General features: G+C 36.8%; 2 protein-coding genes across 5 annotated transcripts; both read right to left on the bottom strand.

The window, feature by feature from the left end:
* Positions 1-19,248: 19,248 nt before the first annotated feature.
* On the bottom strand, positions 19,249-21,618 carry LOC148877839 (uncharacterized). 4 transcript variants are annotated; one of them, XM_088945037.1, is made up of 4 exons: positions 21,387-21,618; positions 21,107-21,235; positions 20,020-20,222; positions 19,249-19,820 (listed from the first exon to the last, which is right to left on the bottom strand). In XM_088945037.1, the coding sequence occupies exons 2-4, from the start codon at positions 21,194-21,196 to the stop codon at positions 19,559-19,561; spliced, it is 555 nt and encodes a 184-aa protein (XP_088801163.1). In that variant the 5' UTR covers positions 21,197-21,235; positions 21,387-21,618; the 3' UTR covers positions 19,249-19,558. The 4 variants fall into 4 exon arrangements, with proteins under 4 accessions (XP_088801163.1, XP_088801180.1, XP_088801172.1 ...); XM_088945054.1 differs by having other exon boundaries at positions 21,392-21,609; XM_088945046.1 differs by having other exon boundaries at positions 21,107-21,231; positions 21,387-21,609.
* Positions 21,619-47,301: 25,683 nt separating this feature from the next.
* On the bottom strand, positions 47,302-52,149 carry LOC148877840 (uncharacterized). Its single transcript, XM_088953330.1, has 7 exons — positions 51,603-52,149; positions 51,389-51,462; positions 51,144-51,276; positions 49,880-49,983; positions 49,627-49,798; positions 49,380-49,514; positions 47,302-49,269 (listed from the first exon to the last, which is right to left on the bottom strand). The coding sequence occupies exons 2-7, from the start codon at positions 51,427-51,429 to the stop codon at positions 47,587-47,589; spliced, it is 2,268 nt and encodes a 755-aa protein (XP_088809456.1). The 5' UTR covers positions 51,430-51,462; positions 51,603-52,149; the 3' UTR covers positions 47,302-47,586.
* Between the last annotated feature and the right edge of the window lie 19,940 nt (positions 52,150-72,089).

A 72,089-nucleotide genomic window follows, 5' to 3' on the forward strand; every position in this document is an offset into this window, starting at 1 on the left:
TTTGGGAGAAATAGTTTGTGGATAAACTTAGTTTCTTTCCAACATCCAGAGCACACAGGTCGATCGGTAGAAGCGTAGAATAGAAAACCAAACAAGTACAAACGTTGCAAAACTATCACAGTTCAACCATTGTGATCAAGCGGACAGCGACATTGATAGAAGCATCCACGTTTAACTTGTCATGTGATGAGAGCCACATAAAAGAGTGTAGATTGCTTTCATGGAAGATGTACTGCTTTTAACAGGGGCGAGCAAGAAAAAACTAAAAACTGATGTAGAGTGGTCACCATTAATAACGGTTAAAGGCATTACCCACTAAGCCCTAACACCATTAATAAGCACAAAAGTAGAGTGGTCAAGAACTCATTATATGATATATTGGTTCTAATTTTGTTGCTTTGTCCCGATTAATGATTGGATTGATTCTGATTTCTGTTATTTTGTCTCGATTAATAACTGGGTTGTTTTTTTGCTTTTTGTTTTCTTTTTGTAGTTTTTATTATATTTTATGTCTAAAAGGGTAAATTTGATAGATAAAATATAAAGTTTTGATTAAAATATTTTATTTATTAATATATAAATAATTTACTATTTTAATGTCATTTTTATTATGGTTATTGATATTGTGCGATCTGGCTGCTCTCTCGTCTCAGGTGACTCGGACTCTGATTTGGAAGGTTCCTTGTCAGGGCCAAGCTAGAAGTGGCCGAGCTGATGAGTGTTTGCAAGAGAGAACGTTAGAGTGCTCAGGCTTTCTTTACCCGAGGAGGGCATTCCGACGCACAAGTCATAAGATGTTTTTGAGAGTTCTTGAGAGAATGAGAGACCTTGAGAGTGTATTATCGCACATATCTTCTTAGGTAGAAATGAGTACTTTATATAGGTTTTAATGGTTAGAGCCATTTGCAATGGGTCTCGCCTTCTCGCGAAGCCATTCCTGCTTAGTTGGGTGCATTAATATGTCGGTTATGAGATTTGTGTGTAGGTTACACTATGCCTGAGTAACTTTGAGGTGTGCGATGTGGTAGGCCGGTTTAACGGTCAAGGTATTAATGTCCCAAAGATCTTGGGCTAGTAACGTATTGTTGGTCCAAGTCAGTGGGTTTTCCTCACAGGTCGTCGTTGACTCCTACAGCTTGACTGGTCTTTAAGATAGCTCGCTGTGGGTGGGAAGCCTATTAGTTCATCCTAGCCGAGGTGGAGGTTGGCCTGGGCGAGGTGTTTCGGTGCTAACTTGCCAAGCTAGTTTGCTTACTCAGTGTCGAAGTGTCACTGGAAGGCCACATGTCGTGAGATGATTAGGAGGACCAAATTACCCCTCATCAATTGCCCCCACTCTCGAGCCTACGTCAACTCGGTGAAGGAAGTAGCTCTCAACTAGGTAATTGGTTTGATTGGTTCGTATGTCGCTTGGCTTGCTTTCTCGATCCGGTCTGTGAGCGGGCGGGACTGTGGCGGTCTTTCAAATTCAAAATTCAAAATTTGAAATTTTGAAAAGAGGCATGCTCAGAGGATTCATTGTTTTCAAATTCGAAAAGAGGTGCGCTCGTCAGGCACCTAAAAATTTGAATTCAAAGTTATCCACACGCATCGCCAACTATCGATTTGTTATTGAAGCATCTCAATTGTTCGCTCTTTTGTATGGTGGGCTATAAGTATGGGGTCCCCACTTGCAATGCTTTTGGAGCTTTCTGGGGTCGTGTGTGAACAGAGGAGGTCAGCCTAGGCGAGGTGTTTCGATGCTAACTTGTTGAGTTAGTTTGCATACTCATTGTCGAGGTGTCACTCGAATGCTACGTGTCGCGAGATGATTAGGAGGACCAAATTACTCCTCATCAGTTATATTATAAAAAATCATGTTTAAAGTTATTAATTGCATAAAAAGTTAGATATGCTATAATAGGGTTTATCAGGTTAAACCAAATTAAAACGGTTTTGGGTCTATAGTTTGTCCCAATTTGGGGCTCGTACATGTTAGCCCGAACCAAACCTGATTCATTGACAACCCTATGATGAAGCAAAGTCATCCATTTCATGTTGTTTGAAGCTCAAATTGATCTATTCTCGTCTTGTATAATAGAAGTGACTTCCATCTAGGGGAGAGTGAGTGATTCTAATTGGAACCAACCTTAAACTGTCCTTGAAACTACCCTACACAATTTGTTACCAAGTATAGGGTCTATTTCTAAATTCTTGGAACTGATCCGAAGCATTTGCCTTGGTTGATTTTGGTGGAATCAACCTTGGAATTGAATTTTTCTTGAAATAAGCCCTGAAATACTTTGAGGGTGTGAAGATTTAAACCCAAGCACACTCATACTTACAAAAACCATGGTCTCACTTGACCATTGAGAGTGATTTGATCATTCTCTTCAAATTAATATATGAATTTGCATCTATACTATATAAAACAAATACTTGTCTTGGTTTTGATGTAGGTCATAAAAAATTAAATTTGATTATATAATGTTAACTTGTACCTTTATCATTTACAAGTCCTAGCTAGTAAGTGAGTTGAGGCAGGGTCAAAAATGTAGTAGAGTGGGTCCTTTGCCCCCCTCCCTAGGAGTGGATTCGAGCCGAGTCGAGCTGAATAACTAGCTATTCGAGCTCAGCTCACCAAGGCAGTACAAGGCTCGAGCTCAATTCAAGCTAGAACCTTGAGCTCGAGCTCAACTCAAGTCAAAAGCTCATGAACTCGAGCTCGGCTCGGCTCAAGCTTGACTTGAGAAAAATGTTCTATAAAAAAAATTATATATAAAAAATATTTTTTATTTGATATTTAAAAATTAAGAATTATAACAATTAGTTATTATATATAAAATTTTTATTATATACATTATTTTCTATAATTTTGCATTATTATTATTATTATTGTATGTATGTATGTATGTATGTATATATGCAACTATTCGAGCTCGGCTTGCGAGCTTCACGAGCCGAGCTTTATATTTGACTCGACCAAGGTTCAAAATTTCAATATGATACACCCCATTTTGGGCATATCGGATCGTATATTTGGGGGTCTGATATGCTTGTTTGCAAGTTCTTCGGGACCCCACTCTTTTTTAATAAAAAAATATGCTTAATATCTTCCCAAAAACCAAATTTTGAAAAAAAAACTAAAAAAGAAAATATTTTTTAAATAAAAAAATATTTAACATAACTAGATTTTAAATAGTCAAAATAACAAAATTAAGTAATAAATTTAGAAAAATTCTTATTATAAAAAACAATTATAACATAATATTTGAATTAATAATAATTTAATATTTTACAAAATTAATAATGAAAATTATGTAATAATAGTATAAATTATAATTTTATGGATTATTAAATTCAATAAATAATTAATATTGTAAAATTTAGATAAATATATTATTTAAATAACTAATAATATTGTAAATAACTAGTTTCACTTATATAAATTAATAATTCTAAAAAATAACTTTCAAAAAGTAATAAATTTAAAATCTTAATCCATATTTATTATATATTTATCTATACTAAAATTAATAATTATTGCAGTTTTAGTAATCAATTATTGTTTTTTATGATACATATATTTTTAATAATTATGTATAAGTTTATTTTTATTTTTTTTATTTAATAGAGAATTTTCAATAATTATTGGAGATTAAACTACTATTGTTTGACTTTTTAAAATTAATTTATTGTAATTTTTTACAATTTATTGACTAATATTTATTATAGATTAAACTATTATTTGATAATAAACTATTTATTGACTAATTAAATATATCTTTTGTATTTCTTGTATTTCGTAATTATTGTAAGTTTATTAGTTATTTATTGTATTTCCGTTATCATTATATTTTCAATAATTATGTATTTTTGCTATAAATTTTCAATAATTATTGGAAATTAAACTATGTTATTTGTTAGAGATTAAACAATTAATTTTTCTAAAATTAGGAGTGGTTACGGGTTGGCTTGGCTCGGTTGTAGGTTGTTTGGCCAACCAAATATACCTGGTTAGGTTAGGGAGTTGGCCACGCGAAACCTACTAACCATTAGTGAAAACTGACCAATTCAAGTTGTATCAGTTTGGGTCGACTTTCGGTTTGGTCTATTGGTTCAAAAGATTTAAACTTAAAAGAAAATTAATTTAAATTTAAAAAAATAGTGGCATTATTTATAAATAAATTTAAAAATTGAATTTATGATATAAAATATTTTAGACTAAGAAATATGGGAATTTCCCCACTTTTCTGTATTAAAAAATGAAATAATAATATGTATCTATGGTGAGGTCATTCGATTTTGGTCGATTTACAAATGGTCAAAGCAAAACTGATCCAACCTAGTTGAGTTGGGAAATTATTGAACTAAAGCCCACCAGAAATATTAGAAAACTAACTAACTTGGGTTGAGTTGGCTAGGTTGGTCGGTTTCATCAATTTGATGAACAACCTAAGATGAAATTAATTATTGTTATTTTTGTATTCTAAAAAAACTTATTAGAAGTAGTATATAAAATATAAATAATTATTATTTAAAAAGTTAAAAAATATAAAACAATTGTATACTCTTATATATTTCTATTGTTTAGCTTTTTCTTAATAAATCTCGTACATCACACAATTCCTCGCTAGTACAAATATGTACAATGCAAAACCATATATTTTGTATTTATAATATTGTGCGTATTCATCCCATGTTGAACCATCGATCTCCTTTGAAAACTAATGACAGAAAGATAAAAATAGGGGTTTTGATATTAATGTTCGACATTAATAATAATCATAAGCAATCCATGTAAAAAAACCATTCTTAAATTGTAATTTTCTATTTGAATGTTCAAGTTTTCTGTTTTTGTTTTTGTTTTTGTTTTATTATAGGTTTGATTTGGTTGGACTGATTAATAATAGTACGGTAAAAGCAAAATGAAGCAACATTTGTGAAGGTGTGCTTCTATTTTTTTGAATGGAAGCTCGTTTGGCTTATTATTAATGGTTTAATACATGGCCAAAATGAAAGATATTTGAGGCCGACCATATATATATATATATATATATATATATATATATATATATTAAATTAGTTTAGACTGATAAGAATGAAAAGTATCATATTTTTATCCCTTAATATTTAGTCTTTTATACTTATTTAGTGCCTAAATGGACTCATTATTCTTATATTTTGATTTAGGACACGAAAGGAGGCGTTAAGTGAAAAACAAGGTTAATCGGGTAATTCTAGATAGTTTCAGCACTGCATCGTAATTTGGTCATATCTCTCTTATCCGGACTTCAATTGAGATGATTCAAGATGCGTTAGAAAGGTAAGGAAACGTTTTACAACTTTCATGTTTTGAGTTTTGATAGATACGGAATGCATTGAGGTCAAAATCGGGATATAATTATCTGCAACCGCACTGCTAACGTGCTGGAGCCATTCCTTAGCCTACAAGTTTTCATTCGGGAATTCACCACTCTCCCACTTGCACGAGAACTTTGCTTGAACTATTTCTTGATGAGTTAGATTTGAAGACTATTATCTAGAGAAATTTTAGGAGATTTTGTAGGCTTCTCTTGGAGGCTAAAGAGAAGAATATAAAAAGAAAAGAAAAAGAAGAGATTAGGGTTCGAACCCCTGGAATAAAATTGGAGAAGAAGGAATGCTAGAGGGAAGAGAAGGCTGCTGAATGCGAACTGGAGAAGAATCACAGCAAGGAGATCAAAGTTTGATGCCAAGATTCATAAGTTGTCTTCTTCTTTGGTTCTGCATTGGTAACCTAGATTCGATTAGGGTTTCTTGAGGTTTCTCTATTAAATCTTTCTTCTTTCTTTCTTTTATGCGAATCATGATGAGTTTTAATTCTGATTTGTAATTAATTTTCAGCAGATCCAATTGAGTGTGATTTAGTCTTGAGATTCTTGATTAGGGTTTTGATTTATAGAACAATCTTGGTCGAATTGTTCTTGCATATGTGATTACTTGAACTGCTTGAGAAAAGTTGGATAATTAGATCATCTAATCAAGAAACGGACTGAATGCACCTTAGAGATAAGTTGCATGGTTTAGTTGGCAATCATTCATACCTGAATTGATGACCTGTGAATTTTGTGTTCTTAATGCATCTATGGTGATTCAATTTTTGATAGAGATATAGGAATTGTCATCGTAGATAGGGTGGGCTGCGCTCGAGAGAGGTTGTTCATAAATTAGGGTTTCGCCAACCCAAAACCGAATTCACTTTGCTTTGATTGTTGAACCAGTTCTGTCAATTCTTGTATGCAGTGACTCTTCTTATCATTAAGATTGGTTTGATCCGAAAGTAATTAGTGTAGTTTGCTTGTTCTTGATTATATCATGAGGGACTAGGTTTTTACTGTTAGGGACTAATGCTTGATCATGCATTGAATTTCATTCATTAATAAAACCGATGCAGTTCTTGTTATATTGTGTTATTTGAGCTGATTACATGTCATTGGTTGATCACCAATGAATCGTTCATTGATCAAGATTATTCATTGAAAAATGATAATTGAGGTGGAACTAATAACACTTATTCAGCCAATAATTAGGTAGAGATATCAATTGTTGGTAGGATTTTCGTATAGGTGTACTGATAGCTTGTGTTTATGCAAAGAGGATTTCGATTAAAAGAATGAAAATTCATTGATCATGATTCCATTTAATTGAACATAGGTTTAGCTAATCAACTCTTGAGAAAGAACGACTAGTGCTTTTAGGAAACACCTTGGAATATGATAGCCATCGTGAGATTTTATTGATGTTGAATCTTGATGATTATGATAGAATTATTCCCTAGCAACTTTGTTATTGACTTTGTTCAAGGTACTTTTTTTGTCATTTAATTTCCTTAATCAGTAGCGCTAGTTTGAATTCCTAAGTCGCAAACCAAATTAATTATTGCTTTAAATAAGTTGAGAAGAAATTAATAGATGGCTAAATAATTCATTCCTCGTGGGAACGATTCTGAACTCTCTACTATATTACTTGCATGACTCCGTACTCTTGCGGATAGTTGACATAGACAACGTTAGATGGCTTCTCCTTTCTCCTTTCTCCTTTCTCCATTACCCCAATGAAGAACTCCTAGACCTCTTTGTTTTAGCCTTCCTTGATCTCTTATGAAGCCACTTCATCAATCCCTACTCTCTCTCGTTAATCCATTCACTACTCTTTGATCTTTTTTAAAACCAATTTTTTTTAGTCATTTTCTCCACAACTTTTTTGAACGACCTTCAAACTAAACTAGTGTACCAACTAGCCACCACTTGGTTTGTATTTGTATCCTTTCCAAACTAAACTAAGCCCAAAGGGTAATAGACTTATAGAATTATTCAGAAAATGTCTAGGCTCATTGCAACAGCTTCTCCCATATATATTTAAGGGTAAATTATAAAGACCCCCCTGTACTATGAGGTCTCTGACAAAGATCCCCCTGTACTTTGTTTTGCAACGAAACTCCCCCTGTACTATGACCATGAGACAAAAACCCCCCTTGACTGTTCAATCAGATGACAAAATGCATTAAATTACCAAAATATCCCACTCAACTTTTTCTATTTTCTTTTTTTTTCCCTTTTTCTCTTAAAATTTATTTAACCTATTGTATTCCCTTCCTTCTCTTCTTTTCCTCTCCCTCACTGTCCTCTCTCATTTTTTCTCTCTCCCAACTCTCCAAATGAGAGGACGGAGGAAACCCATTTAAATTCTCTGCCCTACATAGTCACTTGTTAGACCCAAAAAGTCACCTATTAGACCCAACTCTCCCAAATCTCATTTTTCTCTTCTTCTCTTCTGATTTTATTGTTGTAAGAGATCTGATTTTGGTCCTAACTTTGAAACTATGTAGGTTTTAAATTCTCTGCCCTGCCACATAATTACCAAGCAAAAGAAAATGTGGGAAGAAGGAAAAAGGTGGAGGAGAGTGGCAAGAGCATAAGAGTACATGACGAAGATGAAATTACTCATCCCTCTCAACATGGACGCTTTGCTTAGTGTGATTAAGCCTACGCTTGAGCACTCCAGGGGGGTCTTTGTATTTGACCAAAAAAAAAAAGGTAAAACCAAGCTGGGCGTTCCAAGGGGCATTATATAGGCTTACAAACAGAAATTACTGAGCATACTAGAACAATGGAAGTTCGATTGAAGATTGTTTGCTTTAGAAGCACTCACTGCTTTTAATCAATACATCTCCAAAACTAATTAAAATTTGCAGAAAAGAAAATATCGACAACAATAACTTGAAAACGAAACCACAACAACAACCAAAATTAAGTCCACAAAGCAAAATCAATAATATGAAACAAAAAGAGAAGGATTTTGTACCTTGTAGGGAGATTGTCAACATATCTGATAAGCATCTTGAGCTCCCTCCCTCCCTTAGAAGCAAGGCCAGCATGCATCTCAACGATCATGGCATCGGCCACCTGTCTGAGCTTCCCAATCGGCGTCGCACACTTCTCTTCAAATTCCTTTAGTATGGCCATCGCCCGGGCCCAATGGCTTGAGCATCACATCCGATGATGCACGATAAGCGTTGCCACTGTGCATACAGTTGCAACACAAATCACCGTGGCTCCAACTGCCACCTTCCCCTTCCCCATTAGATAAAAAGAAAATCTCAATATTATCATTTTCAATTCCACTAAGAGAAAGAAAAACACATCTCCATCAACGACAGATTTGAGATCACTGTCTCTGGGGTTCCTTTTTCTTAGTGTGTGAAAACTTCTAAGAGCCAGTGTCATTTCCTCCACTCCAACCATGGCTGTTGGTGGCTAGCTCCGTTTGAGAAGGCTTCGGCCTTAGCCATTGGCTAAAAGAAGAGCTGAGGATTGATTCGATCATGGCATGAGCTTCTTTAACCGATCTATCGCTCTTCAGATGGCTGGCTATTCACTCACTCACTCACTCACTCATCTCTCTCTCTCTCTCTCTCTCTCTCTCTCTCTCTCTCTCTCTCTCTCTCTCTTCATATAAAAATCAAAGAAAACCTTGTCAAGCGCCTCTATTCCTTCACAGTTCACATTCTTTGGCTGGCCATAAGATCCCTTCCAATGGCTGCGACCTTTCGATTTTGTGCTTCTCTTCTCGTCTCCCTCATCCTCATTACCACCCCATCTTAGTGCCCCTCGTTTGCATCGCCTTCGAACCACAAATTTGAATCAAAGGCTGACAGCAGTGGCTCTGACGCTACCAAGTACTAGTGCACAGTGAAGAACAACACCGAAGATTCAACTTTGCAGACTACACTGGGTTGGGCTTGTAGAGCGGGAGGCGCCGATTGCAGGGCTCTACAGCAAGGCGGTCCCTATTACAATCCGCATGATATCCAGTCTATGGCCTCCTACGCCTTCAATGATTACGCCCTCAAGAACGGCTTGTCCAACACTACCTGCAATTTCGGCAATAGCGCCGCCAGTGTCACTCTCGCAGAGCAGTATCTCTGCAGACGATGGATCTTTCATGTTCCAACAGAAAACCATCCTCGGCATTTATTGCAGGCAAAGCAGAGAGAGCTTCTAGAGACGATAATTATGAATCTGCCTAGGAAAGGAGCTCGATGTCCCAATAAGGACGAAGAACATATTAAATGCGACGATTGTCGAGCTGCTTTGGAGAGGAAGATAGCATTGCAGATGTAGCAGGCAACACTGTGCAATTGTCATTATTATAAGGGTAGTACGGGAATTAAAAAATATTGCAACAGCGGATTTGAATGAAAATTTAACGGAAGGAGGTCTTTGTTTCACGGTGATAGTACGAGAGTCTTTGTCGCAAAACAAAATACAGGGGTCTTTGTCACAGACCCCATAATACGGGGGGGTCTTTGTAATTTACCCTATATTTAAAGCATCAGTTCCTGTTATAGAAAATCAATTTTATAATAAAGGAGTTGTGACTCCTAATTGTGCAGGCTTGGAATTAGAGACTTCAGCCACGAAAATAGATGAGCAGAACCAATAAATTTGCATAACAGGGAGAGTAATAATGTAAGCAAAAACCTACAAGATTTTGAGACCAAACAAAGGTTTCAACCGTCATCTAGCTAGAGTCTACTGTCTAGTGTATTCGTCAAGGTATTAGGTTATATCTCTCTCCCAGTGATTATTAATAAAAGTTTTTTCTTTTTCCCCTTTCAAAGGAAAAAAAAAAAAAAGTTTCACTTATGTGAGAGGGCAGTTTCAGTAATAATTGTTCTTCTCACAGTTTGTTTTCTATTAGCTTTGAATGATCAAATGTGAAAAATTATATAATGCCAATATGAAATACCTTGAGATTGTAAATTAGAACCCAAAAAGGATTCCAGATCTGTTACAAATAAAGGCATATACAACAAATTCAGATCTTGTAAAAGTAAAATTGTGCAGTACAAATACTTTTAAGAATTAAGGGTATGGCATCCCACTGTATATTAGGAGAATATCCCTTATACATGCATATTAAATTCATGGAAATTAAGATGTTTTTGATGTGTAATTAAGGTTTTAAAAATTGATTTAAAATTGAAACCATTTTGATCACCGATTTTTGAATTGACGGTTCTTCGATCAATTAATTTGAATGAATGGTTCCAATTGAAAAAATAATTAAAATAAAAAAGCCAAAAATTATTGAACAGATCGACAGTTCAACCACCGGGACTAATAAATCACTAACCAAATTAATAGTTTTTTTCGAAGGATCGGATCGAGGGTGAAACCAACCGATTGACTGAACAGTTTCTGTCGAAGTGTTTACTCTTGATTGTATGTGTCCTGTTGTAGACGCCTTTATTTGTTACATATCCCAGCTCCTCTTAAAAAGTCATTTGGTCATCGTTTCACTGGTTTGAAGACCAGACCCTACCTTGAGACTTGATTCTGACTAAAATGCCCAACTTCAAATTCTGAAACATACAAGATAGTTTGGACTTTGAAGTTTTTGGAAACTGACACACTATTTTTGTGCCCATGGGCCATGACCCAGTGGTTGACCATTAAAAGAACTGACCCTCCATTTGTGCTAGGGCAATTTACAGCAGGGCTTAAACCTGCAGGTTAGCGCATTAGTGGTGGGGGTGCAAATCAAGCCACTGACTTGGGTCAGGTTGAGGTCAACCAAAGGCACAAGGGTTCCTTTAACGGTTTAACCTGACCAAACCCGTCCCTTAGCCCAATGACCCCAATCCAATATAGAATAATATGTCAATATGTAACACCAGTACAACCTAAGTCACCCATTTTTTTTTTATGATTAGGTTAGATTTTTAATTATTAGTATTTTTTGGGAAGTATTATGCATGATTGGGTTAAGTTAATCCGACAAATACATTACAAAATTTTCAATATTCTTGTGAAATTACTTTTTAAAAGAGGGGAGGGGTGTTTTCCTGAGGAAGTTGTTTTTGTTTTGAAAAATAAGATTGTATACAATGACAAACACCTTCCACAGCCAAAATTAGGTATAATAATTTACACAAACATGAGAGATCGGGTTACTTGAGATTGGTTTGGGTTTAAGGTCAACCCAGGCACAAATCTTGTGCTCGCTCAACTCGAGGTCACGCCTAAATTTATTAACTCAAGCCCAATGGTTGATAAAATTTGAAAGATCTTATATATAATCATCTTTTATTGAGCTTTATGTTCCAATTTTAATTTTATATAATCACACATCATGGCTCAGTTGCTCTGGGTTCAGTCTACGGTCTACCCAAGACTTCAACCTAAGCCCAGCCTTTTTTTTCCCAGGCTCAAATTATGCAAAAAGTCGAATCGACCTCAGGGTGGCCTGCCCAAATTGTAACCCGTCTAGCCTAATTTGTAAAACCACACCCTTGGGCCCAGGGCCCAAAATGGGATTGGGTCGGCTGAAGTTTCAAATTGACCCATGTCAAATTACAAGTTTATAACCCTAATTAGTGGGATTATGTTGATAGGGATACACGTAGCCTCACACACTCACACGCAAACAACATGCTGATAGATTACATTCGTTTTAACCCACTCCTCGCCCAGCTGAATGGAAGTGTAGGAGATCTGGACCCCTCCGGCAAAAGCACATTTGTTATGAGCTCCCTTGCAATTGCAATTAGGTACAATTCAGATTGGCCCGTTTAGCATTTCACAGTGTCTTGGGATCGATCCTTCTTGTTGGATCTATTTAAATTTTGACAAAAGCCCAATCTAAACCTGCCCAAATTGCACCCCTGTTCGTAAACTCGGCACAACATTATCAATCCTCTAAAATAGTATCTGCTGCAAATACTGATGTATTCATTAGTTATGTAGCCAGGTTTATTCACAGTACGTAGATATCTATGTGACAACCCTTCAACCTCAAAAGCTTCAGTAATAACAATCTTTTTATAAAAGATGGTGTTTGGCACATCTTTTAGTCTGTGGGAAGTTTAAAGAGAGCGAGGACTTTCAGATTTGAAGATATGTGGAACACTCGTGAGGACTGCTCAAAGTTAATTGAGCAAAGCTGGAAAGCCACTGAGGAAGGAGGAAGACAGGAGAGGATTGTAAAGAATTGTAAAACTTTACATAAAGAGATATTGAGATGGAATAAGTCGGTTTTTGGAAAGATCCAAGATAGGATAAAATCAATCCAAGAGGAGTTGCATAAGGAAAACTTTCAAACAGGCACTTCCTATAGTAAAAGCAGAGTTTTGGATTTAGAAGCCCAAGTGAACGAAGAGCTAAGGAGGGAAGAGATTATGTGGAATCAAAAATCAAGGCAAAACTGGCTGCAAGCAGGAGATAGGAACACAAGGTTCTTTCCCCAGGCCACGTTGAGAAGAAGATCGAGGAACAGGATAGTGACCATTAAGGATGAAGAGGAAAACTAGGTTTCAGGCCTGGAGCAAGTCTCCAAATCTTTAGTGAATTATTTTGAGAACCACTTTAGAACCTCAAATCCATCTAGAGAGAATGAACTCCTGGGTTTTGTGCATCCATTAATCACAGAAGAGGAAAATAATTCTCTGTAGAAAGAGGTATGTGATGACGAGATAAAAGAGGCTTTATTTCAAATGAACCCCCACAAGTCTCCTGGTCCAGATGGTTACCTAAACTCTTTCTTCCAGAAATATTGGCTGAAGGTAATATGTTTAGTAAATTAAGCTGTGAAGGAGTTCTTCCGGGAAGGATCTTTAAACCCAGAAATAAACAAGACATATATAGCCTTCAAACCTAAATGTAAGCAGCCAGAGAGTGTCTCCCAATTCAGACCTATCAGCTTGTGCAATACCCTTTATAAAATAATTGCGAAAGTACTTGTTAACAGATTAAAACCTATTCTCCCAAAAATAATAAGTCTAGACCAGAATGCTTTTGTTCTGGGAAGAACGATTGTAGACAATGTCTTGATTGCCCTTGAATTATTTCATTTCATGAAAACCACAAATCAAAGGCAAAAATTTATGGCAATTAAGGTTGATATGAACAAAGCATATGATAGGGTAGAATGGAGTTTTATTCAATCAGTGATGAAAAAACTTGGGTTTGGAGACTCTTTTATTAATCGGGTATTGCAATGTATCTCTTCTACTTCCTTTCAAGTCTTGGTTAATGGGAATCCTAGTAAAAGGTTCTTCCCTTCTAAGGGTCTAAGGCAGGGTGACCCCTTGTCTCCTTACTTGTTCCTTCTCTATTCAGAAGTTTTGTGTCTTGCCTTCCAGAGGTTACAATCTTCAGGTGAGCTCTCGGGTATCAGAATAAACAGACATTGCCCTGCCATCGCTCATCTGTTCTTTGTAGATGATTCTTTATTTTACTCAAAAGCTAGTATTGCAGAGGGAGGCTTGATAGTGTAAACTTTGAAGAAGTATGAGGAAGCCTCTAGACAAAAAGTAAATCTTCAGAAATCGGAAATTATCTTTAGTCCAAATCTGCATTCAAAGTGTCAAAAAATCATTGGAAGGGTAATGGGCATTAAGAAGACCAATAAGCCTTCAAACTATTTAGGGCTTCCACCGGATATGGGGAGGCCTAAATGAAAGGATGAATTTAAAAGCAAACAGCTGGAAAGCTTCTTTTCTTTCTCATGCAGGAAATGGAGTGTTGATAAAATCTGTGTTAAGCTCCATGATGGCATACTCAATTTCCTGTTTCCTTATTCCTAAAGGAGTCTGTCAAAAGCTGGCTAAGATTCAAAGAAGATTCTTCTGGGGAGAACATAATTCTCAAAAGAAAATTAATTGGGTGAGTTGGGGGAAGGCTTGCAGAAGTAAGTTTCATGGGGGTCTTGGGTTTAGAGATCCCCAAGCTTTTAATTGGCTCTTCTTGCAAAGCTGGCCTGGAGATTCTATTCTCTTGATGAGAGCCTGTGGAAACAGCTAATTGAAGGAAGATACCTGATGAATAAAAACTTCGGGTAGTAAAGCCTCCGTCAAATTGTTCATGGGGCTTTCAGAGCCTTATGGCTAGGAGGGATGTGTTAAGAGAGGGAGTTTGTTGGAGTGTGGGTGATTGGGTTAATATAAATATATGGGATGATCCTTGGATCCTGAGCCTTCTGGGTTTTAGGCCAATGGGGCCCTGTCCAAATCGAATCCAAGTTAATTGGGTGTGTGACTCAATAGATCCTCAGACTAACAGTTGGGATGTAGATAGAGTAGCTGTCTTTTGACTCAAGGATATCTTCTCTTATTTGTTCCTTAGACCTGCCCAGATCAGGTTGTGTAAACAAATTAATTTGGGTGGCTGATCCTAAGTATCGTTTCTTAGTTAAATATGCATACCATGTAGCGATGAATCTATTGTGCCCCATAGAGGAAGAATCTGTTCAAGAGTCTTTGTCACCAAACTTATGGAAAATAACTTGGAGGTTAAAGATCCCCCCAAAATTGAAACTCTTTTTGTGGAGATGCTGTCTGAATAGTTTAGTTGTTAAGGAGGCCCTTCTAAGAAGAAGCTTAGGGGAAAATGATTTATGCCCAGTGTGTGGATCTAAACCCGAATCCATTATTCATGATTAATTATTCTGTGATCATGCCAGAGCTTCCTAGCTTGCTAGTAACTTTAATCTCTCATCCTTGGGTGAGAGGGTTTGGAGCTCTTTTGCAGATTGGTGGTCTTGGTGGCTAGCCCAGAATCTTCCCTTAGGGGAGAGAGGATTGCAAATTATAGAGTCTTCAATTTTCTTAATTTGGTTCATTTGGAAAGCCAGAACTAATTTGGTGTTTAATGGCGAAAATCCTAACCCAGCTCTTTCTTTACTTTTTTCATTTAGATTGATAGTGGCAGTGAGGAAAGCTTTCCTTCAAGAATCAACAAACTATTCCATATCTGATTCTTCTTCAAGCAAGGTATGCTCCTAGGAGAGGCCAATTTTCGATGATTTTTGTGTGGCAACAACTGATGGCAGCTTTTCAGAGAACTCAAGTGGTTTTGGTTTTGTGTTAAGGTCCAGTTCTGGGTCAGTTTTGTTAGCCTCCTGTGGAAGGTGCAAGGCTGTTTCAGCTGAATTTGCAGAACTTTTTGCAATTAGGGAATGTTGTTTAGCAGTGAAAACCCTGGGTTTGGTGTTTGTTAAAGTCAAATGTGATGCTATGAACATAGTAATCTCTCTGTTAAGTCTTTTTGTTTTGCTTCGAAGGCTTGGCCTTTGTTGCAGGATATTTACAGCCTTGCGGGACCAAATGTGATGTTCAATCATGTGGATCGCAGTAGAGTTCATGCAGCTCATGTGTTGGCTACTAAAGGTAAGGCAGGTTTGGAAGCTGAATGGACTTCTCCTAGGTGGCTTCTTCAAGAATTAGATTTTGTCCTTGATGTGGTGTCCTCTGTTCCTGTTTCTTAGTTGCTGTTGGTTTGTTTGTTTTCTTTCTGTGTTGCTGTTGTGTCTTGGGACTTGCCAAAAAAAAACTATTTTTAACAGAGACCATGACACGAAACAAACAGTTTTGACCTTTAAAGACAATACCCCAAAAGCTCAATGTGTTTTCTTGTCTATTCGACTGTTGAAAGATCTACCTAGAAGGCAAGTTGGTGCGGAAGGGCACACATCGTTCCCTATTTCACTTTGGTGTTTGGATATTTTATTCTTGGAAAATGTTTGGGTGTCGGAAAAAATATTTTTCCCTTGTTGTAATGGGAAAAAAAAAAAAAAAAAAAACTATGAGCCACACATGGTCTGACATGCTCAAATGTTTGGCCTCCATGGAAGATTGATGTTAAAGTATGATTTGAAGAGAAAAAACTTTGACTGTTGGGAACATTTTTGGGCATGACCCCTTAGCATGGGTGTGCAGTCCCAAGAATAATTGCCCTCAATGTTCCTTTAACCAAAATGGCAAACGGGAAACTGAATGGGTTTATGTGTTATTTTCTTATTTGAAAGGGGAGAAAAGTTTGTCTGTTTGGACAAAACAGTTTCATGTGCCATGCATGACACAATAGCATGAGTGTCGGGTAATAAGTTAATTACAATCAATATTCTTTTAATTAAGAAGAAAAATAAAGAAGTAGAATAACATGTCATGTACAGAAAGCTTCAAAACAGAACAACCAAGAGGTTGGGTGATTCCAACTCAAACAGATCGGACTTATATGCTTATATTGAAAATTTGGCTGGGGATGATAGATAGGGTTTAAAAAAAAAAAACTTAAACTTAGCAGCTCATCATGTCATGTGGCCAGCTGGGTTGTTCTTCAAATGTTTCATTTACCAGGGATCTCCCAACCTGTTTCCAGAAGATCTTTTCTAGATGAAGAAAAAGAAGAAGTACCAGAATTCTCATGTGGTTTAATTAATGCTGTATGATTTTCAGATGATCGTGGCGCTGTATATATTTATAATTTCTTTTAAAATTTGGTTTGATCGACCAGGCTGGAGCAACGTTGGATGTTGGAACTTGAAGCTCAAAATAATAATATTAATTACTTTTTTTTAAATAGAAATGAGTATATTTTATAAAGTTATGAAACCGAAGCTTATAAAGGGGAAAGGGAACTCGGCATTTTCTGTTTTGGGGTGAGGTTCCTCAATGGGTCTTTGGCTACTAGTACTAGCTAAACTGGGCTAGGTGGTGAGGTGTCATCAGGTCATTTGGTAGATTAAACAGGGATTAGATATTCTCGAAATTAATTAATTGGGGTGAGGGGCTCACTGTTGTTGACGAATGACATGGCCTAGATTGGAAAAGTCAAATTTAAAGCTCAAGCTGCACAATGGGTTGCGTGCATGGCCTGGAACATTTTGGAAATTGGGTTACTTAATTCAATATCTTATCTTCTTAATGGAGTTCTCTCCTCTGAGTGCTAGAGTTGGTCTCCATAACCTCTTTTCAAAAACAAATTATAGAGAATGAGGCAAGCTCAAGTCAATGGAATCATGAAATGGAAAGCTTTTGGTTTTCATTGCGATAAGAATGCTGGATTGTCAGCAGCATCACATTTCATGGTTCATCGTCCACATACACACATTTAGTCTGTAGTCTGGATTTCGCAGAAAATAGTTCAGTTTTAAATAGATGTGGGTTTGGAACCTGCTTCATCCTTAGGTTCCTTCAGGGAAGTCATGAATTCTACACCCTAAGAAGGGCTAGTGCTCAGTCTCCTGCAGTTGAGTTATAAGACTATTGGCTTGAAATTATGATCCTAAACCACATGGATGAAACCTATGGTCAATCTAGGTAAGATGAAGAACTCTGAATTGACTATGTGTTCACTCCTGCAATCCACCATATCCTTTAATTGGAGTCTTCCCCAAATGATATTAGCTGTTCAAAGAAGGGCTCCGATGGATTGTGGGGAATGAGGGTTCATCTGAGCACTAACCCATAGTCCCATCCATCTCGGCATTGGATGAGAAAATTTCAATGCTATACTTGGTTTTAAGTCAATGTAAATGCTTTGTTTTTTAAAAGTAATTTTATGGGTTTTCCTACTTGAACTGATGCAAGTCCTGTTCAAGATATAGACACCCATGCCAAAGTCGTCAAGGCCTGGATTAACCTAGAAGTTGTATCGAAAGCCCAGTCCAGCAAGAGGTGAAATCAAAACCTGAAGTCACAGCCTTTGGATGTATTTTGTGGCCCCACCTTAACATCATTTCATCAAGGGTAAATTATAGATAGGTACCCTGTACTTTGGGTAGTGACAGATAGGTATCTTGAACTTTCAATTGCAATACTTAATACCCTGAACTCTGAAAAATAGACACTTAGGTCCATCAGTTGTATTCTGTCAGTTAAATATTACATAATGTCAAAAATACCCTTTTCATGTATTTCTGAGATCATTCAGGTAACCGAACGTCTCCCCACGATGATGTTCTCACATGGACAGCAAACAGCATATTCAAATTTTCTGACAATGACATTCTCTTGATGATTTTACAGTAGAATGATATCAAAAACACACAAGAAGGGTATTTTTGACATTATGTAATGTTTAACTGACAAAATACTAATGGATGGACACAAGTGTCTGTTTTTGAAAATTCAGGTACTAAAGTATTGCAATTGAAAGTTTAGGGTACCTATCTGTAATTTACCCTCTCATCAATCCAAAATGGAGCCACAACAATACATCAAGGGCTGTGTGATTCATGGCTTTTAGCAGAAAAAGGATTTCGTACTCACACCATCCCCACAGCCCTTACAGCCGTGCATTAGGAATATCTCCCTCTCAATAAAAACTTACAAGTACAGAGATGTTCCCAATGCACAGCTGAAAGGGCTGTGCGGACGGATTTTGTGCTACGCTCAATGGAAACCATTGAGCTAGCCCAGTTCAGTAACGCAGCCAGCGGACAGGATTTCTGTGGCATAAGGTAGTCTTCACCAGAAAACCTCATCTCTTATTTACTTTATTGTCTTTGCTTCTTTTTTCTTCTCCACTAAAACCCAATTGCTTGTCATCAGTCGTAGTCTAATTGACTGTAGCCAGCATTACCACCCTCAAAAGGCATTTGCAAAACATTACAGTGAGAATGTTGTTATTCGCTGGCAAATTGAGGAGAAGATTGAGATAGGCTGCTGAATACCATCCACATTTCTGTTGCCAAGGTACTAAGGATTGCAGAGATCAGCAGAGAGAAATAGAGATGCTGTTAATGATGAAAACAATAGCATAATTGATTTTCAATGGAGAACCCCTTTTGACACAAGTAGAAAACTTCAAATTGGTTTTCAAATCAATGATTTAAGCAAGCTAATGAGTTCATAGATAGAGTCATAAGCTGCAGTAATCAGAAGACATCTTTTAATTTAAGAGGTAAAAAAATGTGAGAAAAGGAGGAGACTTCAACTCCAGGTTAGCCAACAGAAACAATTACATTGAACATGAATACAACACCCAAATCACCTAATTTACAGTCAACATGATTGTATGATCAATCAAGATAAACATAAACAAAGAATAAAAAATAAAATGTCAAATTGCACTACAAAAAACAATATGTGACTAATTTCTTGTTTTTTTTTTCTATATCACATGCTCTCTTCAACTAACAGATTAACTATAAAGGAACTAGTGAATCACAGCAAACCAATCAATCAAAAGATCCCAATAGCCTCATATTTCACAAGGTGCTGGTGGCTGATTAGGAATCACCTCAAGCAAGCTCAACGGTAGGTTCCCATCCCCACACCGGTTTCTCTTGCATAAGGGGCTTGGAAGCTATCCCTAGCCTTGGCATAGAGAACATAGTAAAGCTCAGATAATATGCCAGTGAAAAAAATGAATGCTGCTCCTGCCCCAAAAACTCCCTTTCTAAGGGTCTGGCAAGAAGGCGGCTGACTCGAAATCATTGTCCTGTATTTTGTGTGGTAGGCATTCCTTGCTGAACCAGCCAGCAAGCAAATCTCGGCAATAAAGAATGTCACCCTGAGATAGAAGTGCAACAGGATTTGTTAGTTATAGAACGAAAGCAGGGAGGAGGAAACAGAGCAATGGACCATGATCCATGAGCAACAGTGTGCATTTTCACAAACTTAAACAGATTCTATCAAGCACATCTTGTGTTAAATTCGTAAAACAGGGGATGAAGAGGAAGCTGTAAAGACGCATTGGCCAAGGCACATACCAACAGGTGATGAAGAGGACTATTGCGCAAGCCCTTGAACCTCCAGGGTTCAGAGCTTTCCCACAGCAGAAGCACCTGCTTGCCACCATTATAAGAACTTGGCTAGCCATGAGGAACAGAAATGAGCCCACACCCAAACCAGTTGCAATGTCTGAGTCATAGCGACAATAGTATTGCTTCGAAGAATCACTGACGACAGTGGCCTGCAGGATGCTAGTTGATTAGTAATGACCAACAACTGAGACAAAGGACTCCTCACAAGTTGCCATAATTTTTCTTAATTGCCCATGACCGTACCACCCCAGCTAGAATGCCAACATCTTATCAGCCATAGCGAAATTAATTTTAGTATTAGTTAGTATTCCACTCTCCAGTGACAGAAATCACTAGTGCCTACTTAAAAATAAAATAGACAAGAACAGAAATTCTGTTATTATCCCCAGATCTTGCAGAGAAATTCTCGTGGGTTCTCTAGAAATTCAACATATAGGATCAGAAATTTTTCATATAACAAAACACTGGCCACAGTTAATCACATAGGAAAACTCTCTGCTGACTAGAGATATGTGTATATTAATGGAGGTTGAAGAAAATTAAAAGAAAACGAAAAAACTCTTTGGTTTCTCAAAATCTAATAGATAGTATTTATCTACAAACCACCAAAATTCGCAACTCCCTTCTAAATCACAATTAATTCTTGTCTATCTTATAAGTACTAGAACTTCGGTTGAAAGCTGGGAAAGAAGAAACAGAGGAATCAAGTGGGGCATCTAAGCCAGATCTTGAAAAGAGATCTCCTTTACAAACGGTTAAGAGAGGTAGAATTTCAGCTTGCGAACCACCCTTTTAAAGAGTTGAAAGCAATTCTACCCAGGGGGCACAAATCCCTCCTAAAATCCAGCAAAAATGTTGCAAATCACCAACTCACAGAAACAATAGAACACATGAGTAGAATTTCTAGTTGTAGAAAGCGTATATATCTACACGTCAAACCCAGACGAATAGTAACATCAGTAGATGAATAAGTAGATAGGTTAGGAGGAGAGAGAGAGAGAGAGAGAAAGAGAGAGAGAGATTAAAAACTCACAGAACTCCGACGCTGCTCAGCAGCAATGGCAAGGGAAAAGGCGATGAGATCGAAGATGAAGACGATGATCAAGAGCAGCTTGGAAGCCATTTTGATGACCAAAAGATCTCTCTATTTTTCTCTATCTACCTATGCGTGAATGATGAAGCAGAGGAACTTAAAGAGCTAAGCAAATGGAGAACTAAGGAAGACCCAGTTGCAGTATTGAGGATCAAGCAAGTGGGCGAAAAGCAATATATAGTATTGTAATTGATATTTGTTAAATGCAGATAATTTTTACCGGACCAGAGCTGGAGACTGGAGAAGATTCCGATTTAGTTGATTGTTGGTGAAGTAATTATGTGAGGTAGCAGTGTCGCACCGCTTCCAACTATATACTAATAGCTAAAACCTCTCTCTCTCTCTCTCTCCGGCGACGACAACCGAACGATGACGAGGGACTCTTATCAAGTGTCAACCACCCAGAATGTAACCGCCAATCCGACGATCCGACGATGAATGACATTGATAAGGTATTTTGCATTCCGTTAAATTCATCAGTATTCAACACAAATTAACGCCACGTGTAACGCACTCAAAGCAAAGCCTAGGAATCACGTAACCATTCACCGTTGGTGTTGTGACCTATGAAACGTGATTGCAATGGTGGGTCCCGCTCTAGGGTAGATGATGGATATCACCTGTCGTAGAGGTGGATAACTTGTGAACGGGGAATCAGTTTCCGTCTCTCACTTGCCTATGTGGATGTGGTAATTCGTTGAATGTACAAACTGCCAGTTGGAATTCGATGTGTCAGATCTAATCCAATGACCATAAAGTGACAACAGCTAGTATTCTAATCCGACGAAAGATTAAACAGGATAAATAATACATACTTCGCCGTTGTCCCTAGATCAGAATAATGGACAAGATGGGACCCACCAATCATTTTTGTAGTCTTGACTCTGACACGAACCCGCTCAGGCCTCCCACAGTTTCAGATTTTATTTTATTTTTTGTTTAATTACCAATTAAGTAAATCTTAATCGCTTGTTAACAGCGAAAAAACAATGAACACAAAAGAACGAGCGCGCGAGCCAAACCTCAAAAGGACACGAGCGTGACAACGAATTCCAACCTCGTATGGGCGTATGGTCGGCAGATTCGAATTGGGATTTGCTCCTCATGAAGAACACCTCACAATCGTGTATTGGAAATATCTTTTCATCAACAACAACATTAAGTAGGGGAGATGTTCTAGATGTACGGTTGGGAAGCGTTGTGAGGTTGGTATCAGGAGAGTTAGGAGCAGATCCAGACACTTCACCAATTGCTGCATTTTTTTTTTTGTTGTGGCATCATAGATCTACGCAAGATAGAAAAAAGTATAAAAAATAATTTCAAATAATTTTTAGAATCAAGAAAATCCAATTGTAGGTCCCACCCATCTACATGAAAACTTGTTCCAAATTGTATACCTTGGCTACGGTTTTACAATGAACTTTGAATGCCCATGTTTGAGCATTGCTTCTAACCTAATTTTATGAGCTTTAAAATTACTATTTTTAACTATTAATAGAATTAATATTAATATTAAGTTTTCTAAAATATACAAACATATTTTAAATTTTCTTCTATTTTCAACTTTTCCAAAATGTACCACACTCCCCAACTAAACTACTAAAATATATTTATTATGTATTTACAAGGATTATTAAAATTTATTTCTAAGTGCAATGGTATATGCATCATAGAGTTTGATGATGTCCAATTTGAGGTGTCCCAAACTAGGATTGCAAACAAATTGATCCTGCCAACAGGCGGAGCCAAGGTGGAAGGATGAAGCCATGCAACAAGATCTAGAACCAAGGACAAGGTCAGAGGCCCGAAGAGTTGTTCTTTGGGTAGGTACTCCGATGCTCAAGTTAGTAAAAAACGGTAGATGATTGGGCCGAGTAGTTGAGAGAAAAGTGTTGGTTCGAGTAAGGGCAGAATAACAGTATGGGTGCTAAGACTCGAAAAGTCCTTTACCTTGAGTGAGAATTACCTTTTTATAGCTAAATATCTGCGTCCTATTCGATCAGATCAGGCTTCTGGGGTTTTCGGGATGAGGTTGTCTGCCGAGGTCTTCGAGATAAGACCTAACCCTAGCGGAGCTGTCCTCCTTATCCGTACGAAGTTCTCTTGTCTTGGTCGTGCTTATCCATCTTATGTGGTGCCGACATGGCCGAAGTGATAAGGCGGTCAGGGAGGTGACACGTGGCACCCGAGGCTAGCTCAACCATAATCCAAACACCACTCCCCAAGTTTCGAAGACGAGGAGTGTAGTGCTTGGCCGTGGTTTGGCGTGGAAGAGCTCTTTGATTCTCGACTGAGGAACTTGAACTTGAAGTTTGGTTGAGCACACTATTTGGGCTGAATGGCTCGAGGTTGAACCGGTTTTTGGGTGAACTGGCTGGTTTGACATCTATACCATTTCCGAGATGAGTTGGTGGGAGCATCGTTTCATTTCCCCAAGGCTACACGCATGCGAAGGTGCGACGGCATTGTTTCATCTTCCCAAGCTATCAGAGGGTGGCGTTTGATCTACACCATTGATTTGCCTTGATTTGGATTGCTGGGAGCCTTATAAAAGGGGGTGGAGAGCATTTCCACTTTGCCATTTGTGAAGGAAGTCCTTGTAAAGCTTGGCGAGAGGTAGTCTTCGGCTTGGTGCTACTTCAGTTCCGTGGTCTAGACTTCCATAAAGTCCGGTAAGATGTCTTCTTCTTCATCCTTTGATTCCTCCTATTCATCTTCTTCCTCATTCTCCTCATCTAGTAGTGAGTCTGAGCTGGGGTCTCTTGTCAAGGCCGTGACGCTTGCTATTCGGGAGGCCGATGGCTAGGGGCCGAGGTCGATGAACTTGGGACTAAGGCCGCAGAACTGGGTGAGGCCCAGGCCGAGGTTGAGGTAGTGTTTGAGGAGGGGGATAAACTCCCTCCATGGTTTGGCAACCGGTTTGCAACCACTCTGTGTTGCCTAAATCTTGGGGACATGACCCGAATCAGTGCCTTGTATTACATCCCTAAAGAGTTCAAGCTTAGGTGTTCAAGTGTTGGTGAGAGAGCCACCTTGGCTCGGCTAGGCAAGCTTTGTGTGTACAAGCAATTCTTGTAGGCTGGATTGAGGTTTTCTTTGAGCAAGGAGATTGCCAAGGTGTTCAGGTGGAATTGGGTTCTCCCTGTTCAGTTGATGCCAAACTCCTTTAGGTTCATAGTTAGTCTTCTATGCTACTGTTCAGTCCACGGCTTGGAGATCACCCTGTCGATGTTTGTCTATTTTCTGCAACTGAAGCATCACCAGAAGGGGTATTATTACTTTTCGGCCTGACAGCGTAAGAAGGTACTGGTTGGGGCCTCGTCTTTAGTGATGCACTAGAAGGAGAAATTGTTCTTCATGCGTTGCGCTGGAGGCTGGCCTCTATAGACTGAGCTTCAAAAGCCAAGGACTAAAGTGAAGGCTCCAAGCGCGACTAAGCTCACCGAGGAGGAGAAGACGTCAATTAGGCTGGTTAAGAGGATCAGCGTGAGGGAATGCACGTCCTTCTCGATGCTAATTCATGTCGGGCTGATGAGTGATGTGGCCCATCTGTGTGCCGTTCTAGTCTTTCCGGCCTCTTCTTTTTCTGAGTTCTTTTACTTGGTGATTGATTTGTTGTTTGCCTTTGCGTAGGTGTTGAAATGGCTAGCCATGACGAGATGATTCATCGCATAAGGGCTGCGGTGGAGAGGTTGTGGTCTGGAGGGGCCCAGGGGCCCCAACCCCAAGTCGTTGAGATGCAGCCAAGGTATGTAGAGCACACGCCTTGGTAGCAAAAGAGGCCGAGATAGGTCAAAGAAGAAGTGGTGGTTGACCCAAAGGAGGGTGCTCAGGCCGACCACTCCCCTTTTCTACAGGAGAACACGTCGGAGGACAGCAATCCTACTGTGCACATGGCGCAATGGGATGTTCGGCCTAAGGATGGGCTTGAGATAGAGGGCATTCTCAAGCAATTTGTTTGGGGTTTGTTGATGCCGGCCATTAAGCACTAGCTCATCGGGTCACCAAGCAGTTCTCTAGAGAGCGTGAAGTCGCATCTATAAGTCTTCTCGCTTCTTTGGTCACTTTGCTTTGGTTAATTACTTTTGTTGTGTTGATAGTTGGTTTCTTTTTGTAGGCTACTTGCTTGGAAATTTCCCTAGTCAACCGCCTTTGGATGGTGCGACTAAGGTCGAGCGCTTGAGGACTTGATTGGCCGAGCTCAAGGCTGAGAACGCTGAGCTGAAGCGTGGCATCAACGAATGGAATGACACTGTTCGCAAGGTGAAGAATCACGTCTCCGAGCTGAAGGGAGTGCGGGAGACACTAAGGAAGGGAGGGTACCTGTGCAAATTTCCCTACCCATTCCCAAACCCGCCTATGTATCTCTAATTCCAAACACATCCCAAACTCGTCTAACTTTTCCTCTCAATTTCCCAAACCCGTCTCGACTTGTCCCACCCGTTAAACCCCTTGACCAAACATCATATATTGAAAAAAGTTTCTTAATGCTTATAATGTTACTTGAAACCAAACCAATTAATGATAGCACCAAATCTCTTAGCACTACTTTAAGCGATTAAGTCATTTTGCCTTTTGTGTTTTGTGTTATTTAATGAAATAAAATAGATTTTATTAACTTTTTTGTTCATCAAAACAATCAATACATATATATTGATGGAGGGTGATTTGACCTGACCCCCTGAGACGGTGACATGTGGATATGACTCAGCACAAGAAACAACTCAGCACCACAGCTTGACTGCGACTAAGTAACAAGCCCGCAGGACAGCTTGCTACGTCACAACTCGTAGAAGGGTGAGCTCGCTATAGCGAGCTTGAGGACCCCCGATGTACTGAAAGGGAATACTCCAAGATAAGTTTATCCCAGCTCGTGAGCTAAGATAACCAGCTCGCTCCAACACTTAGGCAGAAAAACTGCCCTAAGGGCATCCTCAAGAGGAATCACCTCGAAGTACCCCTGGGAACTCGCTACAAGGTAGCTCGCAACAGAATAGCTCGCAACAGAATAGCTCGCTACTAAGCGACACGACATTTTCAAGAAGCTTCTATCTAACAAGACCGTACTCGTTAGACTGCACCACGTCTCCTGACTAGCGGCGCAGTACCTACCAACCGACAGACTACACCCATGTCTCTCGATAGATGGTGGCGTGTCTATCCTTCCGGGACGTGTCACTCATCCGATTGGGTAGTACTCTGCAACGGTCACCTACGCAGCCTTGGCAGATAATGGCTGCGACAGAGATCCAGTGGCGGTTAGTGGCTCTTGCACACACCATGGCTGAATGCACATCATTGTCATGGTGTCCCTTACAGTCATTGGATGACCCCTTATTGTCATGGTGGGCCCCACAACCCTGAAAAGGGACGCATGTGGAAACCTTAGCTGATTTGGGCCACCATAAATCTAACTTTATGAAAGTTAGTGGGAGCCACTCTAGTTTGGCCTAAATTAACTAGGGTGTAATATTTGTTCCCTCCAGCAAATATGAGTGCACGTGATTGGGAGATCCATATGATGGCCTCTCTAAAGGCCTTCTGTCATTAGCACGACGATGGGTCATTCAGTAATGAGGAAACGCACCATAAAATTGGGTTATCCATTTGTTGTTGGATTTGTCAGAGTGTTTCATAAGATGATAGGGGCGTCATAGATCGATGTGGGAGGGGCTTCACCAGAAAATGGGAACTCTCTCACGGTACCTTGGCGTAACCTGAATATGATGGGTGAGCACTCACTGGACAGAAAGGTTTACCTGAAAATGGTTCTGAACCTTGTCTGACAGAGGCCAAAGGGAAACTCATATGATGAGTGGATATGATCCGTCATAGAAAGGTGGTGGGGTTGTGCACTGAAACAGTTGGCTCCACGCACCCTATGTGATTCCCACATTTCCAGAGACATTTCGCTGTATCCATCACTGAGATAGGAGGGAAATCTCAGAGATGAACAAATGGAAATGGAACATAGATTAAAATCCATATCTATATAGGTAACATAAATCAAACTAAGGTTGTTGACTAACGATTTGCTGTTTTATCGAAAAATGCCAAACGAACAATTTGCTAAGTTGCTTGATGACAACAAGCTTAAGGGCCCAAACTATGTTGATTGGTACAGAAACCTTATACTAGTCTTGACTTTAGAGAAACTAGATAAAGTGGCAAAGAATCCTGCACCGGATCGTTTGGGAGACAGGGCTTCAGAAGCCCGCAAGAGGGAATACCAAGAATGGGAGAAAAAAAACTCGTTGGCCCACTGCTATATCATAGACTCTTTAGATAATCCGATACAGAGGCAATTCGATCAGATCGAACTCGCCAAGGACATATTAGATAGTCTGAAAACTATGAATGAAGAGCAGAATCGTTCTACTCGACAAAAGGTCCTGAAGTAGTTCATGACCGCACAGATGACCAAGGAGCAACAAGTTCATGACCATTGTCTCCGGATGATGGGTTACATTAACAAGATGAAGGCCCTTGGGTCTGGGCTAGATCTGGTCACACAGATAGATTCCATTTTAACTTCTTGCCTCCGTCCTTCAATCCATTCATAATGAATTACGATATGAACAAGTTGAATGTTAACATTCAAGAGCTCACCAACATGTTGCAACGGGCCGATGAACTAATTAGAAAGGATGAGCTGATAGCCATGCTTGTTGAAACTGGCAAATCTAGCAAGAAGATGAGGGCAAAGAGGAAACCCCAGAAAAAGGCCACTAAGTCTAAGAAATAAAAGAAAGACAAGGCATCTGATGCTTGTCACTTTTGCAAGCAGGCCGACCACTGGAAAAGGAACTGTCCTGCCTACCTGGAATCTAAGAAAGGTACTTTCGAAACTTGTGTCATTGAGACTAATTTGTTAGTCACTTCTGTGTCCTGGTGTGTTGACTCTAGGGCTTTAACTCGTGTGTAATTCACTGTAGGGGTTCAAAGTAAGCAGAAGGCTGAGTGAAGGGGAAGTGATGCTTTTCTTGGGAACGACTGCAAGTGTTGCAGCTGTGGCAATTGGAACCATAGAACTAGTTTTTAGAGAATGATTTATTGTACTTAAAGATTGTCTTTATGTACAGAACTTAAGAATAAATTTGATTTCTGTTTCTAAACTATGTGCTGATGGATATATTGTTTATTTTAGTAATATGATTACTATTAAATGGAATAATAAATTCATCACATGCGGGGAACTGGAAAATGGTCTCTATGTTCTACATCCTTCTCTAGAAGCTACCTTAACCGAAACTATATCGGTCAAAATTCTCAAGAAAAGGACTCGTGATATAGTTAGTCCCACGTGCCTGAGGCATTATTGACTTGGCCATATCGGTATTGACCGAATCACAAGACTGGTAAAGGATGGTCCTTTGGATTTTCTAACCATAGAAGATCTTTCCACTTGTAAGCTTTGCCTCCGAGGCAAGGTGACAAAACAACCATTTAACGGTAAGCCTGAAAGATGTATAGACACACTTGACCTTATACATACTGATGTATGTGGTCCCCTGTGTATTAGGACTCGTAACCAACACGTGTATTTTATCACCTTCACCGATGATTGCTCACGATATGGTTACATGTACCTAATGAGACAGAAGTCTGAATCCTTTGAAAAGTTCAAGGAGTTCAGATAAAAGTCGAGAAACAGTTAAGGAGAGAAATTAAGGCCCTTCGATCGGATCGAGGTGGCGAGTATCTCTCTGATGAATTCAGGGACTACTTGAAGGCCAACGGGATAATATCACAGTTAGCTCCTCCTGCTACACAACAATTCAACGGTGTTTTAGAGAGGAGGAATAGGACATTGTTAGACATGGTCCGATCACTTCTCACACGCTCAGAATTGCCCACATCCTTTTAGGGATATGCATTAGAGATTGCTATCTGCGTGCTGAATCTGGTTCCAACCAAGTGTTAGACACTTGAAGATTTGGGGTTGTCCTGCACATGTTAAAAGAACGAGTGCAGACAAGTTGGAATCCAAGACCAGTCGTTGCCTATTCGTAAGCTACCCAAAGGATTCGGTGGGTTATTTTTTCTTTGACCCAAGTGAGCAAAAAGTGTTTTGTAGTCGAAATGCCAAGTTCTTAGAGACTTATTATATTCTGGAGACCCATCGCCAGGAAATAGTTCTTGATGAGGAGAGCTCAGGAGCATTGGGAGATGTCCCACAAGTTCCAAGTAGTAACCAACCTAGAAGATCCACCCGGGTATCCAGGCCACCAGTCAGTTATAGTTATGACCAGGATAGTTACCTGGTGGAAGCCTTGACTAGTGAGGAGGATCTTGTGACTTATGTGGAAGCTATGTTGGACATAGATTTCCAGAAGTGGGTGGAGGCCATGAGAGCTGAGATGGACTCGATGGAGGCCAATGGAGTCTGGACTCTAGTAGATCCGCCCTCCGGGGTAAAAGTAATTGGTTGCAAATGGATCTATAAGAGGAAGAAGGGCCCCGATGGCAAGATTGAGACCTACAAAGCTCGTTTGGTGGCAAAAAGGTACAGTTAGAAAGAAGGCATCGACTATGGGGAAACCTTTTCGCCCGTGGCCATGCTTAAATCCATTAGGATCCTACTAACTGTAACAGCATACCATAACTACGAGATTTGGCAAATGGATGTCAAAATTGCATTCCTGAATAGAGATCTTAGTGAAGATATCTACATGCAACAACCACAAGACTTCATTGCTGCTGGTCAAGAACACATGGTGTGTAAACTTAATAGATCCATATATGGACTTAAGCAAGTTTCTCGGAGTTGGAACATCTGTTTTGACTCTGCCATCAAATTGTTTGACTTTGGGCAGAATCCGGATGAGCCCTGTGTTTATGGAAAGTCTATTGGGGATAAGGTCACCTTCTTGGTGTTGTATGTGGACGATATCCTACTCATTGGGAATGATGTGGGAATGTTGATTTCGGTCAAAGTGTGACTTTCGCAGTAATTCTCCATGAAAGATTTTGGAGAAGCTTCCTATATACTGGGTCTTCAACTCTATAGAGATAGATTGAAGTGGACAATTGGATTATCCCAGGCTGCTTACATTGACAAAATTGTCTAAAGGTACAGCATGGAGAACTCCAAGAAAGGAAACGTTCCTTTTAGGCACGGAGTCACTCTCTCCAAGAAGATGTCTCCCAAGACTTCTGAGGAGATTGAGGGCATGAAAGACGTTCCCTATGCCTCAGCCGTAGGGAGCATCATGTATGCCATGCTGTGCACTCGCCCTGACATCTCAGGCGATGAGTGTCGTAAGCAGGTTCCAGGCCAACCCAGGGCAGGAGCATTGGACTGCTGTGAAGAACATAGTCAAATACCTTCGAAGGACAAAAGAGTTTTGTCTGGTATTCGATGTTAATTCACTATAAATTCTGGAGTATACTGATGTCGATTTTCAGTCGAATCCAGATGATAGAAAGTCTACATCTGGGTATGTTTTCATGATAGGATCGTGTGTTGTTTGCTGGAAAAGCAGCAAACAGGGGTCCACGGTAAACTCCACAACCGAAGCCGAGTACATTGCCGCAAGTGAAGCTGCCAAGGAAGCCATGTGGATGAAGAAGTTCATTCATGAATTAGGAGTGATTCCGTCCAACACATCACCCATCCCATTATTGTGTGACAACAATGGTGCGATCGCCGGCTAAGGAGCCTCGGGCCCAATCGAAGTCAAAGCACATCGAGAGGAAGTACCATGTACTACGGGAGATCATTGGTAGAGGGGACGTTCTGATTCAGAATGTAGCATCAACGGATAATGTGAAAGACCCATTAACTAAGCCACTCACACAAAAGGTGTTTGAGAAACACATGGAAAGTATGGGACTCCGGCTTGTACCAGATTGGACCTAAGTGCAAGTGGGAGCTGTTAGACAATTTTGTATGCCCTTAGTTTCAATCAGTTTTGATGTACTTTTGATATTTAGTGTAAATAAATAAAATACATGCTTGATTCATGTTGTGTGGTATATTTCTGTGTAAGACCCTTAAACTGGACACTTAATGAGACTCGTATTAGTTTAGAACATTCATAGCCGTTGGATAAGTCTGGGGAGATTTATCATGTCAAGGCTGACACTGGTGTGTTGCCACGTGTTGGGGTGGTTTGTCTTAGCCGCCAGGGTGAGACCCAAGGCACATGCAGTGTAGGATTACTTGAATCTTTGAACCGGATCAGATTTTCAGTATTACCTTGGACCTTGGAGATTGATGGGTAAAACTGGAATGTTACACCTGACCCTAGACCCGATTATGGTATTGCACTGGATGTCGGATTGGGCTATCTTTGATATGCCAATCAATGAGATCCTTAGCGGGGGTCAAAACCTGGGTATGTTGGAACAATTTGAGAATTCATCTAAGTGGGTGATCATAGTGACAGGATCAGTCCCTTTGTTAGACAAAGGTAATGATCGGGGATGCACTCTTTTTGATGGAAACCAAACTGCCGACAATTGATTTCAATTGTTGGATTTTTGTTTTGCAAAATTTATATATATGATATATACTTATGTTTTCAAAACATTTGCAAATGGTTTTAATTCCCGGGATCCATGTGAGTAGAGAGTGCAGCACTGTTCCTTGTAGCCGAGGGAGAGGTCTTCTCTTGTCGGGCAGTGGTTGATCATTATGGGCTGAGAGGTTAAGTGTAAGGCCATTTAGGATAATACCTGATGGGCTAATCTTGTATCTGCCCACAGTCCCTAGGTTTTATAAGATGACTTGCCCCAGGGACCACTTAGTGTAAGTGTTGGGCCCATAGGGTCCATGTGATGGGCTCAGGGGGTTCATTGGGCTTTCTAGTGAATACGGCTAAGCCTTATAACAGAGGCTGGGTTGAACCTATGTGGCTAATGTGTAGATCAATGCTTGGGTCCCACACCATACAAAGAAGCCCAATTGGGCAGTAGTTTGCAAGACTATTGAGCATTTATTACATATTGGGCCTAAAAGCCCATTTTCGATCTGGGCTGATTTGATCAGTCACTTAAAAGGGCGAATCTGAGATTAGGTTAAGCCCAAAAGTTGATCTAATCTACAGATAAGATTAAGAGGAGTCCTAATCCAAATACAGATTTGGATAAGGGCAACTCCTAATATGATTAGGAGGTTTCTTAATCACCAAGAAAGAGGAAGAAAACCCTAATTTGAATTACTTGAATTCGAATCCCAAGTGTTTTTAGCAGAACACTCTGCATTCTTGAGATAAGATCTCAGATAACCCTAGAGAAGAAAATAGCAGTTCGCCACCTTCTTCTCTAGCATTCTCCTCTAGCAGCCGCTGCCACCTTTTCTGTCAGTTCAAGTTCTCAGTTAGAAAAGATCAAGAAAGGTTCTTGATTGTTCATGTGGTGCTCACAGTCTACCATCGTGTTCTTCAGAAGAACCTGGTTTGTGGGATGAACACTGCTGGTTCGACTCCATCTTCACTGTGTCATCTTTAGTGGTAGCTGATCTTGGGATCTTCTTTGGGCGTGAACACCAACGTTGGGAGATATTGCTTCTCTGGATCAGGTAAAATCTCTTCCATCTCTTTTGGTTCAAATCTGGTTTGGTTTGGTTTAAGTAGGGTCATTGAATTTTGATTCTAAAATCAGGGAATACGATTCCCAGTTGGAAGAAATGTAGGAAATTTTTGAAATTCACCCACCCATTCTGCAACCATTTTGGCGTCCATATGATGGATCCTACCATTCTTTCAAGAAAGAGATTTAAAACCGGGTTCTAATACCTGAGAACCACAAGAATCCATTCAGAGAAGAAAAACAGAAGAGCAACCGGCCTCAGGGGTCCACTGCCTCCAACTCATCACATCCTCCGGAGAGTTAGGCTCTTCTTCCTCCGCAAGGTCCGCTGTCTCAAGATCCAGACCCTTCATTGTTATGCCATCGAGGTTGAGCCTGAAGAACTTCTTTCGGACCAGCCAACGGTAGAGTTTAAATACAGAGTGGTAGGAGCTCGAGCCGTACTCTACCTAGAGGTCGTGGTACTCCTAGGAATCCTTGAAGTCCCACACCGCCTTAACCCACTCAACCTCCACCATGGAGTCGAAGTTCCGAGTTCGATCCTGAAGCATGGACTCCAAGTCTTGAACCTGCTGGCCAAGAAGCTCCCTCTCTGCTGCCACCCTTGATGACTCCTCCTGGTAGCAAGCACTCTCCTTAGATAGTCAGGCGATCTGTGCTTCCTAGTCCCGGGTGAGCAGCTCCTGGTCATCACTCCCCTTTCGAGCCTGAAGGACTTCACCTCGGGCCCGGTCGAGCTCACCATGGAGCTTCTGCACGGTTGACCTCTAAGCACGAGCATCGTCGGAGTGAATGTTGGTCTGGAGGGCCATGGCATGGATGGAGGAGTTCACTTGCCAACAAAAGACTAAGGTCAGAAAAAAGAAAATGAGAGAAAAGAAAGAGAAGGAAGGAAAAGCCCACTTACCACCATGCATTGAGTGGAGGCAAGCCTGGCGTGCTCCTTGGGGTCCATCTCTCCCCAGCTGGTGACCTCCTCGTGGCAAATCACCCTTTGGCTCTTTCGTGCAGCCACGATGTAGTCATTAACACCTTCCCAGTTCCCGGTAGGGAACTGCAGGAAGGGGAAGGGGCGGGATGGCCCAGATAGAGGGAACAGTCCTTGCCCCGGGAGCTCGCCCTCCTCAAGGCCACCTTCTACGACAACTCCCTCGGATGGGATCGGTGGGACCTCCGACGGTGGAGAAGCAAAGACTGGGTCAGTAGACTCGAACTCAGCACCCCCAGAAGTGGAAGCTCGATCAGGACGCAACCTCTTCGCCTTGCGCTTCTGGTTGCTGGATAGAAGGCGGCGTGCGTCAATACCAGACATGATGGCTGCCAAAAATCACAAGGTATTAGTCTAGTAAAAAAAATTTACAAGGCACTACGTGACCTAAAAAGCAACCTACCCGGGCTCAGGCCGGCCCGCGCGAGCTTGTCCTTGGTCAAGTAGTCCGATCACTGGAAGCCAACCGCTGCCTAGGATTGCAGTGTTTCCCAAACTTTGGGGTCCAAGTCAACCCCTGAATCCTGGATGGCAGCCCTCCAATGAGTTGGGAAGGGCCACCCTTCGGGGTTGCGAACTACAAAATAGTCCCGCTTCCAGGCCAGGATCCTGTTCGGAAGCTCGTATAGGAGCTTGAAGCCACGACGGGGAGAAAAATAGTAGGAATGCCTTTCTAGAGGCACTCCAGGAGAAGCATTCTTGATGCAAAGGATGGTGGAAAGGATGTCAAGATTAAGGGGAAGACAGTACTTATAAAACAAAGAGATAGTCCCAACTATATTCCAGATGGAGTTGGGGTGAAGCTGGTCAACAGTGACATTGAAGTGAATCAAAACCTCCACTATTAGAGGATGCAAAGGAAGACAGAGGCCAGCGATGAGCTGCTCCTGGAAGATCACTATCTCATCAGGACCGTGCTCCCAGGGATAGTCACCAGAGGGGAGACTATAGACAAGGTCTCTGGGGAGGTTAAATTGCAGAACTAAGGTCCTAAGTCTCTCCATTGACATGGAGGAAGGACCAAAGTTATTTGGCTCCCTGCCTCTAGAGGTAGAAGTAGTTTTTCCATAAGCCTCCCTAGCTTTCGGAGCCTGGGAAAAAATGTGGTACGGATACCCAGACATACTAACAAAATGATAAGACTCACTAGGGAAGAAATGAATCGAAAAGAAGGTGTGAGAAGGAGAAGAGCTCGGGCAGCTAGATGAAGACGTGGCCTCAGAATCCAAAGGCAACGAAAGTTAGCATAAAAGAACTTAGGCGTGGGGCCCTCCTATTTATAGCTATTGTGCCCTCAAATTGACGGCTCTGGTTAAAACGGATATGACGGTTCACAGTCAAGCTGACCGCACGCCTCCTGAAGCTGAAACGTGACTGGCTGCATGCCTCCCATGATTAAGGTAATGACGGTTGCACGTATTCCGGAACTAAGAGCCGCTTCGGCACGTCTTTTGGCATTCAAAAGGTCCAGAGACCCCCTAACTTCTGCATGCGTATTTAATGTGATCAGTCAATCAAGTTTGAACTTTGGGTCAAATCCACCCGTCACACTTCATGAACTCCTCACGCTAAGGTAGCACCCTTAGCCCGAGGAGTGGGGGGCAATTGATGGAGGGTGATTTGACCCAACCCCCTGAGATGGTGACATGTGGACATGACTCAGCACAAGAAACAGCTCAACACCACAACTTGATCGTGACTAAGTAACAAGCCCGCAGGACAGCTCGCTACGTCATAGCTCGCAGAAGGGTGAGCTCGCTATAGCGAGCTCGAGGACCCCCGATGTATTGAAAGGGAATGCTCCAAGATAAGTCTATCCTAGCTCGTGAGCTAAGATAACCAGCTCGCTCCAACACAAGCAGAAAAACTGCCCTACGGGCAACCTCAAGAGGAATCACCTCGAAGTACCCCTAGGAGCTCGCTACAAGGTACCTCGCAATAGAATAGCTTGCTACTAAGCGGCATGACGTTTTTAGGAAGCTTCTATCTGACAAGACCGTGCCCGTTAGACTGCACCACGTCTCCTGACTGGTGGCGCAGTCCCTTCCAGCCCGACAGATTGCACCCACGTCTCTCGACAGATGGTGGTGTGTCTGTCCTTCCTAGACATGTCACTCATCCGATTGGGTAGTACTCTACAATGGTCACCTGTGCAGCCTTGGCAGATAACGGCTGCGACAGAGATCCAGTGGTGGTTACACCCGATTTGACAAGAACGGTCATATTTAAGAGCCCTATGGTCGAAGGGGAAAAGGTATCTTATATCTTATATCTTACATCTTGAACACCCGAAATTATCTGAATTCTGCCTCGAGCTAATCTCGAACACTCAGTGATCTAGCGTGACCTGCACTCTTAGTCTTCTTTGCACTCTTTACTGCTTTCTCCAGCGTTCTAACTTAAGCATAAGAGTATTCCCACCGGGCAAGTCCCCCGGGAATCCTTCACCGTCTTCTTCTCAGGTACCGTCCGTCGCTAGCTAGGAGCCAGTCAGTTGCCAGATAGGAGTGCTCGGATTGCGCAACATCATATATGATTAACAATTCCAACTAAAAATTAAAAGAAATAATATTTAAAATTAGCATTTTATAACTAAATGAAATAAACAATCTATCAAATCCAAAATTACATCAAATGATGATTTTAATCCCAAGAAATTTATATAATTAAATTATTAATAATAGAACAATTATCTTAGTACTTAAAATTTATAAATTTGTGCACGATATATATCGCATGTATCGAATACCCTAAAGTCAAAACCTAAACACATCCCAAACCTTATAAGGTTTTAATTTAAAATCCCAAAACTATTCCAAACCCTATAGGATTTTGATAATTCGGTCCTATTTGGGTCGGGACGAATCGAATACCTGAAAATTCCCACAAAATTACTATTCCTAATCATGAACTGGTATCATGGTTGTATGATATCAATTGGTATTGGCTAATACATAGGTATGCCAATACAAACTATTTTCTTTTGAAGGGTAAATCTATGATGCCGGAAAGGTATGATAGAAAAGCTTTGACCAATAAACCCCTATGAATTTTGAATTTTGGTGTCACTTAATTGGTTAATATTAGTTGATTGTTTTTAAGTTTTTTAGTATTATAGTCAAACGTTATTTTGAATACTAACTTAAATGTTAATTAATTGAGCCAATCAATTATATCTCACTTTAATTAATTATGTTGGTTTTGGCATCGGTGCTGGGCATGTGTGAGTTGTAAGCACCGTTTTATGTATCAGAAAACAGTATTTATTTGTTTTGTTTGGAAGTGGTATTTCCACATAGGCTGTTTTTGGGAAAACATACTGGTTTTGTTTGTTACCGGTGCTGTAGAACCGCTTTTAGCATTGGTCATATTATCCAGCATCAAAGATGATGCTACATCATTGCACTATTGGTAGTAACGAGCTGTTTTTTAAGAAAACATCAAACGCCTGTTTGGCATCGTTGCCGTTGCTCCAGAAAACGGTGACACATCAGTGCCATGTTGGAAAAAAGGTGCTCTAGGAAACGCTTGTTTGTTTCGATCCATTTTTCCATAAAAAACGGTGCCCCCAAGCCACACCTTGGAAATCGAGAAGGTGTGGTTTGAAGCAACGACAGATTTGGTGTTTCCTAGAGCTGTAGCTCATTGCTGCCAATAGGGACATGAGGTGGCAATGACAGGGACATGACATGGAAAACATTTCCTAGAGCATTGGTACCAAACAGAAAATGTTGTTGCTCCAGGAAACGTCCTAGTTGGCAGCAATATTTCCAAACAAAAAAAAAATACCGTTTTCTGAGAAAATGGTGCTTTCAACCAACACATCAGCAGCACCATTTTCTTATCTGCAACATTAATGCCAAACATATACCAAATTAGGCATTGCTTCATACCACACTTTCCCGATTTCCAAGACATGGTCTGAAGCAACGTTTTTTTTTTTATGAAAAAATAGTACCAAATAAGTGGTCATTTTCTGAAGAACCACTTTTTCTGATGTGATGCCTACATGGCACCGTTTTCTTAGAAAACAACATCAACGCCAAACATCACCTATGTTTTTACCCACTTTTCTATGCGCCATTACTTGTGAACTTTCAGATCTTGCCATTTATTCTCTCATTATTAAATTCAGGTTAAAAAATTTCAACTCACATGCTACTAGTAAGACTTAAAACCAAATCTTACAAATTAGAGGGTATGATTATTAGCCACCCAAGCATCGTCAAATGTTGTGTATAGTTAAAATAAATAATGTTATAAACGCCCAACCAAAAATTAAAAAATAAAGATAATCAACATTGGTATTTTATAAATATTAATGAAATTAATTATCTATCAAATCCACTAATCCATATAAAAACAATTTTTTATTTTTTATAATTTATAAAAATAAAAATACTTAAAATACAATAAATATCTTAATAAGTAAAAAATTTATTAATCTGCATATGATAAGTATCTTAGAAATTCTGTTGGATCTAATGCATTTTAAAATTAAGATTAAACATTTTCTATAAATCATAAATTAATATTTAATTTACAATAAATAAAAAAATACCTTGTACTTTAGGCTGAATGCCAATTTAGTACCCAAACTTCAAAATGTGACAATCTAATACCCAAACTTTCATTTTGCAACAATCTAGTACCTACCGTCAGTATGTATATCACGTGACCTCATCTACGATTTAAGAATTTTGAAAATATCAAAATTACCCTTACAAAATACATTGTTCATAGTTCATACCCACCTCCCTCAATTCCAACAACAGCAAAGACCATAGGGAAGAGCGCCTGGAAGCACCCGAACCAGATCGGTGATGTCTCCTCCAATGCCGATGGGATCTTCCCCTTACTCTTTCAGCCACTTGAGGTCTTTCTCTCCCCTCTTGAGCCTCAACACCAGAACCATCGCTGCCCATCTTTAGCTACCCTGAACCTTTCGACTCTTCTTCCACTTCAATCCAAAGAAGCTCTAAAGAATGTCTCAAGACCATCGACTCCAGACCTTCTACCACAATTTCCCTGAGAACTATTAGACAGTTGTATGCCCTTAGCTCCAATCAGAATGATGTACATTATGAATTTATTGTAAATGAATAAAGTACATATTTGATTCATGTTCCTGTGGTGTGTTTATGTGTAATACCCTTAAACTGGACACTTTTGTGACTCGTGTTAATTTAGAATGTTCACAACCATTGGATAAGTCTGGGGAGATTTATCCTACCAAGGCTGACATTGGTGTGCTGCCAAATGTTGGAGTGGCCTGTCTTAGCCGCCAGGGTGAGACCCAAGGCACTTGTAGTGTAGGATTAATTGAATCTTTGAACCGGACCAGATTTCCTGTATTGCCTTGGACCTTGGAGATTGATGGGAAAAACTGAAAAGTTACACCTGACCCCTAGACTCGATTGTGATACTACACTAGGTGTCGGATTGGGCTGTCTTTGATATGTTGGGATAGTCTGAGAATTCATCTGAGTGGGTGATCATAATGACAGGATCAGCCCCTTTGTAGGACAAAGGTAATGATTGGGGATGCACTCTCTCTGATGGAAACCAAGACTGTCGGCAGCCGATTTCAATCATTGAGATTTGTTTTACAAAATGTATTTTATATGAGATATAAAAGTATATATATTATGGTTTCCAAATGTTTGCAAAAGGTTTTAATTCCCAGGATCCATGTGAGTAGAGAGTGCGGCATTGTTCTTTGCAGCTGAGGGAGAGGTCATCTCTTGTCGGGTAGTGTTTGATCATTATGGGCTGAGAGATTAAGTGTAAGACCATTGAGGGTAATACCTGATGGGCTAATCTTGCATCTTCCCACAGTCCTTGGGTGTTACAAGGTGACTTGGCCCAGGGACCACTTAGGGTAAGTGTTGGGCCCATAGAGCCCATGTGATGGGTTTCAGGGGTGCACTGTCCATAACAGTGTATTCGGCCTGGCCTTGTAGCAAAGGCTGGGCTGAACCCATGTGGCTGATGTGTAGATCAATGTTTGGGTCCCACGCCATACAAGGAAGCCCAATTGGGCATCAGTTTGGAAGGCTAAGTGAGCACATAACCTTATTGGGCCTAAAGCCCATTTCGAATTGGGCTGATTTGATCAATTAAATGAGGGGCGAATTCTAAGATTAGATTAGCAGATAGGATTGGGCCTTAACCCTATCCACAAAGAGAGTCCAGATCTGAATCACATTCAGATCTGGAAACCTTCTAATAGGATTAGGAGGAGGCTGATCTAATCTGCAGATATGATAAGAGTTTACCCTTATCATTTAAAGGGAATTCTAATCCAAATATGATTTGGATCTACAACTCCTAATGGGATTAGGAGTTGATCCCTTTAAGCTTATAAAAGGAGGAGGGGGCGGCAGCCTTTAGAAGGATCATCGCGCTAAATCTCTCTTGCCGCCTCCTTCCTGTTGCCGCCATATCTGCTAGTTCGATCTCCTCTTGTCAGTAGGAGTGATCAAGATTGGATCTTGATATCAGTCCTTTGTGAAAGGGCTGATTGGAAGTAGTGCTCACGTGCCATCTAGTTGATTCTTGTGAAGGATTTGGTTCTTGTGAATAACGCTGCTGATTATGCTCCATCCTGCACTGCACCATCTTCAGTGGGAGCAGTTTTTTGTTCTTTCCTTGGGCGTGAACACCTCCATTGGGAGATACTATTCTCCGTATCAGGTATATCCCTCTCCTACTGCTTTTGTTAAGATCTGATTCGGTTCTTGGTTCAAGATTGATTCTTGAAAAATATGTTTTTTCTAAAATAGGGAATACGATTCCTAATAGGATGGAGAGAAATTTTTGAAATTCGCCCATTCTATTCCGCAAGATTCGGGCGTCCATATGATGGATATCTCATCCCTTCAAGAACTTCCATTGTTAGAGCTTTAGGTATCTCATGCGGTGCTCACGCCCAGATCAATAACTTCATGACCTCGAGGTCCCTCTAGTAGAGGTTCTCCTCTTCTACTCCGACGAAACCCGCAGCGGCATTCCCCAACTCCCTGAGTGTTTCCAAACACCAGGCATGAAGCGGGAGTCCAAACGCTCTTACCCTTCACCTCCGAGTTCCTTTGCACTTGCAATTCCTCCCAAGGATTGGCAACCACCGAAATGGAGACAACTTCTTTCCTCCTAATGGGTATGGGCTCTATTCACAGATGAGTGTTTACCGCCCTGGCATGGACGTTACCAAGGCTGAGCTGGTAGGGAGAACGAACTGGAGAAGGGAAGAGAGAACAGAGACCGTTGGAGAGTGGAAAGCCAAGGTCTACAAACAGTGGCGATGAACAATGCGAGAACAGTGTTTAGCACCAACGACTCCAAACGCTCTAAGCTCAAGAGAGTTGATTCGATGGTCGAACTTCCGCTCCAACTTGGTGATGATGATCAGATTTGCCGCCGCTCTGCTTCTCTATGAAGAAGATTAACAATTCAAATCTGGTGACGGTGTTCAAATCTGATGAACAATTCAACTTGGTGACGATGTTCATCTTCTTCACAAAGAAGCAGAGTGGCAGTTTGAACCCGTTCTGCATCGAGTCGACTCTCTCTGCTTCTCTGCCGCCACTCTGCTTCTCTGTGAAGAAGATGAATGGGCTCAAATCTGCCGCCACTCTGCTTCTCTGTAAAGAAGATGAACAGTGCGTAACAGTGGCGGTGAACAATGTTCATAGACTGGAACTGGTTTTCTTTCTCTAGTTTTCTCTTGTGGCAGGGAACAGTGGCATGTCCAAGGAGACGATGAACAGTGCGGTGAACAGTAAAAATTAGAGGGTATTTGTGTTTTTTTCCACTACACTTAACAATGAATTAACGCCAGGTACTAGATTGTAGCATTTTAAAGTTCAGGTACTAAATTGACACTCAGCCTAAAGTAAAGTGTACCTATCAGGAATTTTCCCTTATATTAAACTACTTGAAAACCCAAAAATATTGAAAGATTCCATCTTGGCTTAAAAAAAATATAAGAATAACAAAGAAAGAAATGTATTTCATGTGTTTTTATTTATATAAAACTAGTGGGGGCCTCTGTGATGCACGAGACAGGGCACCCCTCCTTGTCCCTCACCCCCATAAGTCAAGACACTCTACTCCATTCTAGCCCCGACCCCAATGGCTAGGCGGGTTCAGGGTGAGGCACCCATCCCCATTAGGGATGGTGAATCCCCAAATTTCCCCACCCTAAGGCAACCACCTAAAAAATCTAATTTATGGATATTTTACAAATAAGATTATGGGAATTTGGGGGTATTTTAGGAATTGTACTATGATAATTTGGGAGTATTTTATAAATGCAATTATGGTACCCTAGGATTATAAGAATATGAGAAAAATTTAGAGATATTTTAAAAATCAATATTAAATCTACGAATATTTTACTAATTTACCATTGGGCTTAGAGAATTATATGCAAACCTCATCCCTAACTTGGGGAAAAAATATTTTTCCTGTTCCCACCTCATCTCTACCTCATCTCCATTTAAGATTTGAAAAAACTTGCCCCGTTTGGGGTAGGGGTAGGGGTAGGGTAGGGTAGGGCCCCAATTTTATAAGGAAAATTGTCATCCCTACAGTTCTGATAATTTTCTATAATTAATTAACTAACAATAAATTAAATAACAATAAAGTACAACATTTAACGATAATTTCCAAAAAATTATTAAAATTGCTATTGATTAATATTAATGAATAGTAAATTAATTATTTACAATAACAATAAATTAATGTAAATTTTTTACTTTTTAAGCCTAAATTATTTCTATTAATCAAAGTAAATGTGGTCTAGATCAGTGTGACTTAATAATTTTTCAAAATCATTTAATAATTATTTTGAAATAATAATAATGGATTGTTATTTAAATAATCATGAAACAATTTTTAATAGATTAATTTCTTAATTTAATTTTCCTAAAGTTTTTAATAATTATTTAGTTGAATAATAATAATGAATTATTATTGAAATAGTTTTGGAGAATATTTTTTTCATAGATTAATTTCTTAAGTTTTTAATTACACTTTTAAAAATAATTATGGATTATTAGTTAAAGAGTTTCCCTAAATTATTTGATAATTGTTAACTATAATTATTGATTTTATAGAAATTAGTAATATATTTTATCGATAAATTATTGTTCTAAAAATTAAAAAAAATATTAAATTACAATGATTAATGTAAATTATGCTAAACATTGAAATTTTGAACATTTATTAATAACCAAAAATTATCAAATAATGGATTGCATATTAATTTTTGGTAGATTACTAAATGATTTAATATTTGTTAAATTATGATTTCTGAAATAATTATTTCATAATTTTTGGTATAATATTTTCCTTAAATAATAATTTGGAAGAGCCTCAACCCAATGTACTAAAACTTATTCAAATTGAATACCTATTTTGCGATTACCCAACAAAGAAAGAATACCTAAATTGCACCCACAAAGATTAGAGGGCAATGCAAAAGCTTTTATTTAGGCTGTGCTTGGTTGCAGTGCAATTTTATTTGCACTAATACAAATGCATGGGAGTGCAAATGAATACAATGTAAATTTTAGTTTAATTTTGTTTTGAGTTTTATTTTATTTTACTTCAGGTCTTATTTTACTTCATTTGTATCGTAATCAAACAAAATAATGTAAACATTGAAACAAAAATAAATCAGAATTTGCATCCAAATCTGCACTACCATAGTTTTGTATCAATGCAACTTTATTTGCACTGTAACCAAACACAGCATTTAGAGACTATTTTCAAATTGAAATCTTGAGCCTTCTAAGGACTTGTTCTCTAGAATAGTTTTTACTTTCATCAGATTAAGGATGTGTTTGGTTTGATAAAGAGCAATAGAGCAACAGAATTCTTAATTTATATTTCTCTCTTATTTTCTATGAAGCCAAATAAGCAAATCCTATATCAGCAGAAATACATTGCTTTTGCTGTGATAGTTTATTTTGTTTTAGAAAACAAAACCACTGATTTCTACCCACGTGGCAGTTGTTTTTGTTTTAGAAAACAAAAACCATAAGTTAAAGGCAAAAACTCTTAAATTTTGTCACATGTGTAGTTTGCTTCTTTAGGCACCAAAAAGGAAAGAGAGAAAATTTCATAAGTGGTCCAAGTTGATCCCTTTCTATATATTGATCCACATCAACTTAACAACTATATTTAGGTTCTCTCCAACCGCCAGGACAAGCTTGATTATTGCACCTTGGTCACACTTGCAATTCCTGAATTAAATACAGACGCGCCCATGAAGGAAATGAAAAAGCAGATCAGGTGATGTTTTGAAGATGCGTGCCTGAGATAGTTTCTCAAGAAATTCATAATCTCAAGGGTTTATCATTGAAAAGTCACTAGTTAAAACCAAGGCTCTTCTGATCTTATTTAACCCCATTAATAATCGGCAAAATAATTTATCTTGTAACAAAATTTGCCAATTAGAAGATTGTATTAGGTTTGAAGGAAAAGGTGGGGAAAAGAAGAAAAAAGTAGCGGAACCTATATAATGGTTTGTATAGGTTTGCCTACCATTCCCTTCCTTTCCTACATTTCTTTTTCCAAACAAAACACAAACTAAATTTGCATTTTCTTTCATTTGCACTCCCATGCATTTGTATGAGTGCAAATAAAATTGCACTACAGCCAAATGCAACTTACGTTCCATAGAGAAAAGCATATATATGGGTGGGGGTAAAAAAAGATACGCTTTCAAAGAGCTTATTTTATATGGCTTTTAGCTAACCAAAACGCTATGTTTAGTTTTGATAGAAAATAAGAGAGAAGCAAAACTTTCCCCCAACCTTTTGTTTTTCTCTTAGGCTGCATTTGATATTCCTTATTTCAAGTATTTATCTCCTTTTTGCAGTTAAAAGCTCAGTGTTCATAGGGGCGTTTTAATGGAAATAAGGAGATAAATACTTAAAATAAGGAATATCAAATGCAGCCTTAGTGCCCATTTGGGAGGGCTAGGCATACAGTTTCTAACTTTGCAATAAGTACTTAAAATAAGGAATGCCAAATGCAGCCTTAGAACCCATTTGGGAGGGCTAGGCACAACGGTTTCTAACTTTGCAATATGGGTCCCATGTAGACAGTGTATAAGATAATGTTAGGTGAAAAATCCGGAGAATTCATATATATTAATTGGCTTTCAATCATTCATTTGAAGGGTTGTTTGCTTCAAGCCTTTAGCCATTTTTAATAGCTTATTAAGAGAAATTAAAAGCATCTAAACCAGCTTAGCTGAATTTCCAACTCATCAATCTTGGGAATTTGGATTTTCTTGTCACAAAATTGGTCCTCATAGCCTTTTTAACTACACATCAGGAATACTTCCATACTTGAAGGTTGCAGTTGGAAACAATGCAAATGTGTGAATGCAATTATGTAGAGTGTAAGACGGTTCATATAAAATGCAAAATTGGGTTAGTTTTGCACTAACAAATTTACCTTCTTAGTAAACAAACTTTTAGGCTCAATTCAGAAGGAGTACGAAACAAAATTGTAGAGTGCAAAATCTTATATTTTGTATTATTTTATATGTACTTGTAGTGTACATATTTGTATTTGTACTCTTTCCAAATTGAGCCGAATGTTTTTATTCATGGGGAGATGTTCCCAATGCATAGATGCAAGTGGGTGCAAGGAACAATTTAGTGAGTAGAAAATCCAATTTATAGTCATTGAGCTATTAAAGGGTTGGGTCTAATTAGGGAAAAGGGAGGACCAATCCTGAACCAATTACCAAAGATGGTGTGAGTTATACCTTGTAGACATAAAACATAACAAAAATTATAGGAATACTAGGAGACTTTATATATATATATATATATATATATATATATATATATATATATATATATTATTAAGTATACTAGTATGTGTGTATGTGCTTTGCATGTGACAAATTTTGTGATGATGATGATAGTATATAATATATTTCTAAATTTTTCTACAATTTTGTTATATTTCTATGTTTATAAAAATTATTCTTATTTGTCACACTTATTATGGTTCATTAATATAGAGATATGCCCAAATGTTTTCTACATAATTTATATATTTTTGTATATTTTGTGTTTTTATCTTTTAAAAATTTTATTATTTAATTATAGCTTCATGAGTTGGCACATGTAACTTGAAATGTTGAATTGATTTATCACCAAACAAGAAAATGATTTTACTTTTGGGTTAGTTTTAAATTTTGTATTTTATTTATATCATCAATAAAAAATTAAGAACAATTCTTCTTTATCGTGTCTAATTTTTAATATGATTAATAAACATTATTAGAGATGTGTCCAAATGTTTTCTATAGAGTTTATCTCTTTCATATTTTTTATATTTTTATTATTCAATTATGAAATCAATAGTTAACACATGTGACTTGAAAGATTGAAACTTTTAACCCACCACCAAAAGAAATTTTTCATTTTGGGTTGGTTTTAAATTTTATACTTTTATTTCCAACATTAATAAAGTATCTATTATTTTTCGCACTTATTTTTCTTTAATATGATTATTATGAAATATTAGATAGGTTCTTAAATGTTATTTACAATTTTTTTTTTATTATTACATAATGGTTTTGTGTTTTTATAGTTTTCCATTTTTTTATTTAATTATGATATCAAGGGTTGACACATTTGACTCAAAAGGTTGAATTGTCGACTTCCCACCACAAAAATAATTTTTATTTTGGGATTGGTTTTAAATTTACATTTCATTTTAACATCAACAACAACAACAACAACAACAACAACAACAACAATAATAATAATAGTAATAATAATAATAATAATAATAATAATTTATCACACTTATTATTTAGAGATGTCACAAATTTTCTATATTTGTTATATATTTATATTTTATAAGTTTTTTACTTAATTATGATATCATGGATTGCCCACTTAGCTAGGATGGTTGAATTGCTTACTCACCATCATGATGGAAAACGATTACATTTTTGGGTAAATTTTAAAAAACATCTATTTTATATCATTAAAAGTATTGGATGTAGATCTAATTGATAGAACTTATTTGTTTTTACTTTTGTGAAAATAGTATTTAAATATATGATTCAATAACAGAGTGAAAGTTAATACCCTAAGATAAGGCTTAATGAGAGGGAATTGAATGAGGAGAAATGTGAAAGGGGTCCTTTGTTGTCCAATGAAAATTCCAGAAGCTAGGGACACCTACCTATTCACACTTTATAGGATAGATAGATAATTGGTTCCGATCTAAATCGATTGATTCATGACAGCAAGAACCCGTTCCACCAATTATTAATCAGGACACAAAGTACATAACCAGAACTGACATAATCGGATTGGTGGTCTGGATCTGCCGGGTAGACGTTACCCATTGACAGCTATGTCGAGTAGAACCATCTCAATTCTCACATACGAAGAGCCAAGAGGCAGACAGCCTAAACATTTGATGGAGATTGGAGACAGGTTCTTCTACTATTACTCCTAAACCAAGCAACCAACTGAAGCCAAAACTTGTCCAATGCACACGCAAACAGGGAAAAAACACGAAAATTTGGGAAGTTTTATTGCACAAATCAACAGAGCAAAACTGGTGCAGAAAATGCAGATAACCATTGTCAATTGTAGCCACAAGTCCACAGCGCCATAATGAACAAAATGTTCTACTGGTTGAGAGAAACTATAAATGCTATACAACGGCTAAATTAAATGGAAAACTTTTCACCTAAAAAAGCGTGAAAAATGAAACTAAAGAAATTCAGGTACTAGTTACTATCACCTTGGCATAACAGTGACACAGACCAAGTATGATAATATTAATTCTATCTACAGGCCGAGCAACTGTCAGTGACTGTAATGCAGAAGGTTCGGTGCTCTTCTCAAGCTGTTGCTAATTTGGCTTGTTTAGTTTGCATATATTCTTTCTTGAGAGCCGTGAACTTGGCTGCCAAGTCATCATAGTCTGGGAGCTTCGGGTGCACATGGCTTGAGGAAGAGGAAGAAGAGCTGCTGCTTGAAGGATTTGCTTGCTGAAACTGACAGGAAGAAGACCTCAGAATGTAATCAGTTGACATGGGTTTAGGCCGTTCGGGTGGCATTGTCATGGTCCTAAAATAAGGTGGCTGTCTCACTGTTTTTCTCCACAGGTTTGTTGGACTACAGTCCTGAGAAGTAGTAAGGATGCCCTGATAATCTGATACTACTTTTGTTTCCTCTGTCTTTTCACTTGGACTGTGGTTTCCGGAGGCTGCAAAATCATGCATAAAATGTCTATTTCGGTGATCTCTTTCAGAAGCACAGTCCATTTCATGGACTTCCTTGATGTTGCTTTTGGTTTTATTGACTGTTGCCTGCCTAAAAGTATTGTGGTTCATGGTGGCATTGCTGTCTACTGCTTCTTCATCTGGAAAAGGCAAACAGAAATGATGGTAGCTATCTTCTTGCCATTCTTTTTGTCGAAAGTTACCAATTGGAAACCCTTCCAATCTTTTGATCCCTCTCTTTTGCTTCCAACTTGGACTTTCCCACTCATCTTTATCATCACTAGTGAGAAAGTAACATGGGTGTTCCAACCTGCAAGGAATAACCATATCGTCATTGACACAACAGCCACTGTATGACCTCCTCTGGTCACAAATATATCTCTGAGATAAATATTTCCCTCCCTCAAAAAACAGTTCATATGGTTTCCCGTGTGCATTATTTAGTTGATGTGACAAAAATTTCTCCTGTATTTTAGAAGTGGAACTCCGACGTTTCTCAGTTGGCATTTTGTGCTGATGCTTCCTCATGTGGCGAGGTCTACAAAGGTCTCCATTTGGTAGAAGGTCATAATCATCCCCATAGTATACTTCGCATTCAATGTCTTTCATGCTCAAGGTGACAGGTATTGATAAATCATACATTTGAGTCTCGTGGTTAACAGATCTCCTTTTCAACTTTTTTCTGGTTGAATTCCTCCTCTTGCTAGAGTTTCTGGAGCTTGCCCTGTCATCCCCTGATAAGCAAATCCCTTTGTGTTCTTCAGTGAAACCATCACTAGCTCCACAGTTTTCTTGCCCAGGACCAGGAGGGCTGATTGACTTAAAGATAAATAGTCTCTGGTCCTTGCATCTTCCATCTTGGGTGGTTGGTTGGAATTCCTCTACATCATCAAGACAAAAAATACTTCTCTCACGGGTCTGATACGAATTTTCTGATGCATTCCTCGTTGTAAATGTATCAACCTTATGTTGCTTATAGGCCATAGAAAGCCTTGAGCTGGTATGGGAAGAAAACCTATTTGGGGTCATTTCAGGTCCAGGTAATGGATCCAATTTCCTGTGATTCTCTACTTTGGCTGCAGTTTTATGGACAGCAGTGGAGTTATGGGCTTCAATTATATCCAAAGCAGGTTGTTTCATAGCGATATCAACAACTGATGTTGAATTTACTTGAATCTTTTTATCGTTTGAAGCTTGCATCTGGGCTCCTTTGAGGCTATTACAATTAAACTGTATGTCCCTGTCAAAACTATGACCTTCCTGCTGATTACAACTATTTCCCATGGAATGATCATATACCTGCAGCTCAGTGGTACAAAAGACTTCATCACTGATTCAATGAAGGAGACATCAATAAGTTGTTATTGGTAAATTAAGAGAAAGATAAGCCATTTACAGCATGAACCTACCTGTTGGTTTGGCAAGTCAAACATGTTGACAATTCCCTCAGGATTGAGTTGAAGGCAGTAATCTTTAGCTATTTCGTCTATCAGTTTGTATTTCACATCATCTGGAATTGACTTCATGCAGAACTTCTCACTTATCTATTTTTTTTAGTGAAATTGGCGTTAGTCAAACTCCAGAGAAATCACCATGGAAAATAAACAGGAAAAATAGACTACTCCACTAGCTTAATAAGAAGGGGCAGTGAAAAACCTGATGGTTTACAAGATTTCCAGGTAATAATTCAACTGCAGTCGTTGCAAACTTGTGCCCATAACGCTCTCCAAACAATCTTCGAAGCATTTGCAGCTCAGGGAGATCCCCACACCTTGGGGCAGAAAATATCAGACTTGACACTGCTTCATTAATGTCATTAGGGCAGTCCCTGGAACACCGAATTGAAAGATAAATTCCTAGTAGGTAGATAGATAGATAGAGATAGAGAGAGAGAGAGAGAGAGAGGTACCTGTGCTTGCGTATATAGGGCATGTGGATGATGATAAATTCACAAAAATGGTCCAAGAGATCATAAACAGCCAGTATGTTTTGGTCCTTGTAGAGTTGCTCCACCTATTATATAAAGAAAGACAAAACTCAGTAAAGCATGCATTTCAAATTCTGCTAGCATTTGCAGATAATGATGGATCAACCAAAATAACATGGCTGGAGAGGATGTGAGAGACTAGAATAACAGCATTAAGAGAATAAGCAACCCTTGAACAATATTGACAAGGAAATAATACAATTGTTGTACACAAGTATACAACAAAGATAACCCAGTTTCAATATAAAATGGACAGAAAGTTTTTCAAGCTAAAAGTGTGTGCGCTAACTTCTCCCCTTTTGCAATGGAAAACTTTGTTTTTCTTGCAATTCACATCAAAACAAATTAGAACAGGCAAAAACAAAGCTTTCACTACAAAAGGATAGAAATAATAGCTAAAGCATTCCATATGAAAAAATTTGCCTCCCATTTCAGCCTAAAAGTTGAAGGGGCTAGAAGAGCTAGGGGGAAGACTTTGGTAGAAGTAATAAAAAATGATTTAATCGCCCATAATTTATAGAAAAGCAGATATGAATGGCAAACAGGATTCATGTAGCCAACCCCATATAGTTGGGACTTGGGACAAGGCTTAGACGATGATGATTTTAAGCATAAAATTTCTCTTCTCCAATACTATGGTTTGACCAGGATTTCAGTTCTTTACCACCATCGTGTTGACTGCAATCAATTTTAGCTTTCTAAAAGAAGTCATGTGCTCTCTGTCAAGAGCAGTAGAATCAGTAATTTAGGGGGTATTTAGAATTTGCTGAAGAGATTCAAACAGTGATCCATGTGCTACATCTCTGGCTTTATCCTTACACAGGGTTTATGTGGAGTATAAGCCAGGTGGTCAGTGGCAAGCAGGTCACCCCAGAAGGAAGTCATCAGGTACAGGTGATATAATTTGATTAATTCTGATAATTATTAGGTCAAACATATTTCATGACGTAGATTAGAAAGCAAAAGTAACCTAATCAGAAACAAAGTAGAGGTCATCAGTATCTGAGAACAGAGCACAAAGGAAGGTTAATGGATTGCCACTTGAACCCATTTTCTTATTTACTTGCTAATTCCAACCTTAATATAATCAAAACAAAGATTCAAGAGAGGGCGATCATGATGAAAGTACAGAAGAATTAAGTAAGTTACAGAGTCGTCAGTGGTTCTGAAAATAAATGAACCATACCCTGGTGAAGGCACTCTGGTGTTGGCCATTCTTGAGGAGTTGAGCAATATCCTCGCGTAATTGCCTTATAATAGAGCCTCTCTTGTTCTTCAGGAGCTTCAGACGACACTGGACATTCCTGATCAGTTTCTTGCTGCATAGAGTAAAAACAGAAGTGATTAAAAAATCCAATTTCAGTCCATCAATACTGGGTTAATTAGCAAACAGTAATAACGATATAGCAAGAATATCAATGTATTGGTTACCATTTAGAAGCTTTTTTCCATCCAAACAGAATGTCAAACATGTCGAAAATGGTCACGCACCTTGTGAGCTCTTTCTGATCATCAAATTCAAGGTCAGTCTTGAGCAAGAGATGGTGGAACTAGTGTTCAAACTTAAATTTGATCAGGTTTCTTGGTTTAAAGGTAGTGTACAGTAAAGATGAAGAAGAAGACAGAGAGGGAGAGAGAAACCCACCTAATATGTGCTAGCTGTTTAGCACATAATCTTGATTTCTGAGGACTTACTTCTCTTGTATTTACTGAACCTTCTATTTGAGACTGAAAGAAAGAAGAGCAGAGAGCAACTAAACCACCACTGAACACAGTAGTTTTACGTTGAGGAAGAGTGGTGGTGGTGGGTTTTGAAAAGAAGAAAGAAACTTGGGTTTGGGGAGGGAGAGAGAGGGACGGTTCTCTTCCAAAAACTGCTCCACTACATGGGATTGGACAACTGTATTTGCGGTTAAAACTTGTCATTAAAAACGAGGGAATGGAGAGTCTAGTGAGGCTGTGAGGGAACCAACAATTCACAAATCTGAAACCGTTCTTCAATTTCTTATTTCAGTTGGAATTTTTAATTAGAACGTGCGCGATCATCAATCGGGTCGATCACATTCTTTTGAACGGTCATGAGTTCGCTCGGTCTAGATTGTGGGGCATGGCTAACGGGAATAGGCGATGATCAATTTGTGATCGACTTTGTTTTCTTCAGGCGACCCAGCAGAAACCCAGATATGAGCCGAGTCAGTCAACTCATGAACGTGAGCACAGAAAAGGAGCAGTTTGTTAAGCAAACAATTAACAGACCTCACAGTCACAGAGCTGTAATTGTTTGGAGCAAACTGACACAGTTCCCTTTTTCTGTTTCGTTTCGTTTCGTGATCTCATCATGATCTTGTTGGGCGTGTTGGTGTGTGGACACCCTCCAGTCCTCTATGTTTCTTGGAGAAGATAAACAACTAACAGCCTCTATATATAATTTTTTTATTGTAATTAATTGTTTTCTATGGGATGGAGATAGGCATCGCGTTGACAAAAAATATACTAGGCTGGCCTTGAGATGGTATTATTGGTTGATATTGAACTCATTCACCTTCTCTTCTTTTTCTGTCCGTTGAAAGTGAAATGAAAACTAGAGCACGGTAAGGTGGTTGGACTCGGTCCCGACAGGTTATCAAACACGGAGGTAGACATTCTCTGCTCTGCTCTCTCTCTCTCTCGTGGCTTCCAGAACACACGGCCGGTGGCCAAAACTGGGTGTGATTGCCTTGGTGTATAGGCAGGGGGAGTGTGGAGTGGGGGTCTGCGCATTAGCACGAGGAAAGGTTTTAAGGTTTTGCACGCAAAAGCGAAGTCTAATGATGACTGCAACAGGAATATGTTTTGTAGAGAACAACAGTGACCCATATGCTCATGTGTGAGCTTGAGGGAGAGATGGCGCGGTCTTTCGAGACAGTTTATTATTATTAGGTGAATAAATAAATAATTTTCCACACTTATTCTTCGCTTTTTCTTTCTTTCTTTTTTCTTTTTTTTTTTTTAAGATTTCTTCTCATAAATCTTTTCGGATCTGCTACTGTTAGGTTTCAGAGTGTTTTGACATTGGATACAAAGTCTTTCTCCTTGTATTCCGGCTTTTTTTTGAGGGGTCAGGACTCATGCTCTCCCCGGGGAAATGTTTCCAATGGACAGTGAGATGTGCCTGTGAAATCCATGTGTAACGCCCTGTGTAAATATTATTTTTTTCAAATTAAAAAAAAAAGTGTAAGTTTTAGAGTACCAAATATCATTGTACTAAAGTCTCTTGCTGGTTGTATGAAATATCGAAAAGCTGAAAAAATAACTAGAACTGAGGAAACCGAATTCATCAGTTCAGTATTTATAATAAATTATATATTATATATTTATATATTTATTTATAATATATTATAAATATAAAAAAACAAATCAGTCAATTGATTAACCGAATGGTCCAATTTGATTTCGGTTTGGGATCTTACAAAAATCGAAAGACCGGTTTAGTTTGAAAAAAAACCCACAGTAGCAATACATAATTTCACCCCTCCTACAATGTGATAACTGATTTAGTAGAGATGGAGGGGGATTTTCAAAAGAATCAAAAGATTTAGAGTTCTTGGCTTTTTTAGCCATTACATGAGCTATAACAACTGCTGCTCTATGTACATACACTAACTTAATATTAACAAAAAAAGTAGCTAAATACTTGATATGTTCAACTAATGGTAGCATTCGCCAGTTGATGTTTACCGAGGTTCCCTTCAGCATAGATAGGACCTGCATTGCATCTGAAAAGAGGATGGCATTTTTCTCAGACCTCTGATAATTTTCCAGGCTTTAGATTCAGCTGCTGTTGTGGTCATGCAAAGCAAGGTTTAAAGTATCGATGGGTAGATACGTATTGTGCCGATGACTTTTCAATATGCCCTTACAGAGGATGTATCGGAGTTCTGATCAGTTCAAAGGGTGAAGGGGCTTTAAACCGCCCCGTGAATCGGTTTTAAAAAATAAATAAATAAAGCAAAAAAACGCTATGATATCCCCCGATACGCCTCTACCGGCGTAAACCTTGATGCAAAGTTCTCCTTCTCCAATTACGTTAGATGTTAGACGCGAAAAAAGAGAAAGGGTCGTAGAAGCGGTATGGATTCACTATGCCATAAACCATCCACTAGAACAAAGGTATGGGAACTGTTACAATACCAGGAGGAGACTTCCTCATTACTTGGTGCTGCATTATGAGATGGACTGTCGTCATTGAGAGGATAGTAAAGATCTGCTCTGGAGCTAACATACCAGCTGTGGATCTGGAGCCACTCTATTAAAGAGCACTTCATTTCTTACATCTCACAAGCTTTTTGGATAGTCACTGTTCTGCACAGATATTTCATTTTAAATGATTTGAGCAATTTTTGTTTTGGTTAGTCCACCATTGAAGTGGGTCTGGAGAGTACATTGTCAAGAAAAGATCTGGGTTGAAACCCACTTGAGATTGCAGCCAGACTGCTCTAGAGAAGTCAATGCCAAAACAGAGACGCTCCTAAATTTCTGGTGCAGAGTTGCAGCAGGTACAAAGAGTCTCGTTGGAGATGTTCTCACATGCCCTTTTCAGGGTGTTTTGTAAAGCTTTTGCTTTATAGAGATTCCATTCTCAAATTGCTCCAAACCCCTTTGAATTTTGTGTTTTTTCTAGTTTTTTTTAATAAGAAAAACAAACATGGAGCTATTTAAATCAAGAAACTGAAAGGAATCACTCCTGCATAAAACATATGCATCTTTTAACACCAGCCCCTGCATTTGCATGGGCCTTTTTTTAGGAACTCAATTGACATTAATAAAAGAGTGGATCCACATCATCAGAAACATTGGTTTCTCTTCATTACCTTCTATTTTTTCTTTTATAGGCATTTTTTTAAAGTAGAAGTAATCAAAAGATATTAGGAGTTCAATTGCGATAAATTGAAATGTCTATTAGCTGTTTATTAATTTAATTTAGTGTTAATTTCATTCTCTATTTATTATATTTGAAAATTATTTAATATAAAAATTGAATAGAAAATTTATAAAATATAAAATTAGATTTCCAATAATATTAAAAATAAATAAATCAAATAATTTGGCATTCATTCCTAACCAAAATATTTTACATATTTGATTAAAATTGATTATATCTCTAATATTATATAATTCGTTATATTAAACAAAAATAAGTGTGATAAGTGAACATTATTGTTATTAAGGATGTAAATGACTAAAAATACAAAAAAAAAGAATTTAATATCTAACCTTTGATTCACTAGTTGAGTCAAAAGGTTCAATCCGATGGATTACTACATCATTGACTGATATCTAACCTAACTGGGTGACGAGTTGTCCATGGCACACCCATACATATAATTTGGGCTTTTTTTTTTTTTTTTGTTTTTTTGGTAGGGCTTGGGCCTAGTAGCTCGAACCCGGTCCAATTCTACACATTCATACATACATACATACATACATACATATATATATATATATGTAAATTTTTTATACATATTTACATATATGGGATACATATATGTATACATATTTGCATAAATACATGCATACATGTATATTTTTAGAGTGGGTTCATTGACTAACCTGAGCTCGGCCCAAGCCCAAACCCAATCCGAGTGCATCAAATTACAGTGCGGATATTTTTATATTTTATAAATATATATGATATATTTTTTACAATATATAGGATATTTTGATATTATATATAGAATATAAAATTATAATTTCATAATAATATTATAAAATATATTTTTACATTCTATCATATATACGTATGTGTATGTGTGTATATTAATAAAACCAAGTTAATGAACTTTTTATTGATCGAGCTCAAATTAGAATAACTAATCAAAGGTTTAAACTTGATTCGAGCTTGATTAGAATTCAATTTGAATCAAGCCTAATTGAACTCAAGGCTGAACTATTTAATTAGAGATTGATTCGGTTGCAGCCCTATCCAAGAACATATAACTTGTAGTTCTAAGCCTGTTATAAGCTTGATACATGTATCCACAATCCAGCCTCTAACCCGAACTATTTAAGGCCATTGTGCTCATCTTCATGCCTTTTTTTGTGCCGACTTGCTAACTTTAGAGAGTAATTTTTTTGGTGTTTAGAAAGGTTAAAACCATTAGGATCCCTATTAGGATGGCAATTTTTCTCATCCCCACTAGGTACCCAGCTTTTTCAACCTGATGGGATCAGAGATGGGGATTGCTTTAGCGGGGCGGAGACGGGGATGAGAATTAATAGGGATCCCTGAATAGGGACGGGGTAGGGGTGAGCATTCGGTTTATTCAATTAAAAACCGAACCGAATAAACCAAAATTTATAAAACCGAAACTGAAACCAAAATTTAGAAAAACCAAAATTTTCAGTTTGGTTTTCGGTTATTTCAATTAAAACCGAATTTTAATAATATATACTCTATTATATATATTATAATACATATTATATATTATATATTATAAAATATATATTATGAAATCAAATTTCAGTATATTATATATTAATATATAAATATGTAATATATTGTATATTATATGTTACATATTATATATTATATATTACATATAATAATAAAAAGTTCGGTTACCCAAAATTCTAATTTCAAAAATTGAAACCGAAAACCAAAATAGCCAAAAACTGAAAAACTGGACCGATTTAACCAAAAATCGAAAAAGCTAAACTGAAAAACCAAAACCGAAATTTTCAGTTTGGTTATTCGGCTTTAACCAAATAATGCTCACCCCTATATATATATATATATATCAAAATATATTTAAAATATTATTTATATTTTAAAATTTATTTTTATTTTAAGTAAATTTATTTTTGAAAAAATACTATTAATTAAAAAATTTTGAAGATTCAGATCTCCACGGGAATCTGTCTCTATAGTGGATTGAGAATGGGGATTTATTTCAAAGTCAGGGTTAGGGATAAAAAATATTTGCCTCAAATCCACTCCATTACCATTCCTAATCCTTGTCACCGAAGTACATAAATGAGGATAACTAGAATAAATCAATTATTTCAAAAAATAATTAGCATATAATTTTATAGAAGTGTGAACTAAGCTGGATGAATAGCCACATAGACGCTTACATCGAGGACACATAGCCAAGCTGCTCACATATCTGATGTGGAGGATTGTGACAAGATGCAAGATCACTTGTCGTGGAGGTCAACGCGGTGAACATCGACTGAAGTCTAGCCTCCCTCACCCTTCACTCTACCTCTTGTGCGAGGGATGCGGAACTAATTCCTAGAATCTCGGTCAAAGACAACCTCAGGGTTCAACACGTGCCTTGCAAAACGAGGAGCGCAATGGCATTCCCCCATGGGTTTTTAAGGGCATACTGTCCAAGGTACATTCTTCTTTCACTCTCTAATATTCTAGCTCTCTTGCCTTCTTAAATTTTTTATCTCTCTAGTTCTACTCGGCCACAACAAGTTTGTCCTCATTATCTCAACTTAGCTAACCTCTTCATTTTCCTTACTGACTAAGTGTCAAAGTGCTCTTCTGTAGAAAGCCACCTCGGGGCCTCTAACTTTTTATTCTCACAGGTCATCGGATCCATTTAACTTGTCCAGTTCATCAGAACACTCATTTATTATTTATCCACCTCAGCTTGGACAACCTTAGAGAATCAATATTTAAAATAAATAAATGATTAAATTGGCTTACCCATCTCTAACCCAAATGTTTAACCCAAAGTAGTCTTGTTTATCCTTTTTCATTAGAGAGATGTACATTTTATAAAAAAAGAAATATACCTTAATTGCTCCCCTATTGAACAATATGGAGCATTTTTAACACAAATCCTTATGTTGCATGGTCCCAGCTCAAGTCTGAAGTATATACACGTGCCTCCTCTTAGTGAGTTGAAATCAGCCCCCCACAAAGATAGTTTCCCACAATGTCCCATAGTACATCCCGACCGTGAATTGAGAATATCTCCTAATGATAATATCAGAAATACATGACAGGGAGATGTTCCCAATACACAGCGGGAATGTGCTATGGGATGTTGTGGTAAACTATTTTGTGAGGGGCTGATTTGAACTCCCTCTTAGTATGTTATAATTTTCTATTCAAGCTTTTTGGTGTAGTTGATGTAGCGATTGGGGGGTATGCAATTGGTTTATTCCGTTTAAAATGAAATTGAATTAACCAAAATTTTTAAAACTAAACTTTGAAAAGGAAAATCAAATCAAAACCCAAATAACCAAAACCAAAATTTTGAATTAGATTTCCGATTAAAATCGAATTTCTTTAATATATTAATATGCATTAACATATTAATATATATACATACAATATATATATATATATATATATATATATATTATACAATATATAATATTATATATTCTATATAATAGATAACATATATATATATATATATATATATATATATTAATATATATGTATATATATCATATAAATAATAAATTTGATTAATTTGGTTCTTTCAGTTAATCAAATTTCCTAACTTGAAAACTGAAACTGAAATTTTATAAAACCAACTTAACTGAAAAAAAAAACCAATATTTTTATTCAATTTTCCTGTTTTAGCCAAACAATACTCACCCCTAATTGGGATCCCTCTAATGGTGCTTGATGCTCAAAACAGGGGACAGGTAGTAAGCCTGTCAATGGACCGGTTTTGGATTGGACCCCGTCCAGTCCAAAATCAATTTGGACAGATTGGATGAACTAATAAGACATTGGATTGGACCAATCCGGTCCAAAATATTTATTAGATTGAATTGGACCTGGTCTGTCTATAACAAATTTATATTGGATTAAGCCAATATCTGGTCCATTAATATAAGATAAAAATATATGTATCAATGGACTGGATTTGGGTTGAATCCAATCTAAATCAAAATAAATTTGAACAGATTAAATAATCGAAACATTGAATTGACCGGCCCAAATTGTTCCAAAATATTTATTGGATTAGATTGAACCTGATCCATTTATAATGGACTCACGTGAGACTGGATCAAATTATACCAAATCCATTCCAGTTGACACCCCTATCAGATAGGGCATATTATAGGGGATTAACGTGAGTCATCTGTCTCTAGGCCTAAGATTGGGGATGGTTGAGAAGTGAGAAAATTGGCTATTCGTCGAGGTTTTCAATATTCATTCTGACATGGTGTAATGATGATATGCTAATATACCATTATAATTGCTTGGTCATGGAACGTGGGTTAGGCTGGGTCAGGATAAGGCCCACTTGGCCAGGGAAATAAGCAGTCATGGACCCAAAATTTCATTACCAAGGAACGCTCACCCGAGGGGTGCCGGCATAAGTCCGGGCCATTGAATATTCAGCTTTAGTCTACCATATGAAAATGAAAAGTTTCATGTAGAAAATAGTAAAATAAAATCTGATCTTTCATTGTTCACAAACTACTAAAAGTAAAAGTAAACAAAAGACTTAATTTTAGGATTGATATACTCTTCTATTTGTTGGCCAGACAGATCTGGACTCTATCCTTAATTTCTTGGTCTCCATTTCAATATCAAAACACCACATGATCTGGTTTTTGGTCAAGTCATTTTATTACAGTCCCACATGAGCCACATGGCGATTCTAATGTCTAATTGTCTATGGAAGGATCTTATGTCCGATCATGAATTCTTCCCCACAACTTCACCTTTACTTTCTACTTACATAGTACAGCATCATTGATTCCTATTGCCATGGGTCTGAGCTCTTGAACTCTTTCGTACACAAGACTTGTGGGGGATGGTTCTTTTGGGCCTTTCGGGAACAAGTTTAAACTTAAGACCATACCATTAATGACCCATCAAGTCTGCTGTGTCAAAAGCTACTTAGCCCCCACCCCCTTGCATGATGGGGTAGACAAGCTTAGACCCTAATCCAAAGTTCCTGGGATTTTCAGGTTATAAATCCCAAACCAATCAGTAGTAAAAATTGAGCCTGGTTGATACTATGGGTGATCATTTTAAATCCGGTTTAGCCATAAAAATTCCGGGTTTGGGCCTAGGTTTTGTATTTAGGCCTGAATCCAATATTTCAAATCCAATTTGGGCCTAGCCTGTAACACACATATTTATATAGGTCATTTCGTGTTATATTTTATATAGAAATATTATAATATAACACCTATAAAACATATTATATAATGTATAGAATTAATTTTGATAATTCATAGAACATATTGGTCTGTAGCCCTTGATAAGCCTGGCCTGGCCGCGGCCAATGATCACCCTTATTGAGGACCTGACATATATTTACATTTCTTTTGGTACAATGAAAAATAAAGGGCTTACACCAAACAGGGTTAGGTTAGCACATCTCCAAGCATTACAAAAACAGATATAATTAAAAGGCCAATCTAACTTATATTGAGCAGAACTCGTGACCGGCATTGACTAACAAATCAGTAGCTTCATTACCTCTTAGAAGACATGAGAATAGATGATGACATTCAGATCATTTTGACAAGCGTAGTGACACTCATTGATGAGAGTTATGATACTCCAGGAGGGTCATCAACACCATTCAAGCAATCCATTACATGCTAATTAACATGGCTTATGGTGGCCATCATATTGCATGCATGAATTATTAGTGGATCCTTTCCGAGTGAAATCAATTGCCTTTAACAAACCAATGACGATGATTCAATTAAGAACCAGTAAACCACTAAAAACATCAAAGATAAAGGAGACAACAAATGAGTTATATATCAAAGGGGTTTACAAAAGATTTACAGGATAAAGCTTTTCTAGTCATTATATAAGCTGCTGAGGCTTCCCTTCATTGACATAAACTAGCAAAAAAAGGGAGGTAAGATATCTTATATTAGGGGTGAGCAAAAAAATCGAAAAATCTAATCGATTGAAAAAATTGATCAAAGTCGAACCGAAAATTCAGTTAATCAAATTGGTTGGTTCGGTTTTGGTTCAATATTTAAAAAAAAATGGTAGATATTGGTTCAGTTTCGATTAACCAAAATAGAAAACTGGCGGTTAACCAAACTGATTGGTACACATATATTTATAATTATTATATATATATATATTATATTTTCTATACATTATAAATTAATAAATATGCATTATATATATTTATAATATATAATATATCATTTATTATTTAAAATATAATACTATATGTATTTTTAGTATTTTATTATATATTAATATATATTTTCTATAATAAATATTGTAAATAATAAAAAACTGACGAACCGAACCGTTCAACCGATTAATCAATTGGCTCTAGTTCGGTTTTGGTTATTGATTTTCCAAAAACCGGTAACCTTAGTTCGGTTTCAAAAATTAGCTCATGGTTCAGTTAAATGAACCATGAGCACCCCAATCTTATATAAGGAGATTGTTTTCTTATGGTTCCTTTAATTTTGGATAGGAGTGTCAATCGATCAGTTTTGTTTGGATCCAACCCAATCCGATCCAAACCTTATCAAATTGGATTTGGACCGTCTATTATAATTATTGGATTTGGATAATCCAAAATAAATTGGTCCATATTCTTATTGGTTTGAATTGAACCTAAACCAAACATTTAATAATCCGATCATGAGGCCAAGCCCTTGTCCAATTTGAAACTAATTAGAACTGAAGCTAGCATAAAATCACTTTTATGGAAATACTTTTACGAAAACACTTTTATAAAAGTTATTTTATGAAAAATACTTTTATGAAAGCACTTTTACAAAAGCACTTTCACAAAAGTGCTTTTATGAAAGTAGTTTTATAAAAGCACTTTTACAAAAGTTATTTTATGAAAAATACTTTTATGAAAGCACATTTACAAAAGTACTTTTATAAAAGCACTTTTACAAAAAGTTATTTTATGAAAAATACTTTTATGAAAGCACTTTTACAAAAGCACTTTCACAAAAGTGCTTTTATGAAAGCACTTTTACAAAAGTAGTTTTATAAAAGCACTTTTACAAAAATACTTTTACATGAAAGCACTTTTACAAAAGAACTTTTATGAATGTACTTTTACATGAAAGCATTTTTACAAAAGAACATTTACGAAAGTGCTTTCATAAAAGTACTTTCGTAAAAGTACTTTTGTAAAAGCACTTCTATAAAAGTACTTTTATGAAGGCATTTTTACAAAAGCACTTTTATGAAAGTACTTTTACAAAAGTGATTTCTCAATTCCAAAAGGATATATTTTTTTGTAATTTTCAGATTCTCCATTTTAATATATTTTATTTTTCTTATATGTTCTGTTTTTTTATATAACTTTTGATATTTCATTCTGTTTGGATTGGATCCAATCCGATCCATTTACATTTTAATGAATTGGATTGGATTTGGTTTGTATTGGATTTGGACTGGATTCAATCCGATCCATTTGTAGGTGGACTCACATTGGACCGGGTTGAGAACAGGGATGGGAAAAGGGAGGGGAAAAGAGGAATATTCTTAAATGATTCCTTTTCCTATGCTTTATTGTTTGGATACACTGGTTTGGGATGAGAACAGAGTGATCCCACTAAAATAGTTGGATTCTGATGATCTCGAGCAAAGATAAGACCAGATCTATAATCCTCCTATGATGGTAAGCCATTTTCATTAATTTTTTTTATATATTTTGATGCATACGAAGGTTTTCCCCATTATTGCAGTAGTCTCTACATTGACCAAATCCGCTGTCATATTCTTCACGAATCTCGACAAGGAGAAACTCCATTCTCCTCTCCAAATCTTAGCATATAAAGTTTTTCCCCCATTGTCCATTGCCACGACAGATGCGGCGGTAGCCATTTTCAGTGTAAATGAAGTCAAAGCTTTAGGTGGACCGGATTGAGAACAGGGATGGGAAAAGGGAGGGGAAAAGAGAAATATTCTTAAATGATTCCTTTTCCTATGCTTTATTGTTTGGATACACTGGTTTGGGATGAGAACAGAGTGATCCCACTAAAATAGTTGGATTCTGATGATCTCGAGCAAAGATAAGACCAGATCTATAATCCTCCTATGATGGTAAGCCATTTTCATTAATTTTTTTTATATATTTTGATGCATACGAAGGTTTTCCCCATTATTGCAGTAGTCTCTACATTGACCAAATCCGCTGTCATATTCTTCACGAATCTCGACAAGGAGAAACTCCATTCTCCTCTCCAAATCTTAGCATACAAAGTTTTTCCCCCATTGTCCATTGCCACGACAGATGCGGCGGTAGCCATTTTCAGTGTAAATGAAGTCAAAGCTTTAGGCAAAGACCAAAATTGGCTTTCAGGTCCAAAAAGGTGTAGTTGATACTTGAAGGTTAATTTCACCATCAATAGATCTTTAAATTTATTTATCAATCATCAGAATTGCACATGATTTTCGAGTGGAAAGATTCACTATGACTGACCTACTCAAATCAAAAGGGGATGGATGTCGTTACACTAACAGACTTGTTCAATTATTTGCTAACTTTGCTTTGCCCTATCAAGCTAACATTAATTAACATACTAGATATCAATGACTCAGTCTAGATTTTCTAGAAACAATGAAGATGCTTATTTTTTCTGATTTGGTGCCAAATTACAGTATCGCTGCTCCTTTGCGATTCTTTTTCCTGTATCCAATTTATTGTTTATCTAAGTTCATCTACCATTATATATAAATACATAGATAATGTATTCAATTTCTAATTCAAAATATCAACCAAATATGAGTATCATGTACAGACGTTTTCTCAAAAACCCATAAAAAAGGTGGATCCTAATAGAAAGAGGTATGCATGAGAAAGGTTCTGTTTTTACATTGTTAGTCAATGTAAGACCATTTTTATTAGAAGTTTTATTACCTCTTTCTTTTGAGGAGGATGTTTTGCGATAGAAATAACCCTTGTATGCTCTTTACTGAGTTGATGCTTTGTGATGACAAAACATTTAAAAGGATGACTTCTCTATTGGGATGGATGATTTGTAGGAGTCACAAAGCTAAGCAAGATACATGTAGAGTTTTTTCTTTTTGGGTGGGGTAAACATGAGGAGGTTATATATGGGTTATTCTAATATATGATGAGATAAAGGACTCCCCATTGAGATGGATGCTTTGGTTGCAGTGAAACCATCATTAGTAACTACAAGTTATAGTTTATTGGTTATTGTGAAAGGCTTCCAAAGGACAACATAGTTGCGCTATAATTTGAAAAATTATCAATATGCTATTGAATAGAGTTGCGCTTTGTAACAGAATTTACTTAATAGTTGGAGAGATACACCAATAGCTTGCTTAATATAATTTGATTCGTATATGAGAAGTTATTCTACTTGGCAATAATGTCTGTGTTATAGTCAATGATAGATGTCTAACTTCTTACTTGCATGATGCATAATATGTTTATTGGCAGAATGATAGAGATGATTTCTTTGTTGTCAACAGGGTTCAAAGTATTGGATATGCTTAGCGTATAGGGAAGGCAATTTTAAGATATGTATCAAAATATACATGCATATTGGAAAAAAATTAAGATACATATAAATACGCAAAGATACGCATAGAAACACTATAAAAACTTCAATATAATATAAAAATACACTAACACTAAATATAAGGCTTTAATAAGATATATACATTAAATTAATATATTTTAATAGAATTTATAAGGAATTACATCATACTCAAGTACTCAACATATGTGAACATCTAAATAATGTTTATTAAAATTATAATCACATCAATATTTAATAATTCAATTCAACACATACAACATAATTCAACACAAAATATTGTCTAAAACTAAAGAAAAAACATTTCGTAATAGAAGTGTAAAACATACTTTCATGAATGATGATGTCCATTAATAACATACAATTCAAAAATAATTAATAAATAAATATTAAAATTATAATAAAAATTAATTATTTACTTATATACCTAAATTCATGTGATGACAACCAATAATTCAGTACCATAGGGAGTTTCTTGCAGGCTCATATTTGCTTATATCTACATTGTGTTGATCTCTAACCAAAGCATAATATTCGCCCCAACTCATTCTATTAGAGTATGATGTTGTATATATCTATCTGAAATGCTCAAATTGCTCCCTAGTACAACATTGTTGATAAAAAGTTGAGTGATAATTTGATCCATATCCTTCAGCAAAACCACCAAAAAGCCACGAACTCATTGTAATTGTACAACCCGTGTTATATGATTCATATCCATATTGAGAAGAATTGTAGCCATAATTAGAAATTGAACTCAAACTTATCCTACTTAATTCAGGCATTATCTCATTACTTTTCATAGATCTTCTATAATGTTGGTTTCATTCATCTAATCTTCCATAACCATAAGAACCATAATTAGAGATATCCATTAATTACATGTATTTGTGACTTAGACGGTATTGCTCTTGACTAGGTGGCATTGAATTAGGTAGTATATATTTGACAAAAATACTAGTAGCATGACCTTCATTGTGACCATCTATTCTATCATAGCCACCTCTATCATATTCACCACCATCACTATCACCATCACCATCACCATCACCATCACCATTACCACCACCATCACTATCAGTAGACTCATTACCATTATCAGTCCCACTATTACTTGTCTGTTTTTTACCCAATCATCAATATTAATCCCCATTTGATTTGCAATATAGAGATCAGGTCTTGGAGGATTAGCTAGTTCATCTAAGACCATTGCTTCTATGTCTTTATCTTCTAACCAAGATATCACTAGATCTTCTTCATCATATATATCATCAATATCAATTGGGTTGAAGTAGCCTTTCGGATGCCTTCTATCTCTAATGAGTTGTCTAACTCAATCTCATGTTATAGTGGACATATACCAACTTCTACAAAGTGTCATAGGATAGGCGATTCCTTTGCTTTGTATAAATAAGGCTAAAGATACTCCAATTTCGTTCACAACTACTAGAAGAAGCCATTTGTGATAATACCCTTATTGCTATTTTATGAAGATGTGGTGCATCTTGGTCATAAATCAATCACCATTCAGTTGAAAAAACAATATATATATATATATATATATATATATATATATATATATATAACAACTTGATAATTAACTTTAAAAAATAGAGAAATCAAGAATATATTAAAATTTTAATTTACCTAGGTCAGCTCTTGTTCTTGCTTTAACGACTACAGGATCTGCAAAGCCACTTAGTGCTTACCTAAATTGAAAATAATAGATATTAGTATCATATTATCAAAATATATTTATTATATAATTTATCAACTTACACAATTACACTTTACCTCTTATAACGCAAGGACAGTTCTGGTTTCATCTGGCTCTAGTCTTGTAATGACTTTTTTCAAAGATGATAACAAATTATCATTCACAGCAAGATCATGATCATATTAAAAAGCTGGATTTAAATAATATGCTGAAATTTATGAAAAAGATAATATTGTTAATTGACATCTTAAAAAACTCATTTAGCAATTAGCATAAAAATATAAAATATTAAAAATTATTGATATAATCAAATAGAGTAAGAAATACCTGCTTTATGCAAATGATGGACGAGCTATGCATTCCATCTCTTATTTATAATGTCCATGATGTGTTTATTTGAATTTGGAAAATTCTCTTCAATCATCTTTTTCACTTTATGCATTGTCTCATATACAATTCTCATTGTTGTTTTTTTCACCATCAACAATTTGAAGCATTTTTATAAGGGATTCCGTCATCAAAGCATATTGTTGAACTAATTTCTAGAAGTTGTTATTGATAATTTTTTCAATTTCTTCTCCCATTTTTGTTCTTGCTTGTGGTAGTGATTTTCATTCATCTAGGTTAATCATGTGTCTCAATGCTGTCTTTTGAGAATTTAGACTTTCAATAGCAATATAATGAGTAGTAAAGTGAGTTGGCCCTAGAAGTATTAGCTCTCTATTATTTGTGAAACACCTCATCAAGTTGAGAACAATTGAGTGATTATAAATAAAATTGATAATCCTTTTTCCCCTTCCAATCACTTTGGACACCATAGAAACTTTAGCAATGCCTTTTAACATTAAATCAAAGCGATGAATTGCACACGGTGTCCAATACAAGTGCTTTCTTTTTTTTTTTAACATTCTGCAGCTATTTTATAAGCACTTCCATTATCAGTCACAACTTGTACAACATTTTCTTTACCAACTTCATCAACCACTACATTCATTAAATTAAACAAATACTGTGCATTATATCGATCACTAGATGCATTAATAGATTTATTAAACATTGTTTGCCCATTACAATACACTATAAAATTTATGATCGATAATCTAGTTGGCCATGTCCAACCATCACACATAATAGTGTGCCCATATATTTCAGTTTTTTGGAAGAATGTTTTAAAATGTCTTTTCAACTCTTCAACTTCCTCATCTAAGAACCTCTCCATAATTTCATAAGTTGTAGGCCCCCCGTACACCTTTTCCTGCTTTTGCAATTTCATCTATTATGATTTTATAATATGGAGAGGTTGCTACATTTGTAGGGATATAATTGTATAAAAAAAACTTTGAAACAACTCTTTTAGCATCATTTCCAAATCCATGGTCATAACACTCCTTAGTTTTTTTTTTTTTTTGCCCAACATCTTTGTCTTTATACAAAAATCTGTTCATCTCTTCTATATTAGGAGTGTCATTTTTTTAAGATTTTTTGGACTTAAAGGGCTTAAATATGTTAAATTCTTCTTTCCAACTCTTTTCTCGAAAGATACCACTCTTGCTTTTAGATAATTGTGGTTGTGAAGAACCCCCCTCTTAGTGTTGTGATTCTCTATCCATATTGAATGCCCTTTACTCTACATCATCATCATCATCATCATCATCATCAATGCTAACATATTCAGACCTTTCTTCATCATCATCATATTTTTCTTCCTCATCCTCATCATCCCTTCTAGGTCTAAATGTTTTTCCTATCATTTTTTTTTCTCAATTTTTTTTGTTTTTTTCAACATATCCTATTCTTTGAGACGCTTTTTCATTGCCTTGGAAATTTTCGTTACGCACTTTGGACAATCATAAATGTTTGAATACCCTTTAGCCAAGTGATGTTTAAGATGGGTTACACCATTGCGTTTCATAATCTACCCACAAAAATTACATGATCCACATTTATTATTTACTCTAGTACCATATCTCCATCGAATATCTAGGTCTTCTTCCCTTTTGGTGCCAAATCAAATACTCGGTATAGAGCACTTCATAATTCACGTAAACCATAAAAATAAATTAGAAAGCACTTTATAATCATATTCATATTTATTCAATATTTATGCCATATTTATTCATGATTCACATTTCCAAATTATTTTTCAAATTTAAATAAAAAAACCAAATGATCTATAGAAATGATAAATTAGCCATATATTAAGAATATATTCAGTGTTTATGAAAAAATACAATAAAAGATAAATAATTAATATTCATTTTTTTTTTCTTTTAAAACTGATAGATCAGCCATATATTAAGAACATATTCAGTCCTTAAGGCTATATCATAACAAAATATAATTAAATATTATTTATTTTTAATTCTAAAAATTACAAAAAAATAAAAAAAAATCATATTTGAATGATAAATGTCAAATAATCTGTGGATATGATAGAGCAGCCATATATTAAGAATATATTTAGTCCTTAGGGCTATATCATAAAAAAATATAATTAAATATTATTTATTTTTAATTCTAAAAATTACAAAAGAAAATTCAAAAAAATCATATTTGAATGATAAATGTCAAATGATCAATGAATATGATAGATCAACCATATATTAAGAATATATTTAATCCTTAGGGCTATATCATAACAAAATATAATAAATATTATTTATTTTTAATTCTGAAAATTACAAAAAAATAAAAAAAAACATATTTGAAAGATAAATGTCAAATAATCTATGGATATGATAGATCAGCCATATATTAAGAATATATTCAGTCCTTAGGGCTATATCATAGCAAAATATAATTAAAAATTATTTATTTTCAATTCCCAAAATTATAATTTCAAAAAAGTCATATTTGAATGATAAATGTCAAATAATCTATGGATATGATAGATCAGCCATATATTAAGAATATATTCAGTATTTATGGACAAATTATATTAAAAAATAATTAATTAATATTTATTTTTAATTCTAAAAAATACAAAAGAAATTTCAAAAAATCATATTTGAATGATAAATGTCAAATAATCTATGGATATGATAGATCGGCCATATATTAAGAATAAATTCAGTGTTTATGGACAAATCACATTAAAAAATAACTAATTAATATTTATTTTTAATTCTGAAAATTATAAAAAGTTAAAAAACCATATTTGAATGATAAATGTCAAATAATATATGAATATGATAGATCAGCCTTATATTAAGAATATATTCAGTATTTATGGACAAATCATATTAAAATTTTATTAATTAATATTTATTTTTAATTCTAAAAATTACAAAAGAAAATTAAAAAAATCATATTTGAATGATAAATGTCAAATAATACATGGATATGATAGATCAGCCATATATTAAGAATGTATTCAGTGTTTATGGACAAATCATATTAAAAAATAATTAAATAATATTTATTTTTAATTCTAAAAATTACAAAAGAAAATTAAAAAAATCATATTTGAATGATAAATTTCAAATAATATATGGCTATGATAGATAAACCATATATTAAGAATATATTCAGTGTTTATGGACAAATCAAGTTAAAAATAATTAATTATTATTCATTTTAATTCTGAAAATTACAATAAAAAATTCAAAAAAATCATATTTGAATGATAGATGTCAAATAATCTATGGATATGATAGATCAGCCATACATTAAGAATATATTTAGTGTTTATGGACAAATCATATTAAAAAATAATTAATTAATATTTATTTTTAATTCTAAAATTTATAAAAATTTTAAAAAAATCATATATTTAAAGAATAAATGCTAAAATTCCAAATGATCTATGGGTATGATAGATCAGTCATAGATCTACAATACATTCAGTCATTATGGACAAATCATAATAAAAAATAATTAATTAATATTATTTTTTTATATTCAAAACTTATAAAAAAAATACAAATATTACATAGAAAATTTCAAATCTTACGTGGATATGGTAGATCACCCATAGGTTTCTAACATATTAAGTGCTTACATTCAAATAAAAGAACAAACAATTTTTTTTTTCTTTATTTTTTTTTTCCATGTTTCTTCATAAAAATCCATAGATCTACACATATAATAAAAAAATGTGATTTTTGACATGGGAAATGTAGATCAGGTAGGTTTAGAGCATTTCTAAGCATTCAAACAAGAAAGAGACAACAAATCAAAGAGATTAGATGAAAAAAAATTTTAAAACTCACTTGTTTTCTCAATATTTTCCAAAACTTCAAAAATCTTCCCAAATCTTCAAGTATGATGCGTTTTTGTTTTAGTTTTTGTTTTTTTTGTTTTTTTTTTTTTTTGCAGATCTAGCAGTGTAGACAAGTATGTGAGAGCTTTGTAGTGGTTTGGGAGGGAGAGAAGGCTTTTTTTGGGAGAAAGAAGCCTTCTTTCGTGAGTTCAAAAAATTTATCTTCCGCCTGTATTATTTTCGCCCCGTATCAGTCGATACAGCACCATATCGTGTCGATACGGGCAAAAAGATACGGCATTTACAAATTCCTATCGTATCTTGTATCTTATTCTAAAAGATACAATACGATACGCCCCGTATCAGGTGTATCATATCAATACTTTGAACCTTGGTTGTCAATGGCCTTAATGAGTTGTTATACTTATTTTGATAGAGTAAAAGTAGTAGACTTTCTTACTCCTTTTGGTTCATAAAATTTACAATGGCCTTAATGGCATGATATTCTATTCTAACAGTGGCTTATCTTCAACTTCTGTATGCATATGGTTTTCATGATGATGAATGGGTTATGGATGTTAGGATATTGGAGTGGTGCCCAACCTGAAATTCTGCATTGGGACTTGACACAGCTGGACTTGGGTATTCTAAGTAAATATGGCTTATTTTTGTTTTTATTATAAATTAGAGAGGTGGTTTTGGGATATGATGTCATGTATATCTTCTTGGTCATCAATGAATTGAATTGGTTGTTCAACCAAGTGGTGTTCAGCCAATATATATTGGGTTTTTCTTTGATATCAAGCATTTGAGACATCTTTTTTTATCATTTGAATTCTTGTCCATCCTTCATAATCAAATTTTTATATGTTTGCTATGTTTCATGTGTTATAGGAATACTTGGAATTATAGAGCAATGGGAGCTGCAAACTTGTAGTAGAAATCTATGAGAAACTTGCGGCAAACTCGTGGGCTATGCGTTGATTTCTTGGAATCAAATTTTCTCATTTGGACTTAGGCTTTATCTCTTTCTCTCAAAAAAGATTATGCTCTCTTATTAGCAAGTTTTAGGATGTATTTTCAAGATGTTGAGACTCAAACTTCTAAGTTGATAGTAACAATAGCCAATCATGTTCTCTGTTTTGCGTGGTTAATGCATATAAAAATTGTATCTATTGTCCTTCAAATTCTTATTACTTGGAGATCTTTGAATTTGGGCAGGTGCATATAACACCTTTCCTAAGTTCAGCTCTAGGTTAATGCATATAAAAGTTACAGATCTTTGAATTTGGACAGGTGCATCTAACACTCGGGAGTGATAGATTCCGAGCATGCTAAGGATCGGATTCTTTCAATACAAAGAGGACCTCTATTTATGGGGATGAGCCAAAGATACTAAAAGGTAGGAGATAAGAGTGTTTGCACCATATCAGGAAGGGAATATTGGATCCGCTATCAATTATTAAGTGCACTACTGGGGTTTCACCACATATCTCACGAGGATCTTTTTGAGGAAAGGCTTTCCTTCTCCTCAAGATTCCTCATTACTCACATGTGCTACTACCTTTTGTGTGGTTAAACTTAATTGACGTGGTGGTAATGATGTCACTGCTTGGCGGGCGTCGCTTTGCTGACTCCACGTAGTGCTTCATCACATCTTTTGCTGTCGTAGGTTTCATGTGCCTTCAGGTGCACGTGGGCCTCGCCATGGGTTCGGCCTAGGTTTC

The sequence above is a fragment of the Nelumbo lutea genome, chromosome 1, assembly GCF_056320005.1.
Source record: "Nelumbo lutea isolate HS-2025 chromosome 1, American lotus-T2T, whole genome shotgun sequence".
NCBI classification, from domain to species: Eukaryota; Viridiplantae; Streptophyta; class Magnoliopsida; order Proteales; family Nelumbonaceae; genus Nelumbo; species Nelumbo lutea.

Excerpts from the sequence above, each read along its gene's own strand:
- LOC148877839 (XM_088945037.1), bottom strand. The coding sequence starts at position 21,196 with ATGGCTTCCAAGCTGCTCTTGATCATCGTCTTCATCTTCGATCTCATC. Across the intron at positions 20,223-21,106 it reads CTGAGCAGCGTCGGAGTTCT|GCCACTGTCGTCAGTGATTC; the intron begins GTGAGTTTTTAA and ends AGCATCCTGCAG. Across the intron at positions 19,821-20,019 it reads GTCCTCTTCATCACCTGTTG|GGTGACATTCTTTATTGCCG; the intron begins GTATGTGCCTTG and ends CTTCTATCTCAG.
- LOC148877840 (XM_088953330.1), bottom strand. The coding sequence starts at position 51,429 with ATGTTTGACATTCTGTTTGGATGGAAAAAAGCTTCTAAATG. Across the intron at positions 49,799-49,879 it reads CCCTATATACGCAAGCACAG|GGACTGCCCTAATGACATTA; the intron begins GTACCTCTCTCT and ends TCGGTGTTCCAG. Across the intron at positions 49,515-49,626 it reads GAAATCTTGTAAACCATCAG|ATAAGTGAGAAGTTCTGCAT; the intron begins GTTTTTCACTGC and ends TAAAAAAAATAG.